Below are 60,948 nucleotides of genomic sequence, written 5' to 3'. Positions count from 1 at the left end.
CAACCTCCTTCCCGAGCATTGAAGATGGTTCATTGCTGGGTCTTCCAACATGACAATGACCCAAAACACACAGCCAGGGGCAACTAAGGAATTGCTCCGTAAGAAGCATTTCAAGGTCCTGGAGTGGCCTAGCCAGTCTCCAGACCTGAACTGAGTAGAAAATCATTGGAGGGAGCTGAAACTCAATGTCGCCCTGCGACGGCACCTGAAACCTGAAAGATCTGGGGAAGATCTGTATGGAGGAGTGGGCCAAAATCCCTGCTGCAGTGTGTGCAAACTTGGTCAAGAACTACAGGAAATGTCTGACCTCTGTAATTGCAAACAAAGGTTTCTGTACCAAATATTAAGGTCTGCTTTTTTATTTTATCAAGTACTTATTTCATTCAATTAAATGCAAATTAATTATGTAAGAATCTGACTGTGATTTTCTGGATTTTTTTTAGATTCTGCCTCTAACAGTTGAAGTGCACCTACGATAAAAATTACAGACCTCTCTATACTTTGTGGGTGGGAAAACTTCGGCAGTGTATCAAATACTTAATTTTCCCCACTGTACGACTGATCTGTGCTTCCAGGACCTGTGATGAGGTCACAGTCATGTGATCAGTCCCATGGAAGGGAGGAGCCAGTCTCCATTTTGCAGGAAGTGTAGGACACAGCTCCATGTAAGAGAAGAGGTCTGCACTGGTGACAGGTAATGAGGGAGCAGGGAGGGTGTGATGGGGGAACAGGACTAAACCCTAATGGGCTGAAGGTCGGGGTCTCTCTGACCCCTAGAATATACAGCGGAGCCTGAAAGGTCGGGAACTCTTTAGAAATATTTATGAATTAATTTGACCTAAAACTCCATCAGATTCACACACAAGTCTTAAATGTATTAACCCATTTACCCCCAAACCTTTTTTCACTTTACTGACTAGGCCACTTTATGAGGTAATAACTCTGGAACACTTTAACGGATCCCACTGATTCTGAGACTGCTTTCTTACGACATATTGTACTTCATGATAGTTGTGAAACTATTCCATTTTTTATAAGCTTAGTGTTTGTGACATTTATAGTCCTGTACATCTATATTTCTGTAGACGTTCATTGTTGTTCACTATTGTACCGTTTACCATTTCAGTCCCTTCACACAAGTCTTTCCCGATTTGCCTATACATCTATAGACGGATTCTCTACTACCCGTCAACTAATAAGGTAACCACCCATGGTGTATGCATACCAGAATATTCTGTTAGGATAAGCGCAGGTATATACAGGTCCTTCTCAAAAAATTAGCATATAGTGTTAAATTTCATTATTTACCATAATGTAATGATTACAATTAAACTTTCATATATTATAGATTCATTATCCACCAACTGAAATTTGTCAGGTCTTTTATTGTTTTAATACTGATGATTTTGGCATACAACTCCTGATAACCCAAAAAACCTGTCTCAATAAATTAGCATATTTCACCCATCCAATCAAATAAAAGTGTTTTTTAATAACAAACAAAAAAACCATCAAATAATAATGTTCAGTTATGCACTCAATACTTGGTCGGGAATCCTTTGGCAGAAATGACTGCTTCAATGCGGCGTGGCATGGAGGCAATCAGCCTGTGACACTGCTGAGATGTTATGGAGGCCCAGGATGCTTCAATAGCGGCCTTAAGCTCATCCAGAGTGTTGGGTCTTGCGTCTCTCAACTTTCTCTTCACAATATCCCACAGATTCTCTATGGGGTTCAGGTCAGGAGAGTTGGCAGGCCAATTGAGCACAGTAATACCATGGTCAGTAAACCATTTACCAGTGGTTTTGGCACTGTGAGCAGGTGCCAGGTTGTGCTGAAAAATGAAATCTTCATCTCCATAAAGCATTTCAGCCGATGGAAGCATGAAGTGCTCCAAAATCTCCTGATAGCTAGCTGCATTGACCCTGCCCTTGATGAAACACAGTGGACCAACACCAGCAGCTGACATGGCACCCCACACCATCACTGACTGTGGGTACTTGACACTGGACTTCAGGCATTTTGGCATTTCCTTCTCCCCAGTCTTCCTCCAGACTCTGGCACCTTGATTTCCGAATGACATGCAAAATTTGCTTTCATCAGAAAAAAGTACTTGGGACCACTTAGCAACAGTCCAGTGCTGCTTCTCTGTAGCTCAAAAGTGGCTTTACCTGGGGAATGTGGCACCTGTAGCCCATTTCCTGCACACGCCTGTGCACGGTGGCTCTGGATGTTTCCACACCAGACTCAGTCCACTGCTTCCTCAGGTTCCCCAAGGTCTGGAATCGGTCCTTCTCCACAATCTTCCTCAGGGTCCGGTCTCCTCTTCTCGTTGTACAGCGTTCTCTGCCACATTGTTTCCTTCCAACAGACTTACCATTGAGGTGCCTTGATACAGCACTCTGGGAACAGCCTATTTGTTGAGAAATTTCTTTCTGGGTCTTACCCTCTTGCTTGAGGGTGTCAATGATGGCCTTCTTGACATCTGTCAGGTCGCTAGTCTTACCCATGATGGGGGTTTTGAGTAATGAACCAGGCAGGGAGTTTATAAAAGCCTCAGGTATCTTTTGCATGTGTTTAGAGTTAATTAGTTGATTCAGAAGATTAGGGTAATAGGTCGTTTAGAGAACCTTTTCTTGATATGCTAATTTATTGAGACAGGTTTTTTGGGTTATCAGGAGTTGTATGCCAAAATCATCAGTATTAAAACAATAAAAGACCTGACAAATTTCAGTTGGTGGATAATGAATCTATAATATATGAAAGTTTAATTGTAATAATTACATTATGGTAAATAATGAAATTTAACACTATATGCTAATTTTTTGAGAAGGATCTGTATATTGCAAAATATATTTCTTGTTATCTATAGTTTCCCTTTCTCCTCTGTGTGGTGAGGAGCACTACCCGCAGCTATCCCTATCCACTTCACGAGCGCTGCTTATCTATATATTAGAATATTATAGTTGTAAAACTTGTTTAATATAACATTTATTTGTGAAAATATCAGAAATATGGCAAAAATCAGCAATTTTCAAACTTTTAATTTTTATGCCCTTAAACCAGAGAGTTATGTCACACAAAATAGTTAATAATGTTTCACACATGTCTGTTATACATCAGAACAAATTTTGTAGCATCATTTTTTTTTTTTTTTTACTGGGAAGTTATAAGGGTTAAAACCGGACCAGCGATTTCTCATTTTTCCAACAAAATTTACAAAACCATTCTTTTAGGGACCACCTCACATTTGAAGAGACTTTGAGGGGTCTATATGACAGAAAATACCCAAAAGTGACAACATTCTAAAAACTGCCCCCCTCAAGATCATCAAAACCACATTCAAGAGGTTTTTTTTTAACCCTCCAGGTGCTTCATAGGAATTTTTGAAATGTGGAAGAAAAAATGAACATTTACCATATATACTCAAGTATAAGCCGAGATTTTCAGCCCAATTTTTGGGTTGAAAGTCCCCGTCTCGGCTTATACTCGAGTCATACCCAGGGGTCGGCAGGGGAGGGGGAGCGGGGGCTGTCTAAATATACTCACCTGCTCCTGGCGCGGTCCCTGCAGGTCCCTGGTTCCCCGGCGCCGCAGCTTCCTCCTGTACTGAGCGGTCACATGGTACCGCTCATTACAGTAATGAATATGCGGCACCACCTCCCATAGGGGTGGAGCCGCATATTCATTACTGTAATGAGCGGTAACGGTGACTGCTCAATACAGGAAGAAGCTGCGGCGCCGGGGAAGCAGGGACTGCGCCAGGAGCAGGTGAGTATAACTGGGAGGGGAGTGCTGCACGATATTCACCTGCTCCTCTTTCCGGCGCCGCTCCGTCTTCAGCGTCTTCTGCAGTGACGCTCAGGTCAGAGGACGTAGTGACGTGGTTAGTACCTGAACGTCAGTGCAGAAGACGCTGAAGATGGAGCAGCGCCGAAACAAAGTCAGGTGAATATTGAAAGTGCCGGGGGCCTGAGCGACGGAGAGGTGAGTATATGATTTTTTTTTTTATCGCAGCAACAGCAAATGGGGCAAGTGTCCGTATGGAGAATCTTATAGAGCCATAATCAACGTTTGTGCAGCACTATATGGCACAAATATCTTTATGGAGCATCTTATGGGGCCATAATTAACGTTTGTGGAGCATTATATGGGGCAAGTGTCTGTATGGAGCATCTTATGGGGCCATAATCAATGTTTGTGCAGCACTATATGGGGCAAGTGTCTGTATGGAGCATCTTATGGGGCCCATCATAATCTTTATGGAGCATCTTATGGGCCCATAATCAACATTTGTGCAGCACTATATGGCGCAAATATCTTTATGGAGCATCTTATGGAGCTATAATGCAGGACACGGAAATACAACTGGGAGATCACAGCAGCCGCCATCATCTGACCTGTGCCCAGGGATCCGCACACTCCCAGGAGCAGCCACGATGTCCTCCGCCAGCAGCGGCCTCCGTGCCGCACTACAGGAAGGGCGAACTATCACCCCGCACGTGAACAGCTCTTCGGAGCCAGCCCATGTGCCGGCACTGTGAAGTCCCGCAGGGCGCCCTGTTGTGAATTCCGCTCTTGGGCTCCCTCCGGTGGTTGTAAGTAGTATTTTTGTCAGTTCTGCTCTCGGGCTCCCTCCTGTGGTTTTGAGTGGTATGGCTGCTTCTTGGATTTAGCTTCTGCAGCTGTTTTCACTTATCGTCTTATGGGCTTGGCTATATTAGTCTAGCCTTAGCCCTCATCTATGCCAGTTGTCAATTGTTCCAGCCTGGAGTCATTGCTCTTTGGATTTTCCTGACACTCTGACCAGTTCTGCAAAGCTATGTCCTTGCTTGTCCTTTGCAGTTCACTTATTGTGGACTTTGTTGTTCATTACTGTCTTTGTTTTTGCTCTTGTCCAGTTTATCAGTATTGATCTATTCAGCTTGCTGGAAGCTCTGGGCAGCAGAGTTTGCCCTCCACACCTTTAGTTAGGTGTGGAGTTTTTTGCATTTCTCTGCGGTGGACTTTTTCTAGGTTTTATTACTGACCGCACAGTGCTCTTTCCTGTACTTTCCTTTCTAGCTAGAAGTGGCCTCCTGTGCTAAATCTTGTTTCTTACTACGTATGTCATTTCCTTCTCCTCTCACAGTCATTACATGTGGGGGGCTATCTATCCTTTGGGGATTTTCTCTGAGGCAAGATAGTTTTCCTGCTTCTATCTTTAGGGGTAGTTAGCTCTTAGGCTGTGACGAGATGCCTAGGCAGAATTAGGAGCATTCCAAGGCTACTTCTAGTGTTGTGTTGAGCTTAGGGACTGCGGTCAGTATAGTTCCCACCTGCTCAGAGCTAGTCACATGTCGCTCCTTAATCACCAGACCATAACAGTACAACTGGCCAAAAATGAGCTGAATGCATCTCAAAAGAAGGAAAAGAAAAGGAGTTCTGAGCCATTTTTTTTTCTATATTTTTTCTATATTTGTGTTGTCTTTTTTTCTTCCTCTTATCTCTGGGTGATTCTGGATTTGGATGCAGGCATGGATGTTCAGGGGTTATTTTCTCGTGTGGATCAGCTTGCTGCAAGAGTACAGAGTATTCAAGATTATGTTGTTCAGACTCCGGCCTTAGAGCCTAGAATTCCCACTCCGGATTTGTTTTACGGGGATAGATCTAAGTTTTTGAACTTTGAAAATAACTGCAAATTGTTTTTTGCTCTGAAACCCCGTTCCTCTGGTGATCCCATTCAGCAAGTGAAGATAGTTATTTCTCTGCTGCGTGGCGATCCTCAGGACTGGGCATTCTCTCTTGAGTCAGGGAATTCGGCATTGCTTAATGTAGATGCATTTTTTCAATTGCTCGGATTATTGTATGACGAACCTAACTCTGTAGAGCACGCTGAGAAAACACTGTTGGCCCTGTGTCAGGGTCAGGATGCGGCAGAGTTATACTGCCAGAAATTTAGAAAATAGTCTGTGCTCACTAAATGGAATGAAGAGGCTCTGGCTGCTATTTTCAGAAAAGGTCTTTCTGAAACCCTTAAAGATGTTATGGTGGGCTTTCCTACGCCTGCCGGTTTGAGCGAATCTATGTTAGTAGCCATTCAGATTGATCGGCGTCTGCGCGAGCGCAAAGCTGTGCACCATATGGCAGTATCCTCTGAGCAAAGTCCTGAACCTATGCAATGTGATAGGATTTTGACTAGAATAGAACGGCAGGAATTCAGACATCAGAATAGGCTGTGTTTTTACTGTGGTGATTCGGCTCATGTTATCTCTGATTGCCCTAAGCGTACTAAGAGAGTCGCTAGGTCTGTTACCATTAGTACTATACAGTCTAAATTTCTCTTATCTGTGACCCTGATTTGCTCATTGTCGTCCTTTTCTGTCATGGCATTTGTGGATTCAGGCGCTGCCCTGAAGTTAATGGACTTAGAATTCGCCGGGCGCTGTGGTTTTTCCTTGCAGCCGTTGCAGAGCCCTATTCCTTTGAGGGGCATTGATGCTACACCCTTGGCCAAGGATAAGCCTCAGTACTGGACACAGATGACTATGTACATGGCTCCTGCACATCAGGAAGATTGCCGTTTTCTGGTGTTGCATAACCTGCATGGTGTTGTTGTACTGGGATTTCCATGGTTACAGGAACATAATCCGGTGCTGGATTGGAAAACTATGTCTGTGACTAGTTGGGGTTGTCAAGGGGTACATAGTGACGTTCCTTTGATGTCAATTTCCTCTTCCCCCTCTTCTGAGGTCCCTGAGTTTTTGTTGGATTTCCAGGATGTATTTGATGAGCCCAAGTCCAGTTCCCTTCCTCCACATAGGGACTGTGATTGTGCTATTAACTTGATTCCTGGTTGTAAGTTCCCTAAGGGCCGACTTTTCAATCTGTCTGTGCCAGAGGATGCCGCCATGCGGAGCTATGTTAAGGAATCTTTGGAGAAAGGGCATATTCGGCCCTCTTCGTCACCATTGGGAGCGGGTTTCTTTTTTGTTGCTAAGAAGGATGGCTCCTTGAGACCCTGTATTGATTATCTTCTTCTTAATAAGATCACGGTCAAATTCCAATACCCCTTGCTTTTGCTTACTCATTTGTTTGCTCAGATTAAGGGGGCTAGTTGGTTTACTAAGATTGACCTCCGAGGGGCATATAATCTTGTTCGTATTAAACAGGGTGACGAATGGAAAACTGCATTTAATACGCCCGAAGGCCATTTTGAATACCTTGTGATGCCATTTGGGCTCTCTAATGCTCCTTCTGTATTTCAGTCCTTTATGCATGATATTTTCCGCAATTATCTTGACAAATTCTTGATTGTGTATTTGGATGATATTTTGATTTTTTCCAATGATTGGGAGTCTCATGTGAAGCAGGTCAGGATGGTATTCCAGATCCTTCGTGATAATGCTCTATTTGTGAAGGGGTCTAAGTGCCTATTCGGAGTTCAGAAGGTCTCTTTTTTGGGGTTTATTTTTTCTCCTTCGTCTATAGAAATGGATCCTGTTAAGGTCCAAGCCATTCATGACTGGATTCAACCTACATCTGTGAAGAACCTTCAGAAATTTTTGGGCTTTGCTAATTTTTATCGCCGTTTCATTGCCAACTTCTCTAGTGTGGTTAAACCCCTGACCGACTTGACGAAGAAAGGCGCTGATGTGACAAATTGGTCCTCTGAGGCTGTTGAGGCCTTTCGAGAACTTAAACGCCGATTTACTTCTGCCCCTGTCTTGCGTCAGCCGGATGTTTCTCTTCCTTTTCAGGTTGAGGTTGACGCTCCTGAGATTGGGGCAGGGGCCGTTTTGTCACAGAGGAATTCTGATGGTTCCTTGATGAAGCCATGTGCCTTCTTTTCCCGAAAGTTTTCGCCTGCGGAACGCAATTATGATGTCGGCAATCGGAAGTTGTTGGCTATGAAATGGGCATTTGAGGAGTGGCGACATTGGCTTGAGGGAGCCAAGCACCGCATTGTGGTCTTGACCGATCATAAGAATCTGATTTACCTCGAGTCGGCCAAGCGGCTGAACCCTAGACAGGCTCGGTGGTCCCTGTTTTTCTCCCGTTTTGATTTTGTGGTCTCATATCTTCCGGGATCTAAGAATGTTAAGGCGGATGCCCTCTCTAGGAGTTTTTTGCCTGATTCCCCTGGAGTCCTTGAGCTGGTTGGCATTCTTAGGGAAGGGGTGATTCTATCTGCCATCTCCCCTGATTTGCGGCGGGCGCTTCAGGAATTTCAGGCTGATAAGCCTGACCGCTGTCCTGTAGGGAAGCTGGTTGTTCCTGATAGATGGACAAGTAAGGTAATTTCTGAGGTCCATTGTTCTGTGTTGGCCGGTCATCCTGGGATTTTTGGTACCAGGGATTTGGTTGCTAGGTCCTTTTGGTGGCCTTCCTTGTCGCGGGATGTGCGTTCTTTTGTGCAGTCCTGTGGGACCTGTGCCCGGGCTAAGCCTTGCTGTTCCCGTGCTAGTGGGTTGCTTTTGCCTTTGCCCATTCCAGAGAGGCCTTGGACGCATATTTCCATGGATTTTATTTCGGATCTTCCTGTGTCCCAGAGGATGTCTGTTATCTGGGTGGTTTGTGACCGGTTCTCTAAAATGGTCCATTGCCTAAATTGCCTTCCTCCTCTGATTTGGTTCCATTGTTTTTTCAACATGTGGTTCGTTTGCATGGCATTCCGGAGAATATTGTGTCTGATAGAGGTTCCCAGTTTGTTTCCAGGTTTTGGCGGGCCTTTTGTGCTAGGATGGGTATTGATTTGTCTTTTTCTTCGGCGATCCATCCTCAGACTAATGGCCAAACTGAGTGAAGTAATCAAACCTTGGAAACCTATTTGAGATGCTTTGTGTCCGCTGATCAGGATGATTGGGTGACTTTTTTGCCGTTGGCCGAGTTTGCCCTTAATAATCGGGCCAGTTCGGCTACTTTGGTTTCGCCTTTCTTTTGTAATTTTGGTTTCCATCCTCGTTTTTCTTCAGGGCAGGTTGAGCCTTCTGATTGTCCTGGTGTGGATTCTGTGGTGGACAGGTTGCAGCGGATTTGGGCTCATGTGGTGGACAATTTGACATTGTCCCAGGAAAGGGCTCAGCGTTTTGCTAACCGCCGTCGGTGTGTTGGTCCTCGGCTTCGTGTGGGGGATTTGGTCTGGTTGTCCTCTCGTCATGTCCCTATGAAGGTTTCTTCCCCTAAGTTCAAGCCTCGGTTTATTGGTCCTTATAAGATTTCTGAGATTATCAATCCTGTGTCTTTTCGTTTGGACCTTCCAGCTTCTTTTGCCATCCACAATGTTTTCCATAGATCTTTGTTGCGGAGATATGTGGTGCCCGTTGTTCCATCTGTTGATCCTCCTGCCCCGCTGTTGGTTGAGGGGGAGTTGGAATATATGGTTGACAAAATTTTGGATTCTCGTTTTTCTAGGCGGAAGCTTCAGTATCTTGTCAAGTGGAAGGGTTATGGCCAGGAGGATAATTCTTGGGTTGTTGCCTCCGATGTTCATGCCGCCGATTTGGTTCGTGCTTTCCATTTGGCTCGTCCTGATCGGCCTGGGGGCTCTGGTGAGGGTTCGGTGACCCCTCCTCAGGGGGGGGTACTGTTGTGAATTCCGCTCTTGGGCTCCCTCCGGTGGTTGTAAGTAGTATTTTTGTGAGTTCTGCTCTTGGGCTCCCTCCTGTGGTTTTGAGTGGTATGGCTGCTTCTTGGATTTAGCTTCTGCAGCTGTTTTCACTGATTGTCTTATGGGCTTGGCTATATTAGTCTGGCCTTAGCCCTCATCTATGCCAGTTGTCAATTGTTCCAGCCTGGAGTCATTGCTCTTTGGATTTTCCTGACACTCTGACCAGTTCTGCAAAGCTATGTCCTTGCTAGTCATTTGCAGTTCACTTATTGTGGACTTTGTTGTTCATTACTGTCTTAGTTTTTGCTCTTGTCCAGTTTATCAGTATTGATCTGTTCAGCTTGCTGGAAGCTCTGGGCAGCAGAGTTTGCCCTCCACACCTTTAGTTAGGTGTGGAGTTTTTTTGCATTTCTCTGCGGTAGACTTTTTCTAGGTTTTATTACTGACTGCACAGTGCTCTTTCCTTTCTAGCTAGAAGTGGCCTCCTGTGCTAAATCTTGTTTCTTACTACGTATGTCATTTCCTTCTCCTCTCACAGTCATTACATGTGGGGGGCTATCTATCCTTTGGGGATTTTCTCTGAGGCAAGATAGTTTTCCTGCTTCTATCTTTAAGGATAGTTAGCTCTTAGGCTGTGACGAGATGCCTAGGCAGAGTTAGGAGCATTCCACGGCTACTTCTAGTGTTGTGTTGAGCTTAGGGACTGCGGTCAGTATAGTTCCCACCTGCTCAGAGCTAGTCACATGTCGCTCCTTAATCACCAGACCATAACAGCGCCCCATGTAAGCCACACTCCCGGCCGGGCCCTCGGCCTCTCCATCATCTACACACGTGTCCTGTTATTGTTATGTGCGGACCGTGTGCTGTTCCGGCACTGCCGAAGACGGCGCCTCCACCGCTCTCACCACCGCCGGAACATCTGCTCCTCTCATGGCCGGCCGGCCGAGGACAGTCTCCAGAAAGCTGCCACCTCCGCCTCCCCCACACTCCCCTCCAGTGTTATATACGTCTCTGTGCTATATACTTTGTGGGCTGTGTTATCTACTACGTGGGCTATGCTATATACTACGTGGCCTGTGCTATATACTATGTGGGCTGTGTTATATACTATGTGGCCTGTGCTTTATACTATGTGGGCTGTGCTATATGCTACGTGGCCTGTGTTATCTACTACGTGGGCTGTGTTATCTAATACGTGGGCTGTGCTATCTAATACGTGGGCTGTGCTATCTACTACGTGGCCTGTGCTATATACTGGGTGGCCTGTGTTATATTCTGCGTGGGCTGTGTTATATACTATATGGGCTGTGTTATATACTACATCGGCTGTGTTATATACTGCATGGGCTGTGTTATATACTGTGTGTGCTGTGTTATATACTACGTGGTTGTGCTATATACTACGTGGCTGTGTTATATACTACGTGGGTTGTGCTATATGCTACATGCACTGTGTTATATGCTACATGGGCTGTGTTATATGCTACGTGGGCTGTGTTATATGCTATGTGGCCTGTGTTATATGCTATGTGGGCTGTGTTATATACTGTGTGGGCTGTGTTATATACTACGTGGGCTGTGTTATATACTGCATGGGCTGTGTTATATACTATGTGGCTGTGCTATATACTACGTGGCTGTGTTATATACTACATGGGCTGTGCGGTATACTACGTGGCTGTGTTATATACTACGTGGCTGTGTTATATACTACGTGTGCTGTGCTATATAGTACGTGGCTGTGTTATATACTGTGTGGGCTGTGTTATATACTGCGTGGGCTGTGCTATATACTACGTGAGCTGTGCTATATACTACTATACATATTCTAGAATACCCAATGCATTAGAATCGGGCCACCATGCTGCAAGGTGACAGTGCTAAGCCCTGGAACACTGCGGTGTCCCCAATTGGGTGGTCAGAATACCCCTTTAAAGCATTATTAGGTAGAACAATAATAATTTGCTCAAATTAATATTTTGACATGTAATAGAGCACTATCTATTCACAATAATAATCTCGGAAAATGATGGGGTATTGTTGTACCAAAGACTTCTCTTGATAACATTTTCCGGCACTTTAATATTAAAGGCTTATCTGACTCAGACTCCCGGCTTTAATCTCAATGATAGAGCCATCTATTCCAGTGAATAAGATGATCTACAGTGCGAGGCACAGACACCCCTGCCGAGGAGCGTCTGTGGAAATAGAAAAGGTGGTGAAATGGTTTCTTCATTGTTCTGAATTTGGGGCTTTGGGGATTAGACGTCCTTTAAAAATGTGGTCAAAGGATAGGCAAGCAATATTTAAAGGGGTTGGACAAATTTTGGTTAATTAACTGGCCAAAAAGCAGGTTATGCATTAAATAACAAGATCGCATACCTCGCGAACTTCTAATGGTCCTGTCTGTTTAATAGCTGTTCTGTAGTGGTGACATCTTGGCCACTTTCAGCTTTCCTTTTGCAGCCAATCACTGGTATCAGAAGTCACATTCGTGGTCAACATGTCATCCCTATCAGAACAGCTAACAAGACTGGCAGGACTACCGGAGCGTCATTTCAGGAGTTATGAGAATTTACCTGTCTATCTATCTATCTATCTATCTATCTATCTATCTATCTATCTATCTATCTATCGGGGCACTTCCACTTCTAAACATAACAAAAGTGATGCAACTGTAAAAGGCCTACATAATGTTCTTGCAGGGGGCCCTCCTCTGTCTCAGGCCAACCCTGACATATATCTACTATATAATTGTCTAAGGGTCACTTCCGTCTTTCTGTCTGTCCTTCTGTCTTTCTTTCTTTCTGCCACGGAAAATCCCAAGTCGCTGATTGGTTGCGGCAAAACGGCCACGACCAATCAGCGACGGGCACAGTCTGGCGGCAAAATGGCCACTCCTTACTCCCCGCAGTCAGTGCCCGCTCCATACTCCCCTCCAGTCAGCGCTCACACAGGGTTAATGGCAGCGTTAAGGGACCATGTTATGCTGCGGTGTAACGCAGTCCGTTAACGCGGCTATTAACCCTGTGTGACAAACTTTTTACTATTGATGCTGCCTATGCGGCATCAATAGTAAAAAGATCTAATGTTAAAAAAAATTAAAAATCATTATATACTCACCTTCCGGAGCCCCTACCTGAATGGACTGTCATCTCTCTACGCTTGTCATTACCTCCTCTCTGCGGGCATGCCACGGGTGGGATAGCTGACCGTGGGAGCTCTGACGTAATAACTGCCATTATCCCGGCAAGTCAGTGGAAGGGTGAGACTTTGTAATGTGCACCATCTTGGGGTATTGTGCTGGGATTGTTCTACATGTTATCTGCCTGTTTTGTGGTTCAATAAAGCTTTGCAACACTGTTTTACCCTCACCCTTTGTTGTCTGAGTAGCATTATGCCCACGTTAAAGGGATAGCGGGTGTTCGGCGGGACGATTTCTAAGCCATGCTTTTTCAGTTAGCAGACCGGTGAGCACGCCGAAACCCCATGTCTCCACATCCACATTTCATCTAAATTGTTTGGGCTAATACTGTGCTGCAGTCAGGAGGTCACATTTCCTAATCAAAATCATTTAGGCTAATATTGTTGTGCAGGCAGCAGGACACATTTCCTAATCAAAATTGTCTGGGCTAACATTGTGGTACAGGCACGAGGCCATATTTAATAATCAAAATCGTTTGAACTAATTTTGTGGTGCAGGCAGCAGGCCACATTTCCTAATAAAAATCGTTTGGGCTAATATTGTGGTGCAGGCACAAGGCCACATTTTTTAATCAAAATCATTTTGGATAATATTTGGGTGCAGGCACCAGGCCACATTTCCTAATCAAAATCATTTGGACTAATATTGGTGTGCAGGCACCAGGCCATACAGTTACATCCATATATATTTGGACAGAGACAACATTTTTCTAATTTTGGTTATAGACATTACCAGAATGAATTTTAAACAAAACAAGTGCCACCCTGTTTTTAAAGGGATCAAAAGTAATTGGACAGAATAAATAATTTTAAATAAAATGTTCATTTCTAGTACTTGGTTGAAAACCCTTTGTTGGCAATGACTGCCTGAAGTCTTGAACTCATGGACATCACCAGACGCTGTGTTCCCTCCTTTTTGATGCTCTGCCAGGTCTTCACTGCAGTGGTTTTCAATTGCTGTTTGTTTGTGGGCCTTTCTGTCTGAAGTTTAGTCTTTAACAAGTGAAATGCATGCTCAATTGGGTTGAGATCAGGTGACTGATTTGGCCATTCATGAATATTCTACTTCTTTGCTTTAATAAACTCCTGAGTTGCTTTGGCTTTATGTTTTGGGTCATTGTCCATCTGTAGTATGAAACGACGAACAATCAATTTGGCTGGATCTGAGCACACAGTATGGCTCTGAATACCTCAGAATTCATTTGGCTGCTTCTGTCCTGTGTCACATCATCAATAAACACTAGTGACCCAGTGTCACTGGCAGCCATGCATGCCCAAGCCATCACACTGCCTCCGTGTTTTACTGATGATGCGGTATGCTTTGGATCATGAGCTGTACCACGCCTTCGCCATACTTTTCTCTTTCCATCATTCAGGTAGAGGTTGATCTAGGTTTCATCTGTCCAAAGAATGTTCTTCCAGAACTGTGCTGGCTTTTTTAGATGTTTTTTTAGCAAAGTCCAGTCCTGCCTTTTTATTCTTGATGATTATGAGTGGTTTGCACCGTGCAGTGAACCCTCTGTATTTACTTTCATGCAGTCTTCTCTTTATGGTAGATTTGGATATTGATACACCTACCTCCTGGAGAGTGTTGTTCACTTGGTTGGCTGTTGTGAAGGGGTTTCTCTTCACCATGGAGATTATTCTGCGATTATCCACCACTGTTGTCTTACGTGGGCGCCCAGATCTTATTGCATTGATGAGTTCACCAGTGCTTTCTTTCTTTCTCAGGATGTACCAAACTGTAGATTTTGCCACTCCTAATATTGTAACAATTTCTCGGATGGGTTTTTCTGTTTTCGCAGCTTAAGGATGGCTTGTTTCACCTGCATGGAGAGCTCCTTTGACCGCATGTTTACTTCACAGCAAAACCTTCCAAATGCAAGCACCACGCCTCAAATCAACTCCAGGCCTTTTATCTGCTTAATTGAGAATGACATAACAAAGGGATTGCCCACACCTGTCCATGAAATAGCCTTATAGTCAATTGTCCAATTACTTTTGGTCCCTTTAAAAACAGGGTGGCACATGTTAAGGAGCTGAAACTCCCAATAATCAGGATGTTCTCCCATATAACACAGTTAGGTGATCATTTTCAAACTTGAGAATACCCCTTTGATGGTCGGGATCAGCTTTTGTAAAGAAGACATTATTGAGCTATTTGAGTGTCAGTATTTACTGTAGTTACCATGTGACGTAAGAGGCTAAGTGAGTGACTGACCATGACAGTGATTATAATTTGATTTTGTGTTATACCGGAGGCAGGACAGGCCCATGAGTGTTTGTAGTGATCATGTGAAGCCGGTAAAAGCTCTGGAGATTTCTTACATGAGATCTTTATAATGTTACATTGTCATCTACTCCCCATTCAGGTCCCTACAATATCGGATCCTCTCAGTGGAGATCTTCTATATGAGAATTTTCCTGAGTGGCCCCACAAGGATGGATAGGAACAGGGACAAAATGGCCGAGAGGATATTACACCTCACCCTAGAGATCCTCTTCCAGCTTACTGGACAGGTGAGAGATTCTGATGACGTCACATTACATTATTCTTATTTATGAGAATAACAGATGGACAGAACTGGAGAGGTGAGGACTCTGGAAATGTCTGTAGTGAGATTTATTTGTGTGTCTTTCCATAACCAGGATTACATATTAGTAAAGACCTCCAGTGAGCGCAGTCACGCCCCTGTGTCTGAGGGATGGGGAAGACCCCTGAGCCCAATCACAGGGCCTCCACCTCAGTCACTGATACATGAGGACATCAATGACCAGAAGATCCTAGAACTCACCTACAAGATGATTGAGCTGCTGACTGGAGAGGTGACACTGCTGGGAATGCTGGGACATTATACAGTAACGCTATGAAGAGATATTGCATAAGACATGAATGTATCATTGTATGTATTAGGTTCCTATAAGGTGTCAGGATGTCGCCATCTATTTCTCAATGGAGGAGTGGGAGTATTTAGAAGGGCACAAAGATCTCTACAAGGACATCATGATGGAGGTTCCCCAGCCCCTCACATCACCAGGTAATATACAGTACTAAATACACACGGCCTATAATTATCTGTATGTAAAGAATGAATTCAGTCCCTGTATGTGTGTCCTACAGATCAATCCAGTGAGAGGGCAACACCAGAGAGATGTCCCCGTCCTCTTCTTCCACAGGACTGTAAACAAGAAAATTCCATTGTTCCTCAGGATCATCAGGTAGATGGAGAGAAGGTGTCATGAAATCTTGCCCATGATGTATAGAAGGCTGTGAAGGTCTTGTGTTTAGTCTTGTTTTCTCCATCAGTAGTATGCAATGAGCAGCCAGTTTATTAGAGATATCTGCTCTTTCCCAACTAGAGGTTGAAAGCGTGGAAATTAGGCAGCAGCCCTTTTCCATCAGTGACTTATTAGACACATGACACCGACTTGTAGTATGAAATCAGTTTTCAAAATTTGACGATTAAGCAATCTGAAGGACTTTGCACAAGGTGATCACTGCTAGATTTTGAGGTATTTATGTGTAAGGCCGGCGTCACACTGGCGTTTTAAACGGCTGAGTGCAATCCGATAAAAAATCGCATTGCACTCGGACCAATGTTAAGCTATGGGGCAGCTCCCATCAGCCGACTTTTTGTCGGCCGTTTTCCTCGGTCCGAGATAATTGCAGCATGCTGCGATTGTCTCGGACCGAGGAAAACTCGCGGCTCACTCGCACCCATTTAAGCCTATGGGTGCGAGTGAGATAGTGCACATCACTCGGATATCATCCGAGTGATGTGCGTTATAAGCGGACCCCAGCAATGGAGGAGATGGAGAAATTAATTTCTCTGCCTCCTCCGCAGCTGTGCTCCGATACTCCCTGTGCGAGCGAATCGGAGCACAGACGAATGACACTCGGCTCCTGCACTGCTGCAAGCAGGAGCCGAGTTTCATTAGCATATCGCATCCGATGATCTCGCATCGGATGCAATACGCCAGTGTGACCCCAGCATAAGGATGTCAAAAGTATAATGAGAATAATGTGATAAAAGAAAAACTTCCAGTGTTATTAGATCTTGTAGATATAAGCAACTCATCAACAAAGACATCAAGAATTATTTTGAAAACAGGTGCACAGTCAAGCAAATTGCTGATGAATGCTAATGTGTCTGGATGCATTCTTTAGCACAATTGGGCTATAGCAGCAGATGACCAGATCCAGTGCCATTGCTTTCCAGTAAAACAGTAAGAAAAAAAATTAATTGGGCAAAAGAAAGTAACAGTTATTTCTGAGCAGTGGAAACATATTCTGCTTGGATAAGTTTTCTGTTGCATAGTACTGATGGGAGGGTCAGAATTTTATTTAAGCAGCAGCATGAATCCATGTTTCCTTCTTGTCAGGTGTCAACATTTCTGGCTGGTAGAGATGGATTAAAGGTATGGAAAATATAGTGTGAGCACATCCTCCTGGGTCCTCTGATACCTGTGAATGGATGTTTAGATACTGCGGCTTACCTGAGTATTGTGTCTGACCAAATTCATCCCTTCATGTCAACTGTTGAGTCTACTGTATAAGTACAATGATCCATGTTACAAGGGTCATGTAGTTATGAATTGCTTCCATTATAAGGGTCTTGTAACGTGGAGTGGGCTGGTAGCTGCGGGTGAGGTACTCGTATCTGACACCTCGGCAGGCTACATGAAATTGGAGGTACTGGCTAAGTGTGTGACTATGGTTATCCCTTGCTGGCCGCATGTTATCGATTGCTTTGGTTGGCCAGGAACAGATCATTGACAGTTCAATGAGGGAGACCACCAGTCAAAAATAAACTTTTTGCTAAACAATAATTTGGTGGAGATTATATACAATAGATAGCGGGAATATAACTTTATGAAGGTTTCTTTTGGAATACAAAGCATTTTCCAAACATAGTTCTAATTCCTTCACTTGTCCTATATCTTCACCGTTCCTCTATACTTCACCACAACCCAGAACAGTATTACGGTCCAGTTAGCAAGTGTCCTATTCTCAACCTGCTGTTCAGCATCTTGTTTCATCCCCAGTATGGACGGTACTTAACTTCTGTCACCGATGCCTTGGCTGGTTGTAGCCTCCGACTTTCACCAACCATCCTCTTTCTCTCTCTTGGGAATGTATAGATGATTCCTCTCCTTCCCTTCCTTGCGCCTGCTCCGTATATGATACTGCCTCTAAGACCCCCGAGTCCCAGACATGTGAACATGAGCCAAAGTTCCGACCATAACGTGGACGATGATCAGATCCCTCTGTGCTCCACCAATGCAATGCATGTTGTACACCCAAACTATCTGGCCTCCATTTTTCTTTCACACTCCCTCTCTAGTTCTTATATACATACAGAAGTGTCTGTACCCTCGTGCACCACACTGGCCACAAACCATCCACAGGGACCATCCATCTTGAGTAAGGTCACTCGTGTACCTGGTGTGAGGTCGTGCAACCTCTGTGGAAAGTGACTAGTCTCTAACATTTTTTTCTGCACGTCGATATGATAGCCGATCCCAAATTCATAGATGAACCCATGTTCGCACTGCAGATCATAGCTATGTGCTTCCCCTAGGAAGATTAATTCTCCAGAAGTTTCAGAGAAAGGGGCCTACCAACTTATTTCTGGCTCAGGTTTTGGCCAGCCTCCTTTCCGCAATCGACTATCCCAGGCCTCTCCGGCCGCTGACAAGCTCCTGGACCCTCGTTCTTCTTTTCTCAGTTCTTGGGAAGCCTGGAGGCGTAGGCTACATCCTTCCTTCAGGCCCCATCCTACTATTGGAGCCACCTTGTTCCTGTCCGGACCCCCGTAGCAAGAATCTGCTTCTGACCCTTGGGCTGAGCAGTCAGATATATAGCTGAATAAACAGTGTTAACCGTAGCAGATAGTGGAGTAAAAAGTTAGCATGAGTGAGATGCCCCCTGATAAAACACTCCACAATACAACACATCATATAGCATGCTTGGCATATAGATTGGATACAGGCCAAGTAAATACATAATAAAAATTATAGATAGTTAGGAGTAAACTTTACATGAGTCGGATGCATCCTGACGCATTTCCCTTCAACACGGCTCATCAGGAGGTAATGTAGATGCAAGAGAAGCTGGATGCCATAATGACAAGCACCGGCGGTCAAAAAGTGGACTTAAATAACCCCCATAATTATCACTACTACAATGTGCTTCACCCCAAATGGTGGGCTGATAAAACTACCAGGTCATAACTACATGCTTCATAACGCTGATAGAACGGTACCCATCACAGCGTGCGTTCCAGCAAAAGGAAGTGATAGAGCTTCCGGCTGCCAAACAAGATGTGCATTCCACTGTATGAAACGTAAACGTTATTTCCAGCTGCGCCTCTTGGTTTCCGGCCAGCCGATATATGACAACGTGCGTTCCAGCATATGGAACGCACATGTCGATGATGTATATCCGGCCACGTCCCCGCTGTGCAAGTTACGGCGGCGCTACATTATATATAAGCAAAGCATCATTTCCGGCTGCACCTCTTGATTTCTGGGAAGCCGATATGTTACATAGTGCGTTCCAGCACGTCGAACGCAAATGCCGGTGACGTATGTACGGCCACGCCCCCCGCCATACAAAATAAAGCAGCGCTACACTCCACAACCCTGGAGCGCACAGAATAGCCATATATGGGAGGTAAATGGCGGAATAAACCCCAGCACACTAGTCACCACATCACACAATATGGATATATAGATATACAAATGGGACCATTGCTTTTCTAATTCCACTGTCTATTACATTAATGTGTTAATAACGGCATTAAAGTAAGATTGAGGGAAGAAGCGTAAAACAATAATAAAATTCATGCCAAAAAAAATAAGAGAAATAAGATATAGCAATGTATTAGTCCTCAATGTGGACCATGTAGAAACGTATTAATATGGCGTCTAAACAGCATATCCCGATCAATAAACTTGGAGCCAGATCAAAGAGGTTTTATAGAGGGCTATAGGACCAAATCCATAATTCTTAATCAGATAAAGCACGCATAGGACAAACGTTCATTCAGTCCTTTCGGGGAGAGGGATTGTAATCTGAAAATCCACTCTGCCTCCCGTCTAAGCATACTTTTATCTAAGTCCCCTCCTCTAATATCATCTCTTCAGCTAGCCATCCTGGGAGTTACACCTTACTGAGTGGGGCTTTTCCTTCCACTTCGTTTTACTGCAGTGGCCACTCCTCATTGTAAGCTGGTTCATGGAGTACTGATACTCCCTCCCATAGGCGTAACCTCTGGAGGGCTGGACAGTTCTTTATGCCCCCTTTTGTTTGTTTTGTGCTTAAACCATACTGGTATTTTATTCCCAAAATCCAGAAATATATAGGCAATCCACCTGTACGTCCTGTAATAGCGGGACGGGGTTCAGTTACTTCTTTACAGATGTTTGGACTGGATGTTATGCCAATTGGTTAAGAAAACCCCCTTGTAAATAACGGACACATGAATTTGTTTACAAATACTGGACCAGCTTGGTTGGCAAGAAGGATTCCAGATGGCAAAGATTGATATCAAGACCTGCATAAACACATCCTACTGGATTACTGAAGAATAATAACACTGAAGGTTAACTGTTGGGATTTATGTGTAAATATTTATATATTCTTTCAGAACATTATTCCTTTCAATTTGCGGATCACTGGTATACCCAGGCATCTGGTACCGCAATGGGTACACCAGTGGCCCCGACATTTGCAAATATATTTTTGTGGTATTTTGAAATTTGACCGTATGACTCATTTTACTTCTACTTTCATAATTTTTGATGATTGTATTGCTGCACAGTTGAGCACCTCCATGTCTGCTATTCTCTTTTAACTAGCATTGCATACCCCAGTGGTATATACTTGCAGCATTACTTATCTCATGATCTTTTGAATTGGATGTAAAGCTGACCATAGATATGTTGTCTGGATCTTCTCACAATTTTCATGTTAAATGATCTTTTCTGTTCTCCTAAATCATTCCACACGTCTTCTCCATCTGTCTGTGACTTTTTAAATTTTTTGTTTCAGGGTAAAGAACTGCTCCATATTAGTACTACAGAGACATATGTGGGGGGTGATGAGTGGTGTAAAGAGGAGATTCCTACAGATAACTACACAGGTGAGTATTTAATGGCTTTTAGAATTTGTGTTGAATGTTTTTATGGTTTTTATACAGAACTTTACATGTGGATCTTACACGTAAAGATTGTGTTTAAAAACAAAAATCACCTTTTGAAACTAATTTTGCCATAAACACTTCAGAGCTGCTGTAGAGGAGATCCTTCTGTATTCTGAGTCCTGGCCATCACAGGATGCTGTGCTCAGTGGATGCCTCTAAATATTCTTTTTCAGATTTGTTAGTGTTGGGAACCTCAGAACAATATAGAAAAAAATGGATGACAGGGGTGCTGCAGATAATGATCGTCCAAAGGATAAAAGATTCAGTCATTAAAGCATAATACATACAGTCTACACATCACAATACCGAATTGGCATCTTCATCAGGCCAAATACCAGTTCAGTATCAATACAAGTAGCCTCAATGTGATACCAATAAAGGAACCTACTTTATCTTCTACTATTTGGATGGTCGTTATCAGCAGCGCCAATGTCTTTCATTTTTTTCCATATTGTTATGTATCCTACAGTGTTGTTTCCTTGAGGAGCAGCAGCTGACAGACCATAATTCTACTGTAATGCCAGTAGATGCACAACTCCAGACGATGAGCTCTTCCTCCACTAATCTGCCTATGTCTCCACCTATTTTGAGTTTACAGCATGTAGGAGGCACCGTGTCTGTTATTTTAAAAACAAATTCAAAGGCTGCTCTGTTATATACTAGAGAATATTCTCAACCTAAAAACCTCAATGGCATTTTTTACTAGCAGAATATATTGGTCTATAATAATAATAATAAATATTATTATTATTATTATTAATCATTGCTTATGTAGCGCTATCAGATTCCGTAGCGCTTTACATACATTATCATCACTGTCCCAATGGGGCTCTTAATCTACATTCCCTATCAGTATATCTTTGGAGTGTGGGAGGAAACCGGAGAACCTGGAGAAAATCCACGCAAACACAGAGAGAACATACAAACTCCTTTAAGATGTTGTCCATGGTGGGATTTGAAACCAGGACCCCAGTGCTGCAAAGCAACAGTACTAACCACTGAGCCACCGTGCTGCCCAATATCATTATTTAGGCCGTACATTATACAATGACGTAGAGATGCAAAATAATTACAATCACCATGGACATAGTTTGTGCAATCGTAACAACCTGTAGAATATAGTGAGTACATGATTTATGGTGAGGGGTAAATGGTGTGACCACAGTGGTTGAATTCTTTTTATCCATGTCCATTGTTATAATGGTAAAAAAAGCATCATTCAGAACTTTGTTTTCTGTTCTAAATATGGATATAATTTTGAATACATACGAACCATAAAATAATCAATTGTGCCACTTTGCTTTATTTAAAGGGAACCTGTCACCAGGTTTGGCCGATACGAGTTACAGCCACCTCCTTTCAGGGCTTATATACAGTATTCTATAATGCTGTATATAAGCCCCCAACCAGACCTGGAAGAGAAGAAAAATATCTTTTATTATGCTCACCTGTGGGACGGTCTTGTCCGAGGAGTGTCGCTCTTCTTAGTCTAGCGCCTCCCATCTTCTTGCGATACCATCCTCCTGCTTGCTTCATGTGGATGACGCATCCCTGCATTATCCACACAGTCTAATCGGCATCGCGCATTTTTTATCTGATTTTCGGATTAACCTCTTAAGGATGGAGCTATTTTTCTTTTTTCTTTGTATTTTCCTTGCCATATTCCAAGAACCATAACTTTTTCATTTTTCCGTCAATATGCATCTGAGGGCTTATATTTTGCAGGGCAAGTTGTACTTATGAATGACATAACCCATTTTATCATATGATGTAGTGGAAAGCAGGAAAACAAATTCCAAGTGTAGTGATTGAGCAAAAATAGCGCAATTCCACAATTGTGTTTTGAGTTTATTTACATCATTCATTTTACTGTAAAAATTACCTTCCAATATGATTCTCCAGGTCAGTACTGTTACAGAGGCACCAAACATGCATAGTTTTTCTTTAACCCCATCACGACAGTTGACGTACATGTACATCATAGTCCGTGTCCCTGCCTTTATTGCGGGCTTCTGACACGGTTCTCCGATGTCAGGATGTGGAGATATATGAGGGCTTGTTTTTGGTGCCTTGAGCCTATGTTTTTAAATATATAATTTTGGGGTAGATACAGTGTTTTGATCACCTATTTTTTTTTTTGCAGCAGCAGCAGCAGAATCCGAAATACCGCAATTCTGACATTTTGTTTTTTTTCTCATTACACCATTTACCGACGGGATAAATTTACTTTATATATTGATAGATAATTTTTGGAATATTTTTCTACAACATCTTTTTCACTTTCCACTCCATTTGTTAGTTCCCTTGGAGGACTTGAAGCTCTGATCATCCGATTGCTTGTGCTATATACAGCAATAGTACAGTATTGCTGTATATAGCAGAAATCATGGTATCCTCTGAATGCCAGCATTGGGCTGACTTTCACAGGCGTACCAGTGAGACAAGCACAGGTGTCTTCAGCAGACACCTGGACATCAAGGTAACCCATCGTCGCCCATGATTACATCATGGGGTCGCCAATGGGTGCATAGAATGATACAACCTCCTGCCGGCATGCAGTAAAGCCGCTTTCAAAAATTGACAGGCTTTACCAGGTTAACAGCCACGGCTGCCCGCACCTGTTATGGGCAGATGATGGCTGATTATCACAGCAATCATCTGCTTGCAAAGATGCATGTTCGGCTTGTGAGCCTGCATCAAAGTCACGGAACCGGCATATGTTTTACATGGTACGTCATCTGTCGGTAAGCAGTTAAACTCACCTATTCAAGTGAATGTGTCTGTGAAAAAAAACAGATAACACTGTGTGCCATCTGTGTGTCGTCTGAGTGCTGCTCATTCTCCACTGAACAGTTGATAGAAGTTTGAAAAACCTCTAGATTTTTTTTTTCCGTGAGAGAAAACAACTAATGACCACGTGGATTGCAAAAACTGATACATGGGCTAAAAATGGATCTGGCACACAATTATGTTCAATCTGTTTTATTACACAAACTTTAAAGATATAACATATAAAAGCAGTCAAAACTTGGTGTAGTTATATAGGTGAAACATATTGGCCACACATGGCCTTTTAAATTCAGGAGATACAAGAAGACTTATAAGGATTAAGCCAAATAACAATAAATTATGTTGTGAAGGAATCACACCCTTCAGGGTCCTTCATTTCACACTTAAGGGTTTCAAGAAAAATAATAATAAAAGGGAGAAGGAAAGACAAAAGTAGGAACATGGGAGGGAGGTAAGATGTAGAGGAGACAGTTGACGTTATTTGGTTTGTGAGCATTTCCTAGGCAAACATCTCCTAAGACGACCCATCCCAAGTCTAGTTTATGAGCATAGGGCTAGATGTGAGGACCGTATATCTGCTTCCTCACTTTGTGAACTCTGATGATGTCTCTCCCCAGCAAAAGTATCAACTTGGCTTAATGATTGAGTGTGGAAATGAGATGCACTATGCTTCTCAAGTGAGGATGATGTAGAGCTGCTTCTGGTGTGGGGATCTATTCTCTATTGTTCTCGACCGAATTACACTCAATAAATATAGGAATGGGGAAGGACGTCTGCCCTATGGACTTGATTTGATAACCTGTGGCTCTTCTCCCAGATTCTGCACTCACTCCTGTGTAAGTTTTAAGTGAGTAGGTAAAATTTCTTTGATATGACATGCGTTTATTTCTGAAAAAAATGGAAATTTGGCGTAAATTTTTAAAATTTTGCAATTTTCCAACTTTGAATTTTCATGACATTAAATCACACAGATCTGTCACACAAAATAGTTAATAAATAACATTTTCCACATATCTACTTTACATCAGCACAATTTTGGAACCACATTTTTTTTTTTGTTAGGGAGTTATAAGGGTTAAAAGTTGACCAGCGATTTCTCATTTTTACAACACCATTTTTTTAGGGACCACATCACATTTGAAGTCACTTTGAGGGGTCTATATGATAGAAAATACCCAAGTGTATCACAGGAATTTTTGGAATGTTTAAAAAAATTAATATTTAACTTTTTTTCACAAAAAAATTACTGGTACTTCAGAAACCATTTTTTTTTAAATTTTTTTTTTAATTTTCCCAAGGGTAACAAAAGAAATTGGACCCCAAGAGTTATTGTGCAATTTGTCCTGAGTATGCTGATACACCATATGTGGGGGGAACCACTGTATGGGGTCATGGCAGAGCTCGGAAGGGAAGGAGCGCCGTTTGACTTTTTCAACGCAGAATTGGCTGGAATTGAGATAGGATGCCATGTCGCATTTCGAGAGCCCTTGATGTGTCAGTGGAAACCACCCACAAGTGACACAAATTTGGAAACTAGACCCCCAAGGAACTTATCTAGATGTGTGGTGAGAACTTTAAACCAGGTGTTTCGCTAAAGTTTGTAATGCCCAATCGTGAAAGTAAAAAAAATCATGTTTTTTCCACAAACATGATCTTTTAGTCCCCAATTTTTTATTTTCCCAAGTACGTGCTTGAAAAGATGCTTCATTATTGGCTTATAAGAAGATCTCTTTAATATCTCGTTCATTGGAAGGGTTATGAACCAGAGGAGAAATCATGGGTGTCAGCTACTAATATTAATGCTGATAACCTGATCAAAATGTTTCAACGATCCTTTCCAGATCAGCCTTTCCCTGCGGATCCAGAGGCCCTTAGTAAGATGGGGGGGGTACTGTGATATTTGTATCAGTCCCTGCCCTTCCAGCCTTTGCTTGTGTCGCCAGGCAGCACGCACTCTATTAGCAGGCGACTCGGAGTGACAGTTCTAGGTTTATGTCCTCTGGGACTTGTAGTTCTGTGTAGGCTGGGAAATATAGACTGGGTTGCCAACCGTCAGAATATTTCCAGACAGTCCATGAAAAGCAGGTGCTTTTTTCTGCCATCTGTAATGTCCGGAAGAAAAAGCACTGCCCATGATTTTTTCTTCCTTCAAAGCTTACCACTATGCATGTGCAGACACTCTTCTCCAGACAAAGACAAGATGAGGATCAGTAGATGTCAGCTAATCAGTGGTAAGCGTGGGCTTCTTTCCCATGCTTACTCTCTTCACTGCCCTTCATCCTCCTCGGGCTGCCTCAGAACAAGAGACACTGTTCTGGCATCTGATGTCCTGCACTTTTGCTGTTCTCCCTACTGTCTCTGGCTGGGCAGCTCTCTCGTCTCTCTCCCAACAGCTGCTCCACGATTCATTGTGCCCTACCACTGTGGTTCCAATCGTATGGTCTGATGACTCCCACTGCCAGACATCACACATTAGCAAAGTATAAAAAGGACAGCGCCACACCAGGAAGTGACAGGCAGTAACTTTCTTTATTCTGCCTCCTGCGGCGACGTTTCGGTCCGTGGACCTTTTTCAAGCACAGTACAATCCCAATTCAACCACCATTTTATACCATTAGACACACCCACATGGTTAACCCACAACCAATGGGAGTGCCCTGACATCATAGAAAAAACAACAATATTACAAACATTATACAAAACAATAAAAACAGTATACAATGCGAAACAACCCGTAACCAACCTCCCCATACACAGGAAAATCCCCCTTGATCGCTCTCCATATCATTAAACACTCCATAGATCACATATAAACACTCCCGGCTACATAGATGTAAACATACCACCCCATCCAATAGAAGACATGCATCGGTGGTTGCCATGGCTCCATAGGTGTGCCCAGGGTAAGCTCTGCTCAATCAGAAAACAGCACCAGCCACATGTGACCGCACCATACCTGACATGCAGCGCCCATCCCCGCACAGACTCACGGACCCCCGCCACCATTGCGCATGTCCTAACGGCAGATCCGCCCACCAACATCCCACTCCAGGGCTTCTGTGTGCATCAACGGAGTCCACTTATGAGCGCACACATTAGCAGTCTGCCGGCACCATCTTCGACTGACTCTCCAGGAAAGTCTGTGAAGAGCACAGGACGCCAATGTGGAATCTGCCAATCTTTGTGCTCTCTGGCAAATGCCAATCATCGTACATGGTGTTAGGTTATAAGCACAACACCCACTTGTGGAGTCTGTTTCTGTCAGTTTGAGCAGACACATGGATGTTAGTGACTTGCTGGAGGTCATTTTGCAGGGCTCTGGCACTGCTCCTCCTGTTACTCCTTGCAAAAAGAAGGAGATAGCAGTCCTGCTGGGCTGTTGCCCTCCTACGGCCCCTTCCATGTCTCCTGGTATCTGCTCCTTGCTCTGGACACTGTACTGACAAACACCTCTACCCATTTGGCCACAGCTTGCATTGATGTGCCATTCTGGATGAGCTGCACTACCTGAGCAACTTCTGTGGGTTGTAGACACTGCTTCATGCTACTGTACAGCACCTCTAGGGGTGAAAGCAATGATAAAATGTAAAAGTGACCAAAGCAGCCAAAAAGGATCAGAAAAAAGAAATAGCCTGTGGTCACCACCTGCAGAACTACTTCATTATAGGGGTTTTCTTGCTAATTGCCTATCATTTCTACCTGTTGTCTGTTCTATTTGCACAACAGCAGGAGAACTTGAATCACAATCAGTGTTGCTTCATAACTGGACAGTTGTTTTCACAGAAGTGTGATTGACTTGAAGTTACATTTTGTTTAAGTGTTCCCTTTATATTCTTGAGCAGTGTATATCATAGTAAGCATGGTGATATGATAGCATCACACATTGATATGTATATTAATTTCTTGGTGGCCAGTGTGGAGACCCGGGGGTCGGCAGGGGCCCAGGTCCGCTAGCCGGAACCGCATGGACCAGGGATTGTCCCACCAAATTCCCGCTCTCCCTTTCTACTCAGACAACACAGGGTGAGGGTAAAACATTGTGTCTATGCTTTATTGAACCACAAAACAAGCAGATAACACGTAGAACAGTCTCAGCAAAATACCGCAAGATAGTGCACATTACAGGGCCTCACCCTTCCCTGTCTTGCCAGGACAAGGGCAGCTATTACTTCAAAGCTCCCAGGGTCGGCTACCACCTGTGGCACGCACACAGAGAGGAGGTAACGACAAGTGTAGCGAAGATGACAGTCCATTCAGGTATGAAGCCAGTTGACCCGAGGATCACAACCTGGCTTCCCCGAACATCTCCCTGGAGCCAGGTGACCGGTGAGCCCCAATCCTGGCTTTCTCCAAACATATCCATGGTTCAGAAATGGTCAATGAAGCAGGTCTGTATTCTTCCAACCGGGGCCGAGGTCTCCAAGGTTTTTTCCTGTAGCATGATAGATAAATGTCCCTCGTGATGGGGCCAAGATGTATTGGCAGCAGTCCCCTGGATGTTTGAATGCCTTGGCAGAATATCTGGCTGTATCTCTTTGTTTCTGAGTCTTTCAATGTCTCTTTGAGGCATATCACCTCTTTTTATGTTTAACCAGTGTTCTTCAGTCCAGCAGCACAGATAAGGGGAAGAATGATTACGACCAAGTCGCCTTATTTGATTATGTAATCTATTTGCATAGATTTTTATCCTCTGTTGTAAAAATCAACAAGCTTTCTGGGCTACCCAATCTATAATTAGCATATCAATAGTCATCAAGGATAAAAGCACACTATGTTATATCACATATCTGCTTACAAGTCAATATTACAGGTTTACACAAACAAAAGTCTGTTTTCTTGACCAACCAGAAAGAAATGCTTAAATTCAAAAGCCAACATACAAATAACAGCCTATTCTTCTTGGTTTGGTAAAAATAGACGTCTGGTTAATTAAGATACAATGCTGTGTGTCCACAGGCAGCACGGTGGCTCAGTGGTTAGCACTGCAGCCTTGCAGTGGTCCTGGGTTCAAATTCCACCAAGGACAAGAGTTTGTATGTTTTTGCCGTGTTTGTGTGGTTTTCTCCGGGTTCTCCGATTTCCTGTCACACTGCAAATACATAATGATCAGGAATTTAGATTGTGAGCTCAAATGGGGACCGTGCCAACAATGTCTGTAATGTGCTGTGGAATTAATGGCGCTATATAAGTGTGTAAAATAAATATGCAGCTCCAGAGAAGCTATGTAACTGTGTGGTGCACTGTGGTATGCATATACTTCTGCTGGAGTCCAGAAGATTTAGTTGGGTGTAATACTTTGTATCTGTTTTATTCTGTGTGTATGTATATGTTTGTGTGTATATATACAGAGTGTAATTCTAAATATATATCCTCTTCTTTTTTACATTTGGGGCATGGTCAAACTCTGACAGCGGCATTTAACAAGCACTTCCGGCCAGCCGGACGGAAATGCGCGCATCGGTGACCCCCGTCACATGATCGGGGTCATCGGTATATTGGCATGACAACCAGAGTTCTCCTTGAGACCTCTTTGGTTGTGGATGCCGGATTGCTGTGAACACCACCCAGTGGTTGGCGTTCATAGCAAGTCTGCAATTCAGTTACATGGAGGCGATCTGAGCATCGTCTCTATGTAGCAGAGCCAATCAAGTTGTGGAAGCTTCTAGCCTCCTATGGAGGCTATTGAAGCATGCCAAAAGTACAAAAAATATGTATTTGAAAATATGAAAAAAATAAAAAAATATAAAAGTTCAAATCACCCCCCTTTCACCCCATTCAAAATAAAAACAATAAAAAAATAAAACCTACACATACCATATTTGGTATCGCCGCATTCAGAATCGCCCGATCTATCAATAAAAAATAGGATTAACCTGATCTCTAAACAGCATAGCGAGAAAAAAAGTCAAAACGCCAGAATTTCGTTTTTTGGTCGCTGTGACATTGCATTAAAATGCAATAACGGTCTATCAAAAGTACTTAAATGCACACATGGCCATATTGACGGAAAAACACAAAAAAGTTATGGCTCTGGGAAGGAGCGAAAAACAAAAACGCAAAACCGAAAAAAGCTCCAGGGGTTAAGAGGTTAAGCTCCTAAAATCCTGCTGTCCACTTCCAGTTAAGATCTGACTTGCTTCTGTGAAACTGGTGTGGCTTGCTATTTTCCCAGTAAACGTTCCTGTTGTTTTACCTCAGCTCACTTTCTTTACTATTCTTTTTGTACAAATTTGTAATTACATTGACCTCCTGGATCTTACCTGACTTCTCGAACATTCTCTAACCTCTGGTAGGCTTCTCTGGATAGCATCTCTTCCACGGAAGCATTCCAGTTGACCCAATTGTAAGACCAGATCTCTGTACAGGGGTTAAGAGGTGAAAGTCATAGTTCCTCTGGACTGTGCCAGTCGTGGTGTCTTTCAAGAAGTCTGCAGCCTCTGACAGACATAACAATGTGTACATGGCCAGTCCGCGTCTCCATTGTTGTTTTCCTCCATTCTTGGGTGCTTGTCACTTGTCAAAGAGTGCATGATATGGAATCATCTAATTAAACTTATTAGGGTATGTGTCCACGTTCAGGATTGCATCAGGATTTGGCCAGGATTTTTCATCAGTTTTTGTAAGCCAAAACCAGGAGTGGAACAATTAGCGGAAAAGTATAATAGAAACATATGCACAACTTCTGTATTTATCATCCACTCCTGGTTTTGGCTTACAAAAACTGATGGAAAATCCTGACCAAATTCTGATGCAATCCTGAACGTGGACACATACCCTTAGAGTCCTCTTTATGAATCTCTTCTGATAATGTAAATGTAAATGATTGGTGACAGACACAATGAAACATGAACCTACAGAGAAGATTGCTACAATAGAGAAGAGAAAATTTGAAAGCTCATAACCTGGTGGACTAACACCATAAACTATCAGCCCCTCTTTGTGCTCTACTGCCTTAGTCTGTTGGTAATTGAATTTTATTATAGTTTTTTATGGAAATGATATAAAGTATATAAAAAATAAATATTAATTAAAATGCAGTGTTATATAAAAATAATAAAATCAGTTTTATTCTTGGCAGATGACTTTACCAGGAGCTCCGAGGGACATGTGTTATTCTCCGATTTTGCAGCTGATAATCATAGTAGCACCCCAGATACATGTGAAGAACGTCTAATTTTTGCAAATACACCGCAAGCTCAACTCGGAAATAATCTGCCATTTGATCCTTTCGAAAATGTTCTCACTTCTGCTTCGTCAAAGACAAATATGCAAAATGAAAGTCAGAGAAGTGCTATTGAAAATGAAATAGCTTACAGAGGGAGGAAATCACTGAAATGTACAGAATGTGGAAAATACTTCAGGAATAAATCAAGTCTTGCTATGCATCAGAGAATTCACACAGGGGAGAATCCATTTTTCTGTTCAGAATGTGGAAAATGTTTTAATCAGAAAGCAAATTTTATTAGACATCAATTAACTCATTCAGGAGAGAAGCCATTTTCATGTTCAGAATGTGGGAAAAACTTCATCAGTAAAGCAAGACTTGTTGGACATCAGAACACTCACAGAGAGCAGAAACCAGTTTCATGTTCGGAATGTGGGAAAGGATATAGGGATAAATCAGAACTTACTGTACATCAGAGAATTCACACAGGGGAGAGGCCATTTTCATGTTCAATTTGCGGAAAATGTTTTATTCGGAATTCGAATCTTGTCTGCCATCAAAGAAATCAACATTAGGGTTGAGCGACCTTGACTTTTTTAGGGTCGAGTCGGGTTTCGCGAAACCCGACTATCTCAAAAGTCGAGTCGAGTGAAATCGGCCGATTATGGCGAAAAGTCGAGGATCGACCGAAACCCAATGCAAAGTCAATGGGAATTTTTTCTCTCTCTCTCTCTCTCTCTCTCTCTCTCTCCCCCCTCCGTCCCTGAACTGAAAAGCTGGTGTTACACATTGCAAATCGCTACAGCGCACAAGCGACAACATGGCGATAGGCGTCCACGCCCCTAAGACCTATGTCATCACTCTGCCCACGCTCCTTCATTGGCTGAAAAAATGGCGCCAAGCGCGTCATACGAAACGCGACTTTGGCGCAAAAGTCGCGTACCGCATGGCCAACCCCACACAGGGATCGGGTCGGGTTTCATGAAACCCGACTTTGCCAAAAGTCGGCGACTTTTGAAAATGACCGAACCGTTTCGCTCAACGCTAATCAACATCATACCAGGAACAGGGAAAGGGAATAGTGGTGCCTCACTGGAATCCTGATGAACACAGGTGCCAGGGACAAGTGGCTGGATACCACTCATTAGCAATAGTAAAAAAGGGAGAAAAAAGTTCCAGCACCAGGCGTCTCTTCATAAAAATCTTCAATATTTTATTTTCATGTCAAGAAAAAAAAAATCAAATATTTCTTGTTGGTCATACCATTACAATATTCAGCCTATCCCCTATTGCACCTCCCGTACAGCCAAAACACATGTCACAAATGGAGAGTGAAAAGATGAAAGCAGTATCTAATTCAATACATATTACCTGGATGTGTTCGTCACACTAACCGCCTCGTGGCACGCTGAAACTCCGCTACCCCGGCGCGCGTTTCGCATCTGCTTCCTCCTGGGGGCGTGTCCCATGTAAGGCGTCACTGAATTCTTAAGAGCTAAGGCAACCAATCCGGTTGACGGAGCGGGGCTTTCCCCACATGAGTCATACTTCCCAGAAATCCTCCACCAATCAAATGCTGCGTACACGGCATCCCTCAAAATGCTATCAGTGCAGCGTGCACATTACCGGAACTAAGATAACTCACGGCTAAGCTTAATCAATACTAAATAAAGCGTGGAGAGCGCCAGTACACACCAATGAATATCTATACTAAGCCCACACTGATAAAACTATAACGCAAGACACCGGGAATCACACAGAGTACAACGAGGCACTGCCGGAGCTTCCCCTGCAGGATGAAGCGCCGGCCGCAACCATCGCCCCCTGCATGATCCCAAACATCCTAAAAAGCACACTAGCCACTTGAGAGAAAACAGCATGTCACACTAATACCGGTATGGAAACACAAATCTCCAGCACATGGGCCCGGAGTCACACCAAAGACACCAATGCATACCCACAACCTCCCCTACAGGGTAAATCACTGGCCGTCACCATCATCTCGCACATGATACCGCAGGTAACCGGCTACGCAGCAAACATAATACCCTCACTGCAAAATAAAAAAATGCCAGTGATGACGATCGAAAGTCATAGGTATACCCCTCCAAAGCAAAAACATGGATGATAACCACCATAATGGCCCAAGAAACCTCCCACGCAACCTACCAAAACAAAATATCGCCATCATATACAAAAAAGTTCATAAATACAAATAAATAAGGTCCATATTTCTCAATAGGTGTGTGGCACCTGGGTCGTGCAAAAAGCCGGTGGTTCCATTAGAGCCCCAAATGGAAATCAGGACATCCTCTCTATTGCAGCGGGGTCCCTTGATCATATCCCTGACGAATCAGTCACGTGGTTTACCATCAAATATGCAGCCTTGATGGATATAGAATCCCTGCAGGAAACCAGATTCAAGGAGAGAGTCTTCAAGATCACATCAATGTCCAAGGTCATGCTGTCAAGAGCTTAAGGTCCATTCACCCACTAAGTGTAGCATACAGATTCTGTAAGTAAATAACTCAAATTAAAAACAATCCAGAACAAAACCAAACCAAAAACATAAAAATAAAAATTAAAAACTTTAAAAGACCGACCAATCCTGGTATGTACACAAAAAGACCAAAATAATGATTACTTACAAAAAGGAACCGAAACCCAAGTTTTCGTTTAATCCCTGTGGGGCCAGTGTCCCCAACCGGTAGATCCACCGGCTCTCAACTTGAGCCAGGGCTTTACCCAGATCCCCAACCCTGGGGCCAACAGTCACAAGATCTATGCCCTTAAATACCATAAAACGGGGATTGCAATCATGGTACTTTTTATAGTGTCTAGGGAGTGTCTTTAAACTAGCGAGATCCTCTACTGTTGCAGTTCTCTCTATGTCGCGCACATGTTCCCGTATACGTAACTTCAGTTCCCTAGTGGTGAGACCGACGTACACTTTACCACAAGGGCAGGTGGAATGATAGATCACCCCCTTTGATGAGCATGAAATAAAGTTCCTAATCTCGAACACCTTAGACCCATCTAAGTTGGTGAACTTTTTGGTCTTGACACAATTGGCACAGGCCTTGCACCGGCCACACGGAAAAAAGCCCACCAGATCCTGACCCACATTTTTCTTCTTTCCAGGCTCATAATGGCTATGTCTTTTCACTATTTCTGATTGTGAGGCATTTTTAATTGTGTTTGTATTTTTGTGTTAATAAAGAAGTGTATATTATAAATCTCTAAACGCTTCATGACTTGGTGGAGTTTAATTATTCTACTGTCAGAATAATAAAAAGGTTTAGACACAATGGTATCATCTGTTTGCTCCTTGTCAGCCACCTCGGCGTTAGATGTTGTTTCCAGTTCCAATAAAGTAGATTATATAATTTGTCACTGACGATAGCAGACAAAGGAACAACCTCGGTAACAGCAGCAGCAGCTTGGGTTTGATCATCCACAGTATCAAATGTAGTATCTGAACATTCATCTTTGTAGAAATGCCTTTTAATAGTTAAAAGTCTCACAAACTTTTTTGTATCACGTATTGTCTGAAAAAGGTTACCCCTGCATGATGGCACAAAACTTAGACCTTTTTTCAATACATTAATCTGAGCCTCAGATACTATAGAAGCTGATCGAATTAAGACAGTAAAGTCCTCTTGTTCATTAAGTCCATTCATATTTTCCTCTTCCCTTGCAGAGGATACTGATGATGAACCCTTTCTTCTCCTCCATCTGCCCCCACGTCGATTCCCCTTTCTTCCCTGTTTTTTTTTGGGTTTTCATGGGGAGCTTGATCATTATCCACCTGTGGAACAGAACCCGATACAGGTACGGAGATAAGAGAAACTAACCCTGGGAATACGATGTGGAGTATTCTTAGGGGTACGGTCCAGATTATTTTTATATTTTAGTATAGACCAGGGTCTCCTTGGAGTTGACTTCCTCCAGGCATACACCATATCGGACTCGTAATCCTGACAGTCCCGGGTAAATTTAACATAGTAACATAGTAACATAGTTAGTAAGGCCGAAAAAAGACATTTGTCCATCCAGTTCAGCCTATATTCCATCATAATAAATCCCCAGATCTACGTCCTTCTACAGAACCTAATAATTGTATGATACAATATTGTTCTGCTCCAGGAAGACATCCAGGCCTCTCTTGAACCCCTCGACTGAGTTTGTCATCACCACCTCCTCAGGCAAGCAATTCCAGATTCTCACTGCCCTAACAGTAAAGAATCCTCTTCTATGTTGGTGGAAAAACCTCTCCTCCAGACGCAAAGAATGCCCTCTTGTGCCCGTCACCTTCCTTGGTATAAACAGATCCTCAGCGAGATATTTGTATTGTCCCCTTATATACTTATACATGGTTATTAGATCGCCCCTCAGTCGTCTTTTTTCTAGACTAAATAATCCTAATTTCGCTAATCTATCTGGGTATTGTAGTTCTCCCATCCCCTTTATTAATTTTGTTGCCCTCCTTTGTACTCTCTCTAGTTCCATTATATCCTTCCTGAGCACCGGTGCCCAAAACTGGACACAGTACACCAAACCAGGGATTCAAGCTGAGGAGGCTAATTTGCATATTCCAGGTGCCTTCTGGGAAAGCGAAGAGTCTCCCTAAGCTAGAAGATCGTTGGGTACAGCCGGGACCAGCTGCTTGGAAAGAATCACCAAACCAGGGATTCAAGCTGAGGAGGCTAATTTGCATATTCCAGGTGCCTTCTGGGAAAGCGAAGAGTCTCCCTAAGCTAGAAGATCGTTGGGTACAGCCGGGACCAGCTGCTTGGAAAGAATCACCAAACCAGGGATTCAAGCTGAGGAGGCTAATTTGCATATTCCAGGTGCCTTCTGGGAAAGCGAAGAGTCTCCCTAAGCTAGAAGATCATTGGGTACAGCCGGGACCAGCTGCTTGGAAAGAATCACCAAACCAGGGATTCAAGCTGAGGAGGCTAATTTGCATATTCCAGGTGCCTTCTGGGAAAGCGAAGAGTCTCCCTAAGCTAGAAGATCGTTGGGTACAGCCGGGACCAGCTGCTTGGAAAGAATCACCAAACCAGGGATTCAAGCTGAGGAGGCTAATTTGCATATTCCAGGTGCCTTCTGGGAAAGCGAAGAGTCTCCCTAAGCTAGAAGATCGTTGGGTACAGCCGGGACCAGCTGCTTGGAAAGAATCACCAAACCAGGGATTCAAGCTGAGGAGGCTAATTTGCATATTCCAGGTGCCTTCTGGGAAAGCGAAGAGTCTCCCTAAGCTAGAAGATCGTTGGGTACAGCCGGGACCAGCTGCTTGGAAAGAATCACCAAACCAGGGATTCAAGCTGAGGAGGCTAATTTGCATATTCCAGGTGCCTTCTGGGAAAGCGAAGAGTCTCCCTAAGCTAGAAGATCGTTGGGTACAGCCGGGACCAGCTGCTTGGAAAGAATCACCAAACCAGGGATTCAAGCTGAGGAGGCTAATTTGCATATTCCAGGTGCCTTCTGGGAAAGCGAAGAGTCTCCCTAAGCTAGAAGATCGTTGGGTACAGCCGGGACCAGCTGCTTGGAAAGAATCACCAAACCAGGGATTCAAGCTGAGGAGGCTAATTTGCATATTCCAGGTGCCTTCTGGGAAAGCGAAGAGTCTCCCTAAGCTAGAAGATCGTTGGGTACAGCCGGGACCAGCTGCTTGGAAAGAATCACCAAACCAGGGATTCAAGCCGAGGAGGCTAATTTGCATATTCCAGGTGCCTTCTGGGAAAGCGAAGAGTCTCCCTAAGCTAGAAGATCGTTGGGTACAGCCGGGACCAGCTGCTTGGAAAGAATCATGCACAGGTAGTTTTTTCTTCTATCCTTCCAGTAGACGGGCATGGCACCAGGAGATGGAACAGGATCCTTGATGCAAACAACTGGCTAAGACAATGGTGCAGACAACAAGGATTCGGATTCCTGGACCACGGTGTGAATTACTTGTACGATGGACTCCTCGCCAGAGACGGACTACACCTCAACAAACCTGGGAAACACACATTCGCCAGAAGACTCGCTACACTGATCAGGAGGGCGTTAAACTAGAAGAAGAGGGGACGGGAAGAAAAACATTAGACTTGAACAAAGAAGATCCAGGAAAACAAACTCAGAAGGGAGGTAAGAACATTTCTAAAACAATCCACAGCGAGGAGATTGGAACAAAACAAAATCCTCTAAACTGCATGCTTGCAAACGCCAGAAGCCTGACAAACAAGATGGAAGAACTAGAAGCAGAAATATCTACAGGTAACTTTGACATAGTGGGAATAACCGAGACATGGTTAGATGAAAGCTATGACTGGGCAGTTAACTTACAGGGTTACAGTCTGTTTAGAAAGGATCGTAAAAATCGGAGAGGAGGAGGGGTTTGTCTCTATGTAAAGTCTTGTCTAAAGTCCACTTTAAGGGAGGATATTAGCGAAGGAAATGAGGATGTCGAGTCCATATGGGTCGAAATTCATGGAGGGAAAAATGGTAACAAAATTCTCATTGGGGTCTGTTACAAACCCCCAAATATAACAGAAACCATGGAAAGTCTACTTCTAAAGCAGATAGATGAAGCTGCAACCCATAATGAGGTCCTGGTTATGGGGGACTTTAACTACCCGGATATTAACTGGGAAACAGAAACCTGTGAAACCCATAAAGGCAACAGGTTTCTGCTAATAACCAAGAAAAATTATCTTTCACAATTGGTGCAGAATCCAACCAGAGGAGCAGCACTTTTAGACCTAATACTATCTAATAGACCTGACAGAATAACAAATCTGCAGGTGGTCGGGCATCTAGGAAATAGCGACCACAATATTGTACAGTTTCACCTGTCTTTCACTAGGGGGACTTGTCAGGGAGTCACAAAAACACTGAACTTTAGGAAGGCAAAGTTTGACCAGCTTAGAGATGCCCTTAATCTGGTAGACTGGGACAATATCCTCAGAAATAAGAATACAGATAATAAATGGGAAATGTTTAAGAACATCCTAAATAGGCAGTGTAAGCGGTTTATACCTTGTGGGAATAAAAGGACTAGAAATAGGAAAAACCCAATGTGGCTAAACAAAGAAGTAAGACAGGCAATTAACAGTAAAAAGAAAGCATTTGCACTACTAAAGCAGGATGGCACCATTGAAGCTCTAAAAAACTATAGGGAGAAAAATACTTTATCTAAAAAACTAATTAAAGCTGCCAAAAAGGAAACAGAGAAGCACATTGCTAAGGAGAGTAAAACTAATCCCAAACTGTTCTTCAACTATATCAATAGTAAAAGAATAAAAACTGAAAATGTAGGCCCCTTAAAAAATAGTGAGGAAAGAATGGTTGTAGATGACGAGGAAAAAGCTAACATATTAAACACCTTCTTCTCCACGGTATTCACGGTGGAAAATGAAATGCTAGGTGAAATCCCAAGAAACAATGAAAACCCTATATTAAGGGTCACCAATCTAACCCAAGAAGAGGTGCGAAACCGGCTAAATAAGATTAAAATAGATAAATCTCCGGGTCCGGATGGCATACACCCACGAGTACTAAGAGAACTAAGTAATGTAATAGATAAACCATTATTTCTTATTTTTAGGGACTCTATAGCGACAGGGTCTGTTCCGCAGGATTGGCGCATAGCAAATGTGGTGCCAATATTCAAAAAGGGCTCTAAAAGTGAACCTGGAAATTATAGGCCAGTAAGTCTAACCTCTATTGTTGGTAAAATATTTGAAGGGTTTCTGAGGGATGTTATTCTGGATTATCTCAATGAGAATAACTGTTTAACTCCATATCAGCATGGGTTTATGAGAAATCGCTCCTGTCAAACCAATCTAATCAGTTTTTATGAAGAGGTAAGCTATAGGCTGGACCACGGTGAGTCATTGGACGTGGTATATCTCGATTTTTCCAAAGCGTTTGATACCGTGCCGCACAAGATGTTGGTACACAAAATGAGAATGCTTGGTGTGGGGGAAAATGTGTGTAAATGGGTTAGTAACTGGCTTAGTGATAGAAAGCAGAGGGTGGTTATAAGTGGTATAGTCTCTAACTGGGTCGCTGTGACCAGTGGGGTACCGCAGGGGTCGGTATTGGGACCTGTTCTCTTCAACATATTCATTAATGATCTGGTAGAAGGTTTACACAGTAAAATATCAATATTTGCAGATGATACAAAACTATGTAAAGCAGTTAATACAAGAGAAGATAGTATTCTGCTACAGATGGATCTGGATAAGTTGGAAACTTGGGCTGAAAGGTGGCAGATGAGGTTTAACAATGATAAATGTAAGGTTATACACATGGGAAGAAGGAATCAATGTCACCATTACACACTGAATGGGAAACCACTGGGTAAATCTGACAGTGAGAAGGACTTGGGGATCCTAGTTAATGATAAACTTACCTGGAGCAGCCAGTGCCAGGCAGCAGCTGCCAAGGCAAACAGGATCATGGAGTGCATTAAAAGAGGTCTGGATACACATGATGAGAGCATTATACTGCCTCTGTACAAATCCCTAGTTAGACCGCACATGGAGTACTGTGTCCAGTTTTGGGCACCGGTGCTCAGGAAGGATATAATGGAACTAGAGAGAGTACAAAGGAGGGCAACAAAATTAATAAAGGGGATGGGAGAACTACAATACCCAGATAGATTAGCGAAATTAGGATTATTTAGTCTAGAAAAAAGACGACTGAGGAGCGATCTAATAACCATGTATAAGTATATAAGGGGACAATACAAATATCTCGCTGAGGATCTGTTTATACCAAGGAAGGTGACGGGCACAAGGGGGCATTCTTTGCGTCTGGAGGAGAGAAGGTTTTTCCACCAACATAGAAGAGGATTCTTTACTGTTAGGGCAGTGAGAATCTGGAATTGCTTGCCTGAGGAGGTGGTGATGGCGAACTCAGTCGGGGGGTTCAAGAGAGGCCTGGATGTCTTCCTGGAGCAGAACAATATTGTATCATACAATTAGGTTCTGTAGAAGGACGTAGATCTGGGGATTTATTATGATGGAATATAGGCTGAACTGGATGGACAAATGTCTTTTTTCGGCCTTACTAACTATGTTACTATGTTACTATGTTACTCCATGTGCGGTCTAACTAGGGATTTGTACAGAGGCAGTATAATGCTCTCATCATGTGTATCCAGACCTCTTTTAATGCACCCCATGATCCTGTTTGCCTTGGCAGCTGCTGCCTGGCACTGGCTGCTCCAGGTAAGTTTATCATTAACTAGGATCCCCAAGTCCTTCTCCCTGTCAGATTTACCCAGTGGTTTCCCATTCAGTGTGTAATGGTGATATTGATTCCTTCTTCCCATGTGTATAACCTTACATTTATCATTGTTAAACCTCATCTGCCACCTTTCAGCCCAAGTTTCCAACTTATCCAGATCCATCTGTAGCAGAATACTATCTTCTCTTGTATTAACTGCTTTACATAGTTTTGTATCATCTGCAAATATCGATATTTTACTGTGTAAACCTACCAGATCATTAATGAATATGTTGAAGAGAACAGGTCCCAATACTGACCCCTGCGGTACCCCACTGGTCACAGCGACCCAGTTAGAGACTATACCATTTATAACCACCCTCTGCTTTCTATCACTAAGCCAGTTACTAACCCATTTACACACATTTTCCCCCAGACCAAGCATTCTCATTTTGTGTACCAACCTCTTGTGCGGCACGGTATCAAACGCTTTGGAAAAATCGAGATATACCACGTCCAATGACTCACCGTGGTCCAGCCTATAGCTTACCTCTTCATAAAAACTGATTAGATTGGTTTGACAGGAGCGATTTCTCATAAACCCATGCTGATATGGAGTTAAACAGTTATTCTCATTGAGATAATCCAGAATAACATCCCTCAGAAACCCTTCAAATATTTTACCAACAATAGAGGTTAGACTTACTGGCCTATAATTTCCAGGTTCACTTTTAGAGCCCTTTTTGAATATTGGCACCACATTTGCTATGCACCAGTCCTGCGGAACAGATCCTGTCACTATAGAGTCCCTAAAAATAAGAAATAATGGTTTATCTATTACATTACTTAGTTCCCTTAGTACTCGTGGGTGTATGCCGTCCGGACCCGGAGATTTATCTATTTTAATCTTATTTAGCCGATTTCGCACCTCTTCTTGGGTTAGATTGGTGACCCTTAATATAGGGTTTTCATTGTTTCTTGGGATTTCACCTAGCATTTCATTTTCCACCGTGAATACCATGGAGAAGAAGGTGTTTAATATGTTAGCTTTTTCCTCATCATCTACAACCATTCTTTCCTCACTATTTTTTAAGGGGCCTACATTTTCAGTTTTTATTCTTTTACTATGGATATAGTTGAAGAACAGTTTGGGATTAGTTTTACTCTCCTTAGCAATGTGCTTCTCTGTTTCCTTTTTGGCAGCTTTAATTAGTTTTTTAGATAAAGTATTTTTCTCCCTATAGTTTTTTAGAGCTTCAATGGTGCCATCCTGCTTTAGTAGTGCAAATGCTTTCTTTTTACTGTTAATTGCCTGTCTTACTTCTTTGTTTAGCCACATTGGGTTTTTCCTATTTCTAGTCCTTTTATTCCCACAAGGTATAAACCGCTTACACTGCCTATTTAGGATGTTCTTAAACATTTCCCATTTATTATCTGTATTCTTATTTCTGAGGATATTGTCCCAGTCTACCAGATTAAGGGCATCTCTAAGCTGGTCAAACTTTGCCTTCCTAAAGTTCAGTGTTTTTGTGACTCCCTGACAAGTCCCCCTAGTGAAAGAAAGGTGAAACTGTACAATATTGTGGTCGCTATTTCCTAGATGCCCGACCACCTGCAGATTTGTTATTCTGTCAGGTCTATTAGATAGTATTAGGTCTAAAAGTGCTGCTCCTCTGGTTGGATTCTGCACCAATTGTGAAAGATAATTTTTCTTGGTTATTAGCAGAAACCTGTTGCCTTTATGGGTTTCACAGGTTTCTGTTTCCCAGTTAATATCCGGGTAGTTAAAGTCCCCCATAACCAGGACCTCATTATGGGTTGCAGCTTCATCTATCTGCTTTAGAAGTAGACTTTCCATGGTTTCTGTTATATTTGGGGGGTTTGTAACAGACCCCAATGAGAATTTTGTTACCATTTTTCCCTCCATGAATTTCGACCCATATGGACTCGACATCCTCATTTCCTTCGCTAATATCCTCCCTTAAAGTGGACTTTAGACAAGACTTTACATAGAGACAAACCCCTCCTCCTCTCCGATTTTTACGATCCTTTCTAAACAGACTGTAACCCTGTAAGTTAACTGCCCAGTCATAGCTTTCATCTAACCATGTCTCGGTTATTCCCACTATGTCAAAGTTACCTGTAGATATTTCTGCTTCTAGTTCTTCCATCTTGTTTGTCAGGCTTCTGGCGTTTGCGAGCATGCAGTTTAGAGGATTTTGTTTTGTTCCAATCTCCTCGCTGTGGATTGCTTTAGAAATGTTCTTACCTCCCATCTGAGTATGTTTTCCTGGGTCTTCTTTGTTCAAGTCTAATGTTTGGACTTTTTCAAAGTCATGATGGAATTTTCAAGATCGTCAATGTTTTGATGTAAGCGCCTGTTAAAACAATCATATTCTGAATGTTTAGCAAATTTCATTAAAGAAGTCCCAGTCTCTTTGATCAGGCTCTCAAGCCCTTTTAGTTTTGTAGACTCCTCTGAAATAATGAATGACATCAGCTTGATAGAACAATCGCTTAATACATCTTTCCATCTTTTTACAAATGTCTCATTGTATACTGTGAGAGGTACTTTCTTAAGGCGTAGTCCTCTGGGAACCATACGATGGTCTATATATTTTTCCAGTGTGACTGAGTTCCACCACGTTTTCAGGTGTTGAGTGGTGTGTTTCTCCAAGATACCAAAATGCTTCTTAATGCTCTGTCCATTCTGATCCGAATCCCTAGCAGTAGATTCCTTTGCAAACAAGTCAGCAGCCTTGTGGCGTCGTGATTCACATCATGATAGAAAATTAGAGGTTGTGTTCTCCATATCTCAAAGGGATATTGCACTCAATTACAAGCGTCGGGGAGCACCCTTCCAGTGTCAATCAACATCATTCTGTGAACAGGGAAAGGGATTAGTGGTGCCTCACCGGAATCCTGATGAACATAGGTGCCAGGAACGGTGCCAGGAACAAGTGGCTTGATACCACTCATTAGCAATAGTAAAACAGGAGAAAAAGTTCCAGCATCAGTCGTCTCTTAATAAAAATCTTCAATATTTCATTATCATGCCAAGAAAGAAAACATCATGCGGTGACGCAGCCCCTAAACACCTGACGCGTTTCGAACAAAGTTCTTAGTCATAGGCATATGAACAATACATAAAAACATCCTTATATATCCATTCCATGAAGTAAAACCATGTACGCCTGTTGCTCGACATGATTGGTTTACATTCATTGCAAAATCAAATGTGAGACAGCCGACCAGAAACCATGACGCCTACACAGATTATCAACTCCTTGTCCACACAAATAAGATTGTAAGAGACATCTCTACTTACTCAGTATAGCAACTCTATGTATTAAAAAACTAAAAAAATCCATTGCAGCATGTATCACAGCTGAGCATCTGCTACAATAACATCCATTGCAGCCTATGTATGATGTGTCACAGCTGAGCAACTGCTACAATAACATCCAATCTAGCCTATGTATGCTGTGTATCACAGCTGAGCATCTGCTACAATAGCATCCAATGTAGCCTATGCATGCTGCGTATTTTTTTTTTAATACATAGAATTGCTATACTGAGTAAGTAGAGATGTCTCTTACAATCTTATTTGTGTGATCAAGGAGGTGATAATCTGTGTAGGCGCGCGTCATGGTTTCTGGTCGGCTGTCTCACATTTGATTTTGTAATGAATGTAAACCAATCATGTCGAGCAACAGGTGTACATGGTTTTACTTAATGGAATGGGTTTATAAGGATGTTTTTATGTATTGTTCATATTTCTATGACTAAGAACTTTGTTCAAAATGAGTCAGGCGTTTAGGGGCTGCGTCTCCGCATGATGTTATTTTTCTTGATATAAAAATAAAATATTTAAGATTTTAATGAAGAGACACCTGGTGCTGGAACGTTGTCTCCTTTTTTTGCCATTGCTAATGAGTGGTATCCAGCCACTTGTTCCTGGCACCTGTGTTCATCTGGATTCCGGCGAGGCACCACTAATCCCATTCCCTGCTCCCAGTATGATGAGATAAGGCACATGGGAGCGTTACAGGACAATCGGGAAATAAATGTGGATGCACTACTGGAAGGGTGAGGTCTTCATAACTGATTTGTCCTTTGCAGGAAATTAGGAGTGGCTAGGGTCCACTGAAGGATCCTCTGGTGGGTCAGTCTGACTCTGCATCCTATTGTAATAAAAAGAGACAATACTACTCAACATTACAATTGAAACAAGAAGAAGTAATAAACGTAGAAAAAAATGTGAAGTTTTGCAAATTACAGGATCTATATACATAAAAAAGAAATGAAATTTTCCATACAGTAAAGTAGAAAAAGAGAAAAAAAATAGTCAGCTCACCCACAAGTAGTCAGGAATCTGGGGCACGGAAATCAGTGGTGCCACAGGAAACCTAATCAATCATGGAAAATTATCTAGCTCCAGGTATTCCTTTAAGAGCATGTTTATTGATAAATCTTTAAAAAATATCACAACCAGCATATAATGTCACCAGCCTCCAGGGGGTAATATACAATGAAGGAATTAATTTGATCCCTTGCTGATTTTTTAAGTTTGCCCATTGGTAAAGACATGAACAGTCTATAATTTTAAGGGTAGTGTAGTGCAGCAGTATCCACACTGTGCAGTGATGAGGCAGTGACCCAGCAATGTTCAAAATAAAAGTCTCTTTAACCCCTTAACGACTGCCGATACGCCTTTTAACGGCGGCAGTTAAGGGTACTTAAACCACAGCGCCGTTAATTAATGGTGCTGTGGAAAAAGTGTATAGCGCCCCCCAGAGTCGGAATTTCTCTGGGGTCTTGGTTGCCGGGGGTAGCCGAGACCCCAGAGAACATGATTCGGGTCGGTTTTTACCGACCCCCGGGTTGCGATCGCCGGTAAATAACCGTTTATCTGCGGCCGCAAAAAACCCAAAACACGATTTCCCATTTAATTTCTCTGTCCTCCGATGTGATCGCACATCAGAGGACAGAGAAATGGGGTCCTCAATAGCTCCCTTATACTCACCTGTCTCCCCCGATGCTCCTCGTGGCTCCAGATGGGCGCCGCCATCTTTTTCCGAGAAAAAAGTGGCGGGCGCATGCGCAGTGTGCCCGCCGGCCGGCACCCGGCATATCTTTGGAGTCTCGGCTGCTGGGGGTAGCTGAGACCCCAAAGAACATGATCGTGGTAGGTTTTTTCCGACCCCTGTTTTGTGATCACCGGTAAATAACCGTTTACCGGCGACAACAAAAATAAAAAAAACAAAAACAGTGTGTCATTCTCTGTCCTCTGATGTGATCACACATCAGAGGACAGAGAAATAGGGGGATTTGGGGACCCTATCATACTTACCGATGTCCCTGGGTACTCCTCTATCCCCTCCTGGCTGCCTGCTTCTTCCTCCGTGATGTGCCGGCCGGCAGAGGAAGATTCTTCCTCTTTTTTTATTTTGGTCACTGTGAGATCCTATCACAGTGATCAAAATAAAAAATAGTCAATAACCCCCTCCCTTTATCACCCCCTTAGTTAGGAAAAAATGATCAAATAAAAAAAATGAATGTATTTCTATTTTCCAATTAGGGTTAAGGTTGGTGCTAAAGTTAGGGCTAGGGTAGGGGCTAAATTTAAGGTTGTGGCTAAAGTTAGGGTTAGGGTTGGTATTAGGGTTAAGGTTGGCATTAGGGTTATGTTTGGGATTAGGGTTGGGGTTAGGTTTGAGGTTAGGATTATGATTGGGGTGTGTTGGGCTTAGGGATTTGAGTAGGGTTAGGGTTGGGATTAGGGTTAGGTGTGTTTTGGCATTAGGGTTGTGATTAGTGTTATGGTTAAGGTTGGAATTAGGGTTAGGGGTGTTTTGGGGTTAGCGTTTTGATTAGGGTAATTGATTGAGATTAGCATTAGGGGTGTGTTGGGGTTACGGTTGGAGTTAGAATTGGGGGTTTCCACTGTTTAGGTACATCAGGGGGTCTCCAAACGCGACAGCCAATTTTGCATTCAAAAAGTCAATTGGTTGCTCTCTCCCTTCTGAGCTCGTCCGTGCGCCCAAACTGGTTTACCCCCACATATGGGGTATCAGCATACTCGGGACTAATTGGACAACAACTTTTGGGGTCCAATTTCTCCTGTTACCCTTGTTAAAATAAAAAAATTGGGGGCTAAAAAATCATTTTTGTGGGGAAAAAATGATTTTTTATTTTCATGGCTCTGTGTCAAACTTCTGTGAAGCAGTTTGGCGTTCAAAATGCTCACCACATATCTAGATAAGTTCCTTGGGGGGTCTAGTTTCCAAAATAGGGTCACTTGTCTGCATTTTAACCCTGCTGTTCTGTTGGTCAAAAATGACCGACTTTGAACTTCAATATTCTTTTAAATATTCAAGATGCGGCTCTGAAACCCGTGGCCGACCGACCCATCCTCATTTAAGTCAATCAACCACAAGTTTCAGAACCGCATCTTGAACACCCCAAAAAATACCAAAGTTCAAAATAGGTCTCCCCAGACCGAACAGAACAGCAGGGTTAAAACATCACTACTTCCCTTTCGGGCACTGATGTGTGAACAAACGGTGGTCCCCTCACATATGGGGTATCAGCGTACTCAGAACAAATTGGACAACAAATTTTGGCGTCCAATTTCTCCTGTTACCCTTGTGAAAGTAAAAATCTGGGTGTGAAAAGATCATTTTTGTGGAAAAAAAATATGATTTTTTTTATTTTCATGGCTCTACATTATAAATTTCTGTTTAGGGGTTCATAGTGCTCACTATGAAGCACTTGGGGGTTCAAAGAGCTCACCACACATCTAGATAAGATCCTTAATGGGTTTAGTTTCCAAAATGGGGTCACTTGTGGGGGGTTTCCACTGTTTAGGCACATCAGGGGCTCTCCAAGCGTGACATGGTGTCCGATCTCAATTCCAGCCAATTCTGCATTGAAAAAGTCAAACAGAACTCCTTCTCTTCCAAGCCCTGCCGTACGCATAAACAGTGGTGTACCCCCACATATGGAGTATCAGCGTATTCAGGAGATATTGCAGAACAAATTTTGTGGTTCATTTTCTCTTTTTACACTTGTGAAAATAAAAAAAATTGGTTCTGAAGTAAGATGTTTGCAAAAAAAGTTAAATGTTCATTTTTTCCTTCCACATTGTTTCAGTTGCTGTGAAGCAGGTCAAGGGTTAATAAACTTCTTTAATGTTGTTTTGAGCACTTTGAGGGGTGTAGTTTTTAGAATGGTGTCAAGTTTGTGTATTTTCTGTCATGTACACCCTTCAAAGTGACTTTAAATGTGAAATGGTCCTTAATAAAATGGTTTTGTAAATTTTGTTGTAAAAATGAGAAATTGCTGGTCAACTTTTAACCCTTATAACTTCCTAACGAAAAAAAATGTTGTTTCCAAAATTGTGCTGATGTAAAGTAGACATGTGGGAAATGCTATTTATTAACTATTTTATGTGACATATCTCTCTGATTTAAGGGCATAAAAATTCAAAGTTTGAAAATTGCAAAATTTTAAAAACATTTTTTGCCATATTTCCATTTTTTTCATAAATAATCGCAAGTAATATCGAAGAAATGTTACCACAAACATAAAGTACAATATGTCACGAAAAAACAGTCTTAGAATCAGCGGGATCCGTTAAAGCGTTCCAGAGTTATAACCTCATAAATTGACAGTGGTCAGAATTGTAAAAATTGGCTCGGTCATTAAGTACCAAATTGGCTCTGTCTCTAAGGGGTTAATGCTCAACTCACAGCGAAACACAGCACATGATATCCTCTGGATCGCCGCCGGGAACCATATCCTCGAGATTGCAGTCGATAAACATGCCAGTCCACCTCCGGTTCGCAGCCGGAAACAGGACAGTCTACCTCCAGTTCACAGCTGGCACAAGACAGTCCACCTCCAAGACCGGTTGCCCTTGGCGACTGCACCACCATGTAAGCTGTGAGTGCAGGCCTTTCAGCTCTGCTGGCCTGTGTTGCCTCACACAGTTGGAACTCTGCAGAACATTCTGCTCTGCATGCTTGCTAGACCAAACCAACACTGACTCTGACCCTAACACACCAAACCCTTTACTGCACCACTACCATTCTGTAGTCCGTTTCAAAACACAAAAGCCTAGAGCATGTTTTCTGTAAATCTGCCTTGGACAACTAGCATATCCAAGACCTATAATCACTTTTTATTCTGCATTGCAATCACAGCTACACATGTGACTGCAATGCACTCCCATGTCCTCAATACGCCTCTGCGCATCTGGGGGGAATACCCAGCGATCCCTACATGTAACACCAGTCACTGCCTCACAGTAGGTTAATTTTAGCATTGAGAGATAGAATATCAAAAATAAAACCCAGAAAATCACATTGTATAAATTATATAAATGTATTTGCATTTTGCAGTGAGAAATAAGTATGTGATTCCTCTGGCAAACAAGACTTAATACTTGGTAGCAAAACCAAGCACAGCAGATGTCAGATGTATATTGCCATTGATGATGAGGTTTGCGCACATGTCAGGAGGTATTTTTGTCCACTCCTCATTGCAGATCATCTCTAAATCATTAAGATTTTGAGGCTGTTGCTTGGCAACTCAGAGCTTCAACTCCCTCCATTAGTTTTCTATGGGATTAATGTCTGGAGACTGGTCGGCCAATCCATGACCTTCATGTGCTTCTTTTTGAGCCACTCCTTTGTTGCCTTGGCTGTATGTTTTGGATTATTGTCTTGCTGGAAGATCCAGCCATGACCCATTTTTAATGTCCTGGTGGAGGGAAGGATGTTGCCACTTGGGATTTTACGGTACATGGCTCCATCCATACTTCCATTGATGTGGTGAAGAAGTCCTGTGCCTTTAGCAGAGAAACACCCCCAAAACATAATGTTTCCACCTCTATGCTTGACAGTGGGGATGGTGTTCTTTGGGTCATAGGTAGCATTTCTCTTCCTCCAAACACAGCGAGTTGAGTTAATTCCAAATTCTTTCAATTTTTGTCTCATCTGAGCACAGCATCTTCTCCCAAACACTCACAGAATCATCCAGGTGTTCATTGGCAAACTTCAGACGGCCCTGCACATGTGCCTGCTTGAGAAGGGGGACCTTGCGGGCACTGCAGGATTTTAAACCTTTACAGCGTAATGTGTCACCATTGGTTTTCTTGGTAACTGTGGTCCCAGCTGCCTTGAGATCATTAACAAGTTCCCCCCGTGTAGTTTTAGGCTGATCTCTCACCTTCCTCATGATCAAGGATACCCCATGACGTTAGATTTTGCATGGTGCCCCAGATCGATGTCGATTGACAGTCATTTTGTATTTCTTCCATTTTCTTACTATTTCACTAACAGTTGTCTCCTTCTCACCCAGCATCTTACTAATGGTTTTGTAGCCCATTCCAGCTATGTGCAGGTCTATGATCTTGTCCCTGACATCCTTACAAAGCTCTTTGGTCCTGCCCATGTTGTAGAGGTTAGAGTCTGACTGATTAATTGAGTCTGCGGACAGGAGTCTTTTATGAAGGTAACTATGTAAGACAGCTGGCTTTAATGCAGGTAACAAGTTGATTAGGAGCATCTAACTGGTCTGTAGGAACCAGAACTCTTAATGGTTGGTAGGGGATCAAATACTTATTTCTCACTATTTATACAATGTGATTTTCTGGATTTTGTTTTTGATATCTCTCAATTTTAAAATTAAAATACCTTTCAAATTATAGACTGTTCATGTCTTTGTCAGTGGGCAAACTTACAAAATCAGCAAGGGGTCAAATAATTATTTCTTTCACTGTATATCGTTAGATATTAAGATATTCCAATTAAATAACCTTATACCAATGGAATTAAATAGTGACATAGAGATTTGCGTTTATAGACAAATGAAAACATTATTTGTATAATTGGAGATGTTAGTTACACATTAACCCATCACTATTAATATTTAATACCTACAAAAGTTGGAGGAGATTAGAGGCGTATCCCCTTCTCCCCCACAGGTGCCTATAGCTGGTGACATCACTATATATAGCATAGGGCGGCAGTATTTTTCTTCTTTCAATGCTTTACTCAGCGTGACCGAAAAGCTGAACTCTAAGAGCCCCACAGACTTCAGTTTGATCAGCCTATGCAGTGGATATGCAGAGACTCGAGGGAAGAAAAAAGTGATCCAGCTACTAGTTTAATTCCATAGACATGTTAAAAATATATATTTTATTCAATTGATTTAAAATCAAAGCAAAAACATCCACATAGAAAAAAGCAATCTCCAAAATTGTGGAGATAAGAGAGGGAGGACATGGGGAAGTATGGATATATCTGACGCGTTTTGAACGTTCTTAGACTTGGTTTGGATGAATGACTATGGTAGAGAGGAAACTAAAAAGTGCATATAATCAATTAGTAAAGGTTGCAAGTGTATGAGACTAACATGGAGGCAGAGAATTGTTAACATGTGTTAAATGTGCAAAGTAATAAGAGGGCTTAAGTAAGTAGAGGGCTTTTCGGTCTCTTTCGTCCCGCTACATTTAGCCCAACTTGGGTCTCTCCCTAAGGTGGCTAGCATGTATGTATCGCTTGCTCACCGAGCCCCACTCCATACAGCCAACCAATTCCAGCCCTGTGCTGATGAGGGCCTAAAGCCCGAAACACGTGTCCACAGGTAGGAATTGGTTGGCTGTGTAAATTTAGAAACTAATCCGCAGCATTGCACGCTTGGCGGTTCCAAGCGCTGTGGATTAGACAGGGGTGGAAAGAGATGATTTGCATAGCTCTGCCTACTGCAAAGGATTCTGGGTAAACCTGCTATTCTTTGTATTATGCTGCTTGCAAGTACTTTCCGTTTCAGGAAAGCATCCACTATGTATTTCCTTTAAGTAGAGGGCTTTTCGGTCTCTTTCGTCCCGCTACATTTAGCCCAACTTGGGTCTCTCCCTAAGGTGGCTAGCATGCAAAGTAATAATAAAACTCAAATGAAACACAGTAAAAACATCATCACCGGGACTGATATTCAGAAGAAAAATGTAATAAGCTTCTCTATTGCGCAGTGTTGTTTTTCTTGGTCACCACCCCGTATATGTCCTGGAATGAAGTCTATAGCATAGACAGAAAGGTTGGTAAGTTGTCTATTATGACAAGAAATTCAATGCTCGGAAGCCTTAGAGACATTAGGCTAGTTTCACACTAGCGTTTTGAGGAGCTGTGGAGGGCTGCGGACTTACTCTGTGAAGCCCCGCCCTTGGCTGCACCTCCGCCACTAGCTCCGCCGAAAAAAAGAAATTGCTACCAGCTTTGTCCTACGCTGGTCGCCGCATCGTCAAAACGATGCATGCGGAAGCATCCGCATACAGCGGCACGACCTGCGTACCTAATGTTAAAGATAGGTACGCAGGCCGCATGCAGAAGTAGGTGGAGCTAGCGGAGGAGGTGCGTCCGAGGGCGGGGCTTCACGGAGGAAGTCCGCAGCCCTCTGCAGCTCCTCAAAACGCTAATGTGAAACCAGCCTTACATTGGTTGGTTGAATAATATGTAAGTGTTCTCCAGTTCTAGATTTTCATTTTCTTATAGCAGAACCTACATATTTTAAATTATACTCTGCATTCAATGACATAAATAACAATTAGAGTTGCAATTCATGAAACTTTTAATGTTACATACTGTAATATTATCACTGTTAGTAAATGAATACTTTTTGCCAGTGTGTGGACAGGTTTTTCAAGAGGTTTCACCTCACTTGTGAAAGCCTTTGACAGATAACCAATTGTCCGGTTGATTAGATTTATTTCTAGAGATATGTAAACTGGGAGACAATCTATCACCTATGGTAGGTGCTTTGCGTGGGACAACTCTAATTTTCTTTTGATATCCATAGTGTCATCCTCTCGTATGATATGCAGGTTACTTTTCACAATATTAGAGATAGCCGAAACATGAATGCTGTAGATGAGTACCAAAGTAGGTTTAATAGGGGTAGTATTATCCAAATTAATATTTTTCTTGGTTTTTTTTTTTAATAATTAGGATATTTCTTGGTTTTGTATTTACAATATTTGTAGCACGAGATAAAGACCAAGCAGTAGAGATAGGCAGACACCTGGATGTTCAGGTCCGGCGGGTTCGGCCAAACAGTTACAAAACGTTTGTGTTCTGGTCCACGTACTGTTCGGGGCCGGGTCCACAGACCCCATTTACTTGAATAGGGGGTCCAAAGATTATTATTATTTATTATTATAGCGCCATTTATTCCATGGCGCTTTACATGTGAGGAGGGGTATACATAATAAAAACAGGTACAATAATCTTGAACAATACAAGTCACAACTGGTACAGGAGAAGAGAGGACCCTGCCCGCGAGGGCTCACAATCTACAAGGGATGGGTGAGGATACAGTAGGTGAGGATAGAGCTGGTCATGCAGCGGTTTGGTCGATCGGTGGTTACTGCAGGTTGTAGGCTTGTCGGAAGAGGTAGGTCTTAAGGTTCTTTTTGAAGGTTTCGATGGTAGGTGAGAGTCTGATATGTTGTGGTAGAGAGTTCCAGAGGTGATGCGCGAGAGAAATCTTGTATGCGATTGTGGGAAGAGGAGATAAGAGGGGAGTAGAGAAGGAGATCTTGTGAGGATCAGAGGTTGTGTGCAGGAAAGTACCGGTAGACGAGGTCACAGATGTATGGAGGAGACAGGTTGTGGATGGCTTTGTATGTCATGGTTAGGCTTTTGTACTGGAGTCTCTGGGTAATGGGGAGCCAGTGAAGGGATTGACAGAGGGGAGAGGCCGGGGAATAGCGGGGGGACAGGTGGATTAGTCAGGCAGCAGAGTTTAGAATAGATTGGAGGGGTGCGAGAGTGTTAGAGGGGATGCCACAGAGCAGGAGGTTACAGTAGTCTAGGCTCCAGTCAATCAGTCCAGTCAAAGATCCAGTGTTTGAAATGCTGTCATGTGCAAGTCATGAGCCGGTAAGATAGCTGCAGTTCCCACACTGTCAAAAGACAGCGTAAGTGCATAGCTGTGATCGAAAGTGTAAAGTTTACCTTCGGTCACTGTTGTCAGCTGATGGGACTACTGATCCCATCATCTGACGCCTGCTGCTAATAACAATGAGAGCAGGAGCAGCTGATGTCCATATTCATCATCCGGCTCCTGCGCTGTAAATAATTTTTAAAAAAAGGTGTGGTTTCCCCTTTATTTTTGATAACCAGCCAGGCAACACTCACAGCTGAGAGCTGCAACGCTCAGCTGTCAGCTTCACCAAGGCTGACAGCTTGGGGCTGGTATTCTTGGGCTGGTAAAGGGCCATGGATATTGACCATCCAGCCTTTAAATAGCAGCCCATAGCTGCGCAAAAAAGACACTTTGCCCAACTCTTCCCACTTGCTCTGTAGCAGTGGCAAATGGGATTCATATTTGTGGGGTTGATGTCACCTTTGTATTGCCTGGTGACATCAAGCCCACAGCTTAATAATGGAGAGGCATCTATAAGACACCTATCCATTACTAATCCTATTATGACGCTAGTCAATACCGAGAGAGTACGTAGATATCCAAGGGAAAAGACAAAGGTGTAAGTCAGGTCACATTCCAAGTCAATAACAAGAGATAGCAGAGCAAAAGCCGAAGGACAAGACAAAGGGGTAGTCAGAACACGGTACAAAGGGTCAGGCAGCAGAAGATCAGAACTCAGAGCAACAGATTCAGGCTAACACTCACTGAGTAGCACAAAGTACATCTGGCGGGGATCAGGGGCACACAGCTTAGTTCAGTAGCTATGTGATTAGCAGAACACTGAACACCTGCAGAAGTCCCGCATGCCGCAGTTACAGATTGAACAGCAGTGCTGTCCATCAGGGCACCAACAGCCGAGCAAGCCCATCACAAAATTGGACAACCAAGCTGTCAATCAAGAAACAGACAGCTCTGCAAGACAGTTTCCATAGAACAGCATAGCAATCATTCACAGAGTGGAGGAGTCGTGACACTGAAGTTGTGCTCCATCACAGCCTGACTTGCGCTGAACTCTGGAGTGTGGGAAAATGCCACTTCATTTTCCCATGCTCCAGAGGTCATCCCAGTTCAGCACGGCTGCGAGCGGCAGCTTCAATGATTAGCGGTGCTGTCACTGATGTTGCGCTGCCTCTTATCCTGACCTGCGCTGAACTCTGGAGCTTGGAAAAATGAAGTGGCATTTTCCCATACTCCAGAGTTCAATGCAGGTCAGGCTGTGAGGGAGCGCAGCTTCAGTGACAGCACTGCTAGTCACTGAAGCAGCGCTGGCAGCATCTCCACATTCAACAGTGGATTTCAGCCGGGTGGTTGCATCTTGGCACCATCCTGGTTGAAAACTGTATATATATCCCAGATATGGATTACGGCGTGGAACATAACTACACCTACAGCTTCCCAGGCTATTAATATAAGCTCAAAGCTGTATACTTAGCCTCTACTGGCTATTACAATAGGGGACCCACCCCCAAAAAATGATGTGGGGTCCCCCTATAATTAGTAACCATCAAAGGCTATGCAGACAGCTGAGGGCTGATATTAATAGCCTAGGAATGGACCACGGATATTGCTCCCTCGGCTAAAAGCATCAGCACTCAGCCACCCCAAAAAAGGTGTATCTGTAAGATGCGCCGAGACTGGCACTTAGCCTCACTCTTCCCATTTGCCCTGTAGCGGTAGCAAGTGGGGTAAGAGTTTGGGGGTTAATTTCACCTCTGTATTGTAAGGTGACATCAAGCCCGGCTTAATAATGGAGAGGTGTCAATAAGACACCTATCCATTACTAATCCAATAGTTGTTACAATATACCCATACCCATAAATGAACTGGCATTTTCCCACGCTACAGAGTTCAGCGCAGGTCAGGCTATGAGGATGCGCAGCATCAGTGACAGCACCGCTAGTCACTGATGCTGCGTCAGCAGCATCTCATTCATTCACCAGTGGTTTACATCCGGGGCGGTCACATCTTAGCACCGTTCTGGTTGTAAACTGTATATCCTTTAAACATGGATTACTGGGTGGGGCACAGCGACAGACAGGTATGGGTATATTGTTGGTTTTTTATTGTATTTTTTCTACTGGAGAACAAAGGCCTAGCAGGAATTATAATAAAGATGGTATACTGAAGAGAAGTATAATAAAGTATAATAAAGATGGGAAACTGTGTAGTGTTTTATTTAATTAAAATACTTTATTCTGGCTGTGACTTTATTTAACCTGTAACAACTATAGGATTAGTAATGGATAGGTGCCTTATTAACACCTCTCCATTGCTAATCTGGGCTTGATGTCACCTTAAAATACAAAGGTGACATTAACCCCCAAACTATTACCCCACTTGCCACTGCTACAGGGCAAGTGGGAAGAGTGAGGCTAAGTGTCGGTCTTGGCACATTTTACAGATGCGCCTTTTCTGGGGTGGCTGAGCACTGCTATTTTTAGCCGGAGGGGTAATATCCATAGTTCCTTCCTAGGCTATTAATATCAGCTCACAGCTGTCTGCATAGCCTTTGCTGGTTATTAATTATGTGGGAACCCATGGCATTTTATTGGGGGTTCCCTAATTTAACAGCCAATAAAGGATAAGTGTACAGCTGTGAGCTTATATTACACTGTGCTCCAAATTATTATGCAAATTGGATTTAAGTTTCATAAAGATTTAATTGTTTTGTTTTTCAAATAAACTCATGGTTGGTATTGTGTCTCAGGGCTCAATGGATCACTGAAATCAATCTTAAACATATGTAATAATTAGTTTTCCAGGTGATTCTAATTAAAGGAAAACTACTTAAAAATGATGTTCCACATTATTAAGCAGGCCACAGGTTTCAAGCAATATGGGAAATAAAAAGGATCTCTCTGCTGCTGAAAAGCGTTAAATAATGCAATGCCTTGGACAAGGTATGATAAAATTAGATATTTCACGAAAACTTAAGAGTGATCATCATACTGTGAAGAGATTTGTGACTGAAACAGAGCACAGACAGAGTTCATGCAGATAAAGGCATAATGAGGAAGGTTTCTGCCAGACAAATTAATTGGATTAAGAAAGCAGCTGCCAAAATACCATTACAAAGCAGAAAACAGTTATTTGAAGTTGCTGGTGCCTCTGGAGTCCCTCGAACCTCAAGGTGTAGGATCCTTCAAAGGCTTGCTGTGGTGCATAAACCTACTATTCGGCCACCCCTAAATGACCTCTGCAAAGTAAGTAGAGTTTCTGACTGACAACTTTCTTCCATGGTCTAAAAAGCAGAAATGTGCCTTCAGGAGCAAAATCATCTTCATGCATGACAATGCACCATCTCATGCTGCAAAGAATACCTCAGAGTCATTGGCTGCTATGGGCATAAAAGGAGATAACTCATGGTGTGGCCACCATCTTCCCTTGACCTCAACCCTATAGAGAACCTTTGGAGTATCATCAAGCGAAAGATCTATGAGGGAGTGAGGCAGTTCACATCAAAACAGCAGCCCTGGGAGGCTATTCTGACTTCATGCAAAGAAATACAAGCAGAAACTCTCCAAAAACTCACAAGTTCAATGGATGTAAGAATTGTGAAGGTGATATCAAAGAAGGGTTCCTATGAGCGAGTGTACTCGTTGCTCGGGTTTTCCCGAGCACGCTTGGGTGACATCCGAGTATTTATGACTGCTCGGAGATTTAGTTTTCATTGTGGCAGCTGAATGAATTACATTTACTAGCCTGCTTGATTACATGTGAGGATTCCCTAGCAACCAGGCAACCACCACATGTACTTAGCCTGGCTAGTAGCTGTAAATCATTCAGCTGCCGTGATGAAAACTAAATCTCCGAGCAGTTATAAATACTCGGAGGTCACCCGAGCGTGCTCAGGAAAACCGAGCAACAAGTACATTCGCTCATCCTATGTTAACATGTAACTTGGCCTGTTAGGTTGTTTTGGAGTTAAATAGCTTTTTTGTTCACTGAATGTGACCTCCTAATGCTGCAAATTCCACAAATGAGCATTTTCAGTTCTTTAAAACATGTCAAATGTTTAGAAATTCTACTGTGCCTAATAATTTGGAACAGTGCATTTTGAGTTTTTATTCATTTTGGAGATTATACCGTTATCATTGGGAGGTTTCTTCAATAAAATTTGATGTATACTCTAACGGGTGATGACTTTTATTAGACTGACTCATTTGCATCAACCATTTAGGAAAATCTGAGAAAAATATCATTTGCATAATAATTTGGAACATGGTGTAATAGCCTGGAAAGCTTCATGGGTTTAACCCCTTCCCAGGCTATAAACATCTGCCCCCAGTCGCTGGCTTTCCCTCTACTGGTTTTGAAAATTGTGCGGGAGCCCACACCATCTTTTTCCGTAAAATAATCTTTTATTAATGAAATACATGTCCAGTAATTTGCACACACACTGTTCTAATTGTATTTGTCACCGACATCTATATATCTACCTATTTTATATGTATTTGCTGTATGTAATCCAGCTCTTCTATCCTGTCAGCTCCTGCAGTGATTTAACAGAAGCCGACAGATGAGTTACCGGCTTTTCTTCTATCGAACTTTCTGTGCAGTATCAATGCATATACTGTATATGTGTGTGTGTTTACTGACATGTATATATACAGTATATATATATGTATATATGTATTCTATGTGTATATACGTATCTATTCTATTCTAACCTGTGTGATTTTACTGTACACCGCACATGAATTACTGACTTTTCAAAAGACATCGGTGCGTAAAAATCGGACAGCACTCGCACGGTGCGAATGCTGTGCGATTTTTTTCTTGCATCCATTGACTTGCATTGGCGAGTCGCGGATGATATACTCAGCAAATCACAGCAGGCTGCGATTTCCCTCGCACGTATAATACGACTGAGAAAAAAAATGGTGATGGGAGCTGCCCCATAGAATAACAGCAGTCCAAGTGCAATGCGATTTTTTTCTCGCATTGCACTCGTCCGTATTCCTCGCTAGTGTGACTCTGGCCATACTGTGTAATACTGACACAAGCAGTTGCGTCATACATGCTGTAGCGCAGCGGTAGCACACATGCAGTGAGGAGGCAGTGACCCACAAAATTCAAACACAAAACTCCCTTCATGACCAGGGGTATTTTCGTTTTTTTGTTTTCATTTTTCGCTCCCCTCCTTCCCAGACAATAACTTTTTTATTTTTCCATCAATTTGGCCATGTAAGGGCTAATTTTTTGCGAGATGAGCTGTACTTTTGAACATTATCATTGGATTTAGCATGTCATGTATTAGAAAATGGGAAAAAAATTCCAAGTGCAGTGAAATTGCAAAAAAAAGTGCAATCCCACACTTGTTTTTTGTTTGCTTTTTTACTGGGTTCTCTAAATGCTAAATCTGGCCTGCCATTATGATTCTCCAGGTCATTACGAGTTCATAGACATCAAACATGTCTAGGTTCTCTTATATCTAATTGGTGAAAAAAAATTCCAAACTTTGCTAAAAAAAACAAAAATTGTGCCATTTCCGATGTCTGTAACGTCTTCATTTTTCATGATCTCAGGTTGGATGAGGGCTTATTTTTTGTGTGCCAAGCTGACGTTTTTAATTATACCATTTTGGTGGAGATATGTTCTTTTGATCGCCCGTTATTGCATTTAATGCAATGTTGCGGCGACCCAAAAAAATAATTCTGGCGTTTCAATTTTTTTTCTCGCTACGCCGTTAAACAATCAGGTTAATCCTTTTTTTATTGATAGATTTGGCTATTCTGAATGCAGTGAAACCAAATATGTGTATATTTGATTTTTTTATTGTTTTATTTTGAATGGGGCGAAAGGGGGGTGCATTAAACTTTTATATTTTTTTCATATTTTTTAAACTTTTTTTTACTTTTGCCATGCTTCAATAGCCTCCATGGGAGGCTAGAAGCTGGCATAAGTTGATCGCCTCTGCTGCATAGGAGAGAAGCTCAGATCGCTTCCATGCAGTGGAATTGTAGCATTGCTATGAGCGCCAACCACAGGATGGCGCTCATAGCAATCTGGCATCAACAACCATAGAGGTCTCAAGGAGACCTCTGGTTGTTGTGCCGATTCATCGCTGACCCCATCACGTGACGGGGCAGCGATGCACGCATTTCCGGCAGGAAGCGCTCGCTAAATGCCACTGTCAGCATTTGTGCTATTGCGGGCACATGTCAGCTGTTGAAAACAGCTGACATGTCTCGGCTTTGATGCGGGCTCACCGTCGTAGCTCGCATCAAAGCAGGGGCTCTGACCTCGGACGTACTATCCCATCCAAGGTCAGAAAGGGGTTAAATGTCGCAATTCACACAAGTGCATATAATTTCAGTGCATAGTATTAGTATCCATTTCACTGCACTACATACTACATAGCATCCTTCCATTTACAGTCACTAAACACGCTGGCCTTCCCTTTGACCAGTAGCTGTGGGCAACTGCACCGCCGTATCAATGTCTCTTACTCAGTCGTACACAGTCCTTGATATCCTCCTGTTTGCAGTTGTTACACATGCCAGTCCTCCTTTGGGCACATGACAGTCTACCTCTGGTACACCTCCGAGCACAAGACAGTCCACCTCCAAAACCAGTTACCTTGGACGGCAGCACCACTGTATGCTGTGGGTGCCATACCTATTATAGACTCTGCTCTGTCCTGTGTCTCTTCCACAGACAAACATCTGCAAAGCCTCTGCTCTGCAGACTCACATACACCAAAACTAAAACTGGCCCTGACACCCAAACCCTTTACTGCAGGGCTTTTAACAAAAACTTGTGGCCTTCAACCACATGGAAAACCCAGGCCTGGAATGAAACAGACAGCACGACTACCATCCTGAAAAACACCAAAAAAGGACACATTCAAGAAAAAACACCAAAAAACAGGCAAAGATGCTTACCTGTCTAAATAGGCCTCAATACAAATGCACAAGCAGGGTGCAGCGGACCCAAACAAAATAGCAAGTGCACAGGTGCAATACCTAATGAAACAGCCAGCCTTCAATAAGGGTTTGGCCGTGTGGTACACCAATGCACTAAGATAAAATACTCTGTATGTGGCGTGTTCACACAAGGAAAACAAAGCGTCTGGCTACAGCCTATTAATGACGCCATATGGCGGGCTGCCCAGTGCTAAAATGCATCCCGTGCGAACAGAGGCCACAGTGTACAGAACAATTTGGGCCCAGCTGCACCCTGCAAAAAATATACGTGCAAAAAAAACCATATAAATATATGTAAGGTATTAGTTGATATTAGGGCCATAATATGGAAGCTGGACTACCATCCTGCAGTCTGTTTCACAACACAACATCCAAGAGCATGTTTGTCCTACATCTGCCTTGGACACTAGCATATCCAAGACTAACACTTACTTTTATTTTTTCTAGTCTGCATTGCAGCCACCACTATGCCCGTGATTGCCATGCACTGCTATGGCCTTCATACCTTCTCCGTGCACAACCTGGGGAGAACACACAGTGACCCGTACCTGTGACATCAGTCACTGCTTCACTATTGCAATCATAGCTACATCTGCAACTGCAATGCCCTCTCATGGCCTCACTTCGCCTCTGTGCACATCCTGGGGAAAACAAACAGCGACCCCTACCTGTGACACCGGTCACTGCCTCACATATCACTCCTGTTCATACCTGTGGAGTTGAACACTTGTCACCTCATATGGGCATGAGACAGGGCATCCGCATGACCCTGTAACATCCCCGCCCAACACTGCACTAAGACCAAAGTAGTAACCAGAACCATCAATTGGCACATGCATCCCTCCCCTTTGCGTT

At 42.9% G+C, this 60,948-nt stretch overlaps 1 protein-coding gene across 2 annotated transcripts; it reads left to right on the top strand.

Annotated features, from left to right (window-relative positions):
* Positions 1-613: 613 nt before the first annotated feature.
* On the top strand, positions 614-34,263 carry LOC138667039 (oocyte zinc finger protein XlCOF8.4-like). 2 transcript variants are annotated; one of them, XM_069755290.1, is made up of 9 exons: positions 614-694; positions 1,127-1,200; positions 15,166-15,313; positions 15,443-15,619; positions 15,708-15,831; positions 15,915-16,012; positions 17,177-17,212; positions 20,850-20,940; positions 30,869-34,263. In XM_069755290.1, the coding sequence occupies exons 3-9, from the start codon at positions 15,206-15,208 to the stop codon at positions 31,528-31,530; spliced, it is 1,296 nt and encodes a 431-aa protein (XP_069611391.1). In that variant the 5' UTR covers positions 614-694; positions 1,127-1,200; positions 15,166-15,205; the 3' UTR covers positions 31,531-34,263. The 2 variants fall into 2 exon arrangements, with proteins under 2 accessions (XP_069611391.1, XP_069611392.1); XM_069755291.1 differs by lacking the exon at positions 17,177-17,212.
* The last annotated feature ends 26,685 nt before the right edge of the window (positions 34,264-60,948 follow it).

This window comes from Ranitomeya imitator, chromosome 2 (genome assembly GCF_032444005.1).
Source record: "Ranitomeya imitator isolate aRanImi1 chromosome 2, aRanImi1.pri, whole genome shotgun sequence".
Lineage (NCBI taxonomy): Eukaryota > Metazoa > Chordata > Amphibia > Anura > Dendrobatidae > Ranitomeya > Ranitomeya imitator.
The sequence above is the reverse complement of the archived record's forward strand: the minus strand, read 5'-3'. Positions and strand labels throughout refer to the sequence as shown.

Bases quoted from the DNA above. Each gene is read 5' to 3' on its own strand.
- LOC138667039 (XM_069755290.1), top strand. From the start codon at position 15,206: ATGAGAATTTTCCTGAGTGGCCCCACAAGGATGGATAGGAACAGGGAC. The intron at 15,620-15,707 runs GTGACACTGCTG...TGTATGTATTAG, and splicing joins TTGAGCTGCTGACTGGAGAG to GTTCCTATAAGGTGTCAGGA. The intron at 15,832-15,914 runs GTAATATACAGT...TGTGTCCTACAG, and splicing joins CCAGCCCCTCACATCACCAG to ATCAATCCAGTGAGAGGGCA.